Here is a 65,298-nt window from a genome sequence, read left to right on the forward strand (position 1 = left end):
GGCTACTGGCCGGGCGCCGTCGCCTGACTGGCCGCCGTTGCCTTCCGCACGGCCGGCCCCCGGACCGTCATTGCCTGAGCGGCCGCCGTTGCCTTCCACACGGCCCCCGGACCGCCATTGCCTGAGCGGCCGCCGTTGCCTTCCGCACAGCCGGCCCCCGGACCCTCTTCGCCTGAGTGGTCGCCGTTGCCTTCTGCACGGCCGGCCCCCAGACCCTCTTTGCCTGAGTGGCCGCCGTTGCCTTCCGCACGGCCGGCCTCCTGAACCTTTTGTGCGCCTCCACGGCCTTCTTCGTGGCCGGCCTCCTGAACTGCCTATCCTGGCCTCCTGTGTTATCGGGCCCCGGGCCGGCCACCTGAACTGTGTTTCGGACTCTGCTCCCCTGTGAGTGTTGTGTGCCTTTTTTTTTTTTTTTTTTTTTTTTGGGACTCTGGGGCCTCCATCTTTGGTCATGGCCCGGTCCCTCCGTCCTGCGCCCCCTGCCGCCCGCCCGGATCTGGTGGTGTGTTTCTGTGGCTGTCGGGGGCCAGCCCTTGGGGGGGGGGGGGGGGGGGGGGGGGTACTGTCATGGTCCTGCGACCATGACTCGGTGACTTTGTGTTTGTGTTCTTTATTGTTATTATTCTCTTTATTATTCATGGGCTGTTTTGGGATGGTTTGTGTTTTGGGATTTTAGGTACTGGGTTCTGAGTTTGTGCTCCCTCTATTGGTCCCTGGTGTCAGTGTTCCCCTGTCTCGTCAGGTTAACCAGGTCCAGCTGTGTCTCCCACCTGTGTGTGATTTCCCAGTGTCTGTGTACTTATAGTGTGTGTTTTCCTCTGCTCCTCGTCGCGTCGTCTGTATTCATACCTTGTGAAATCCCCTGCGTGCTCTCCCTGCTGTTCTCCCTTCATGTTCAGGTTTGCCACTCCTTTGTGTAGTTTATCCCAGTTTAGTTCGTCCTTAGTTCTGTTTGCCATCTCCACTTTATGTCTGGTATTGTTAATAAATCACCCTTCACGTCTGAATAAGTGCTGCATTTGAGTCCTCCTTCCACTCTTCACACGGCCGCTGCCCCGAACCGTGACAATAACTATAACTGTGGTGGAAAATAACAGGCAAAGACTATGACTAAGACTAATGTAGAACTGACAGACGAAAACCATAACTATGACTGAGGGTGAGGAAAACTAACAAAGACTAAGACTAAGGTCAAAATAAACAGACGACCCGACAATGGCATGCAGAAAACAAAGGGCTTAAATACATACATGAGGTGATCAGGGGAAGTGGAGACACATGGGGGAACAGCTGACTGACATAAACCTAATGACAGGACCAGGAGAGGAAAGCTAAATACAATGAACAAAGAACACATGACACTGTCAGAATAAAACAGGAAATACTAAAACTAAACATGACAACACAACTTAACAGACCTAATACGTGATGAATAAATGCAAAACCCCAAAACATAGAAAACCAGAGGAACAATAAACAATAACTGCCCAAACTAAAGACAGATAGGAAATGACACAAAACTAATCACATGACAAAATGAGACAAATACAAACATGAACTCAGAGCGCTGGGTCAGAGACCCAGCCTGTGACAATAGTAATGAAGAATGTCCCGTTACATGAGTGTTTTACACAAAATAATATTAATGTGGTCTTTCCCTCACAGGGGTGCCACACGCTCACCTACAACAAAAGTGGCTCCTGACACTTGAAACAAATTTGCACTTACAGTCTCTGTATTCTTATCAAATCTCACACAGTGAATAATCAAAACCCTTAAATTAAAACTTCAAGCACTTAGGAATGTTTGGTTTTCTGGGATTAGGTAACCACCATAGCTTATGGCTTCTTCCTAATAGCTACATATGGGGTAGAAAAGAGATAGATATGGTATCTGGACAACCAGTGGGCCTTGGAATGAAGATAAGCTAGGTTGTGGGGGCCACAAGGCAGCCAAAGGCACGAGGTAAGTATCTACCATGTTTACAGTGGGCCATGACTGGTATGTTGGATGGCCTAGAGATGAATAGGTTAGCATTTGGCCTGGACGCCTCTGTCGGGTGGATTGCCTCAGTGGGGCAGGTGAGTTCAACGGAGAGTCTGCTGCCTGCTCACTCATGTCGAGGTGACTCGGGTTCTACTTCCGACTGAGGCAAGTTAAGGGCTGCCGAACTGTCACTCCTCTCGTGGTCATACTGGTAAGTCTCAACTTCATCCCCAGTCTCAGGTGCCATGGGACCCTCTTTTCATAGTCGACTTTCCCCGTGGGCCCCAGCCATCTCTGACAGGTTCTCAGCAATGTCCTCGGCATCTGTTACAGGCGTCCTTCGTCTTGGCTCTTCAAGATCCCTCGGGCTCAGAACAGATTCTCCTTCAAACCGAGCCTGTGTCTGCGTCCCTGGTTCCATTCTGTCCTGGCTGACAGCCTGTTTCTCGGAAGGGACAGTTGTTCTGAACTCAGCCTGGGTCGGTGGTACCCTCAACTAATAGCCACTGCCCGGATCATCATCTGAATCAAAGGTCTCAGCATTTTCTATCCGTCCTTCCCTGTCTTTACACCTCACTCGATCATTGGTCTGTTTGTGTGTCGATCTTAAGGTTAGTTTAGTTGGTTGTGGTGGGAACTCTACTGGCAAATCATTGACCAACAGGAGCAAGTTTCGGTGCAGGGTCTGAGTTCTTCCCTGGTCATTACCCTCTGGATGGACGACATACACTGGGTTATCCGAAACCTGTTCCTTGACCACATATATCCTGTTCTCCCAGTAGGAGCATAATTTGCCGGGTCCACCACGCTCGCCTAAGTTCCTCACCAACACTCTGTCCCCTGATTTCGGTACCACTCCCCTCACCTTCTGATCATAGTACGACTCCCCCTTAGCACTAGCCAAGAGGCTATTTTTGGTGGCAACCTGATAGGCCTCTGTCATTCTCTTACGCCACTTTTCGGCATACCCCCTGTGCGACACTGGTTCAGTTTCCTCAACCAGGCCAAACAAAAGATCCACCGGAAGGCGGGGGTGACAGCCAAAAAGCAAGAAATGTGGGGAATAACCAGTGGACTCATGACGAGTACAGTTATACGTGTGTACAACCTGTGGGAGATGATCGTTCCATGTTTCCTTTTCTTTGTCTGTCAGGGTACGCAACATCTGCAGCAAGGTGCGGTTGAATCGTTCTGCGGGATTACTCTGGGGGTGGTATGGGGATGTCCGAGAATGACCAACCCCTGAGAGCTGCCCAAGAGTTCGGAAGAGCTCATTTTCGAACTCTCGCCTCTGATCGTGATGGAGTTTGTTGGGGAACCCAAAGCGAGGTATAAAATCATTGTAGATCTGCTCGGCTGCAGTCCGCCCGGATTTGTTCTTGGTTGGGTAGGCCTGAGAAAACCGTGTAAAGTGGTCGACCATCACCAAAATGTATTCATACACGCCTTTGCTTTTCTCAAGATGTAGGTAGTCTGTACAGACAAGTTCAAGCGGTGAGTTGGACTTCAGGTTGCCCATGGGTGCACGCACATGAACTGTGGGTTTCTTTTGTTTAATGCAACAGTATTTCATAGTGACGTAGTCCTCTATGCACCTCTTCATATGAGGCCAATAGAACCTCTCTCGTGCGAGATGAAGGACCCTCTCAGTACCGACATGACCCATCTGGTCATGAAGATGTTTCAGTACCATAGGCTGGTACAGGAGAGGTAGGACTAGTTGTTTTTGTTTGGGTGTTCGTCTGCACAAGATTCCATTTTTGAGGTGTAATCGGTCCCACTAGCGGAGGAGTTTACAAGCAGATCCTTCTAACGACCTCCTCTTACTCTCACTGAGTCTGACATTAGACTCTTTAAGTCTGATGACCTCCTTCATCGTGGGGTCATCCCTTTGTGCCTGCATCAGGTCATCAGGTTTGACTTCCTGGAGAGCCGCGCCTGGCTGCAGCATGACGTCCTGAGAGGAAGCCAAAAGGACAGCCGCCCACGCAACTTCTTTCTGCTGGGCTACTCTTGCTCCCTCCCAAGCCCCTCTTACCACCTCCTGTGACAACTCTTCGGTACACACTGACGCAAGGTTGTTCACACCCAGAGGAATGCGGGACAGCGTGTCGGCATCTATGTTTGTTTTTCCTGGCCTGCATTTGATGCTAAATTGGAAATCTGACTCGGATGCATCAGTGTGCAAAACAAAGGGTTGGTCAAAGTCTGGATATGCTAGCACTGGAGGATGGACTAGCATGTCGACCAGTTGTTCCAGTACCCTCTGATGCTCAGGAGTCCAGTCTATGGGCGCCCTCGATGGCATCTGGGGCCCTTTGGTTTTACTCTGACGGCCATGAGTGGGCCGTTCTGAAGATTTGCTCTGGGGTAGCTCGTACAGTGGCTGAGCTATCCTCGAAAAGTTCTGTATGAAAGAGAGAGAGTAGCTAAAGAAGCCCAGGACCCGCCTAAGATCACCTACTGTCTGTGGTGACTTGGTCTTCAGAGCCAAGACAGCCTCCAGATCCTTTGGGTCAATCCTGATGCCCTCAGCGCTAACTAAGCGCCCCACATAACAAACTTCTTCTTTAAAAAGCTCACACTTCTCAGGCCACAGCTTCACACCATGGACCTGTAGGACCTGAAGCACTTTGCGGACCACCTCGACATGGGTTTCAAAAGACTGGGAGTAACAGCGGATGTCGTCAAGCTATGGTACGCAACAGTCATCCCTCAGCGAACCTAAGATCTCTTCCATACTTCTCTGGGAGGCGGCAGGTGCATTAGTGAGCCCGAACGGGGTTCTCACCCATTCGTATAGGGCCCAGGGTGTGGTGAAGGCGGTGAGATGGCGGGAGCCTTCATTCACAAACCCCTGGTGGTAAGCCTTGTCTTGATCAAGGATGCTGAACCAGGAGTACCCCCCTAAGGTGTCAAGCAGGTCGCGTATCCGAGGTAGTGGGTGTCGGTCCGGAACCATTTTCTGGTTCAATAGACGGTAGTCTATGCAAAGACGGAGTGAACCGTCTTTCTTCCGTACACACACGATGGGAGCAGCATAAGAGGACTTGGATCTTACTATCCATCCCTTCACCAGGAGGTCTTGCACGTACTCTTTAACCTTCCGTAGCAGCGGCTTACGTATGGAAGTATATGCTCTCTGCACTGGTATGTCATCCTTTAGGCTTATCACCATTTTCAGATCAGGATTACAATATCATTCCCATGCCCTGCACTCATCGAACAACATTCTCTCAACAATCTCTATTTGTTCCTCCTCCAAATGTTCAAGGTTCACTGGCGGATGCCATGACGTTGGTAGAGGTTCAGCTGGCTCCACCGTTACCTCGCGAACTGTTACGGTAAGTGGGGACTAGTTTGGGGCCTCGGCCTCCACAATACGTTCAACCAGCTGTAAGGTGCCCAGGGCTGTCTTCCTCGTCAAGGTGATAACATGTTTGGTGTCGTTACTCAGAGCAATGGTGACGTACGGCTTAGCTGGATTCTGTATTTCAGCTAACCCTGTCCAGACATCCAACTGCTCTAGGGCCTGATTACCCTCATCAGCCTCAAACAGCACCAAACAATCGGATGGATTGATGGTTGATGGAACCCGGCACTTTACCCAGGTGGCCTGTCCAGCAGGGATAATCACATCCCTTTCACCTGTTCTCAAGCGCCCTTGTGTCAAGTTTGGCTCTACTGTCTGGATGAAGCTTACGACCACCTCAGCTTTCTCAGGGGGAAGACAGATGGCATTACACAGCAAGATAACAAGAGTAGGTATCAACCACTCTGGTTGCCCCTCAATGATCTGTTCCAAGACATTGAAACCAATCAATGGTTTGTCCATTGGCAAGGTACTGACGAGGACCGGAGTACTGACGGAGAGGCTTGGGTCTTAACCCCCCGGTAAGTTGATCATGATGGGTACCCAGCCATCAAATTGTATGGTTCCCCCATTGACTGCACACACTTTCAACTCATCAATTTCCTCGATGATCTCTGACAGAGGTCGCATGACTAAGTCAGGCAAGTATCTGTCTTTCCAATCTCGACACCAGTGTCAAGTAGTGCTTTCACTGCTAAGCCATTCAAATTACACTGTATGAGAGCTTTCTTACCGATTAGCTTAGCAACTGCCCCACGTTTAGTGTGTGGTGCCATAACACCAGACGTAGCAAGTGCCTCACCCTGCTGCCAGTTAACTACTTCTGATGTGACTGGTGAGGGGAGACTGGGTTTGCTACTGTTAAGGCTAGGTTGGGTCCTCACCTCCCTTAAGCGCTCACTGTAGGGCTCTCTTTTGGACTCAGTCACTGGGCGCCCCACTGCAGAGACCGGTTCACGTTTCCCTGGTTCTTAGATTTTTTTAAGCAGCCAACCACCCTGTGACCCTCTTCCCCACAGATGAAGCAATGGCAACAATCTGGACGGTTCTGTTCAACACAGTTTGGACACCCAAAGGTTTTGTCTTTTCTGTTTCTTGACCTGTTTTGTGAGTATGGGTTTGCTAGGTCTGAGGCTCGTGCTAGAGTCTGTTGTCTCATCGCCTCCACCAGCCCAGCGAGCTCATTAACTTTAGCTGTGAGTTCTTTAATCGGGTCAGTCTTGGTCGTGTCAATTGGTCGGTCTTACTTACTACATTCCTGGATGGTGTTGAGCTCAGACTGAGCACTATGTGCGCTAGTTGTGTTCTGTCGACGGGACGAGCCTATTCTCTTTTGCCTCTCACTTTCCTCGCTAGTGATTCTCATTATGTGGCGCAAGATTGTTTCATCACTCACCTCTCTGCTTGACAACAGAGGTTTTAACCTCTAATGTTACTAATGTTACTGTGCTTATACCCAAGCCCCTGGTAGACCGAGTGCAAGAAAACATCCTGAACAGTAGCTGGACTGTACTTTATGCCTGCATCAGACATTTTGGATGTGAAAAGGACCCGCTGCTTCAACCCTATCACCTGGTAGAGAAACTGCTGTGGTGTCTCACTCTCGCCTTGTGTCAAGTTTGTATGGGCTCAAAATGTGGTCATAAATATTTTGTACTTGTAAAAAAGATTTGTATGTGTAAAAAAGATTTGTGTGTGCGTAAAAAAGATTTGTATGTGTAAAAAGAATTTGTGTGTGTAAAAAGAATTTGTGTGTGCGTAAAAAAGATTTGTATGTGTTGTGGTGGACCACTAGAGGGCTCCACTCACACCCAGTGTAGAGGAAGTGTGTTCCTGTGTTTTGTGGCGCGATATGCGCAGTTGATGTTGGAGACGAATAAAGAAGGAGTGAGAACTGAGAGCTGTGTCGTTGATGCTTACCTCCACATTGGTGACCCCTGACTCGAGCATGCAACGGGCCGTAGATAACGCACACTCCGCTATGGATGCATCAGCGGCCGCCGGACCTCCGCCTCCTGTTGCAGCTACGTTCGCTGTGGCGCTGAAACTGCCGGACTTTTGGCTCCATGACCCCCCGTCATGGTTCGTACACGTGGAAGCTCAGTTCGCCCTTCGCGGCATCTCGGCTGACGACACGAAGTATCACCATGTGGTGGCCTCGCTCGACCCGCTGGCCACCCGTCGCGCGATGGCGCTCCTCCGGGACCCACCCGCCCAAGGGAAATACGCCGCCCTCAAAGAGCTGCTTCTTCGGCGCTATGCCCTCTCTGACGCCGAACGAGCCGAAAAGCTCCTCAACCTGTCAGGCTTGGGTGGCGGTACCGCGCTCGAGCTCATGGAGAACATGCTATCGTTGCTCGGGCCGGATGACGGTGGTTTCCTCTTCGTGCACCTCTTCCTTCGCCACCTACCGGCCGCCGTGAGAGCTGTCCTCGCGAACTCTCCGCTTCTGCCTGTGAAGGATTATCGCTCCCTGGCTGAAGAAGCGGATCGTATTCTCCTGGCTAGCCGCACTTTCGACGTTCACGCCCTGGCTACGGACACGCCGGCGGCACCTTCCACGCCTCCACCTGCCTCCCCCGGAGCATCCGCCCCCTTGCTGACGGCAGGGATTGCTACACGCCGGCACCGCGGAAAGAGCATCTGTTTCTACCATCAGCGTTTTGGCGACAGAGCGCGTCGCTGCCTTCCGCCTTGCGCTTTCACGGCCCAGGGAAACGGACCCGCCAGCGCGCCGTAGCAGCCGCGACCGCTGGCAATACAGAAAGGCTGCTCTTCATAGAGGACTCGCGCTCCGGGAGACGTTTTCTCGTGGACTCCGGCTCCCAGAAGAGCCTCCTTCCCCCTACCGCTGCCGACGGACTAGCAGCGAACTGTGGGCCGCAGCTCATTGCAGCTAACAGCTCTCCCATCAAAACGTTTGGGGAAAGGTTGGTGACTGTTTGTTTTCATGGCCGGGATTTCCAGTGGAACTTTGTTGTTGCTGCTAGCTCTGTACCTATTTTGGGTGCTGATTTCCTGTGTGCTCATGGACTACTTGTCGATGTCGCTAACAGACGTTTAATCGATGCTCTCTCGTTTTCTTCGCTACCCTGTTTTACTCGGGCCTCCGAGCCCCTGATTCGGGCTAATGTAGTGACCTCCGGGGATGCTTTTCAGCGTTTGCTTTTAGAGTTTCCATCGTTGTCTGTCCCTAATTTCTCTAGCACGGTAACGAAGCATGGGGTTGAGCATTATATTCCCACGGTCGGGCCCCCGGTGTTCGCGCGCGCGCGCCGCCTCGACCCCGCGAAACTGTCCATCGCTCGGGAAGAGTTTGCAGCCATGGAGTGCCTTGGCATTGTACAGCGTTCGAACAGTGCATGGGCCTCTCCGCTTCACATGGTGCCCAAATCGGACGGTCGGTGGCGGCCATGCGGAGATTTCCGCCGTTTAAATAATGCCACGGAGAATGACCGTTACCCCATCCCCCACATTCAGGATTTTTCTGCCAATCTCGCCGGAACGTCGATTTTTTCTAAAATTGACTTGGTGCGGGGGTATCACCAGGTTCCCGTGCACCCCGAAGACGTTCCTAAAACCGCTGTCATTACCCCCTTCGGCTTGTTCGAGTTTTTGCGCATGCCGTTTGGCCTGAAAGGTGCCGCCCAGACCTTTCAGCGGCTGATGGACTCCGTTTTGCGTGGGCTGCCGTTCGTTTTTGTTTATCTGGACGATATATTGGTGGCCAGCTGCTCAGCGAGCCAGCACGAGTCCCATCTGCGCCAGGTTTTCCAGCGTTTGGAAGCGCACGGCCTGATCATCAACCCTTCCAAGTGCCAGTTTGGGTTGCCTGTTCTGGATTTCCTCGGGCACCGCATTTCCGCTGAAGGTGTGGTTTCGTTGCCCGACAGAGTCCAGGCCGTTTCGGCTTTCCCGCGTCCCACGTCGGTTAAAGCGTTGCAGGAGTTCTTGGGGATGATAAATTTTTACAACCGCTTTCTCCCCAGAGCTGCCCACCTGCTACAGCCACTCTATGCTGCCTTAAAAGGTAAAACAGCCAAAGATCCGGTTGACTGGCTGCCTGAACGCGTCCGTGCGTTTTCCGCAGCCAAGTCTGCGCTGGCTGACGCCGCCCTGCTGGCCCACCCGCTTCCGTCGGCGGAGATCGCGTTGACCACCGACGCCTCGGACGTGGCAGTGGGCGGAGTGTTGGAACAGCGGGTTTCAGGTCTCTGGCAACCGCTCGCCTTTTTCAGTCGTACGCTCCGGGATGCTGAACACAAGTACAGTGTTTTTGACAGGGAGTTGCTGGCCCTGCACCTCGCGACACGGCATTTTCGTTTTTTCCTCGAGGGTCGCAACTTTGCTGCGTATGTTGACCACAAACCTTTGACGTTTGCGATGTCCAAGGTCTCTGACCCATGGAGCGCACGCCAGCAGCGCCAGTTGGCGGCCATTTCTGAGTTTACCACAGACATTCAGCATGTGGCTGGTAAGTCCAATCACGTCGCTGACTTCCTTCATCACCACGAAGGAAAACAGTCTGTGGTCGTCCGAGTTTGGTGATTTTTGTGTCACAGGTCTACGTGTTTAATACAGGGACTTCCACAGCCTTTTCAACAGCGCTGCGGACCGCGGGGTGGGGGCGGGCAGTGTTTTGGAAATGACAGTCTTCATTACAAAGCTTTCTTCGTTATGAATTAGCATACATGTTTTTATTGAACATTTGAAGAACTAGCAAAAAAAACAAACTCTTGTAGAGGACATAAAGTCAGAGATAGAAAAGACAAGGAGCAGGTGCATCTAGTACAGGTAGAGCTGCTGCAAAAACCCACAGAGCCCAGCAGCCAGCGTAACAAATTCTGGATCCTTTGCTTTTAGTTAGCAGTTAGCATTAGCAGCGTATCCTGCATCCGATGTGAAAGGACTTTTATGCTGCGCACTGTGACTCACAGCAATGGTCCTGGGTCAGCCCTGACTTTGTGTTAAACTAATCCTAAAGTAATAATGTTATTTCTAACCACTGATATACAGTGGGGCAAAAAAGTATTTAGTCAGCCACCGATTGTGCAAGTTCCCCCACTTAAAATGATGACAGAGGTCAGTAATTTGCACCAGAGGTACACTTCAACTGTGAGAGACAGAATGTGAAAAAAAAATCCATGAATTCACATGGTAGGATTTGTAAAGAATTTATTCGTAAATCAGGGTGGAAAATAAGTATTTGGTCACCTCAAACAAGGAAAATCTCTGGCTCTCACAGACCTGTAACGTCTTCTGTAAGAAGCTTTTCTGTCCCCCACTCGTTACCTGTATGAATGGCACCTGTTTGAACTCATCATCTGTATAAAAGACACCTGTCCACAGCCTCAAACAGTCAGACTCCAAACGCCGCCATGGCCAAGACCAAAGAGCTTTCGAAGGACACCAGGAAAAGTATTGTAGACCTGCACTAGACTGGGAAGAGTGAATCTACAATAGGCAAGCAGCTTGGTGTGAAAAAATCAACTGTGGGAGCAATCATCAGAAAATGGAAGACATACAAGACCACTGATAATCTCCCTCGATCTGGGGCTCCACGCAAGATCTCATCCCGTGGGGTCAAAATGATCATGAGAACGGTGAGCAAAGATCCCAGAACCACACGGGGGGACCTGGTGAATGACCTTCAGAGAGCTGGGACCAAAGTAACAAAGGTCACCATCAGTAACACACTACAACGGCAGGGAATCAAATCCTGCAGTGCCAGATGTGTTCCGCTGCTGAAGCCAGTGCAAGTCCAGGCCCGTCTGAAGTTTGCCAGAGAGCACATGGATGATACAGCAGAGGATTGGGAGAATGTCATGTGGTCAGATGAAACCAAAGTAGAACTTTTTGGTATAAACTCAACTCGTCGTGTTTGGAGGAAGACGAATACTGAGTTGCATCCCAAGAACACCATACCTACTGTGAAGCATGGGGGTGGAAACATCATGCTATGGGGCTGTTTTTCTGCCAAGGGGACAGGACGACTGATCCGTGTTAAGGACAGAATGAATGGGGCCATGTATCGTGAGATTTTGAGCCAAAACCTCCTTCCATCAGTGAGAACTTTGAAGATGAAACGAGGCTGGGTCTTCCAACATGACAATGATCCAAAACACACCACCCGGGCAACAAAGGAGTGGCTCCGTAAGAAGCATTTGAAAGTCCTGGAGTGGCCTAGCCAGTCTCCAGACCTCAACCCCATAGAAAATCTGTGGCGGGAGTTGAAAGTCCGTGTTGCTCGGCGACATCCCCTAAACATCACTGCTCTCGAGAAGATCTGCATGGAGGAACGGGCCAAAATACCAGCTACTGTGTGTGCAAACCTGGTAAAGACCTATAGTAAACGTTTGACCTCTGTTATTGCCAACAAAGGTTATGTTACAAAGTATTGAGTTGTATTTTTGTTATTGACCAAATACTTATTTTCCACCCTGATTCACGAATAAATTCTTTACAAATCCTACCATGTGGATTCATGGATTTTTTTTTCACATTCTGTCTCTCACAGTTGAAGTGTACCTCTGGTGCAAATTACTGACCTCTGTCATCATTTTAAGTGGGGGAACTTGCACAATCGGTGGCTGACTAAATACTTTTTTGCCCCACTGTACCACAACTTTATCCTTTCAACAGCTGCTGAAAGTTAGGGGACCTAGCTGCTATCGGATATTTATATAGCGATCCTCCAGCTTCAAACGGTATCACCCTTCAAGGACCTGCAGTTCAAAACAGCGCCCCTCCGACAGCCAAACCCATCTGTTCTCTGATTGGATTGTTACATTTGTGATTGACATGACATTGACCAATCAGATGAAGGGAAGAAAAATAGGGTCAAAAATCCGTACTTGTAACTTGCAGGGGTTTTTTTTCTAAGTCCACACACAAATCTTTTTTACGCACACACAAATTCTTTTTACACATACAAATCTTTTTTACGCACACACAAATCTTTTTTACACATACAAATCTTTTTTACGCACACACAAATTCTTTTTACACATACAAATCTTTTTTACGCACACACAAATCTTTTTTACACATACAAATCTTTTTTACGCACACACAAATTCTTTTTACACATACAAATCTTTTTTACGCACACAAATCTTTTTTACACATACAAATCTTTTTTACAAGTACAAAATATTTATGACCACATTTTGAGCCCATAAGTTTGGCTCTACTATCTGGATGAAGCTTACAACCACCTCAGCTTTCTCAGGGGGAAGACAGATGGCATTACACAGCCCAAAGATGGGCTGTATACTGGCTGACCTCACCCTGGGGACCGGCATGGGTGCCGGGGCAGACCAGACATGGACGTCCTTGGTTTAACAGGTTTAAGAGTGAACTGACGTGGGGATGACTGAACCAAACTTGACAAAAGCTGAACTGACAGAACCTGAACTGAGTGTCTTAGACCTGGTAACATTGCTCACAGTTTTTCCTTTAACAGCACTTACAGGCAAGTGACTATTGTCTTTGATTTTTCCCTGTTCAAAGGGAGCTATGTCATCATAGTGTGTGAATGTGTGTGTGAATGGGTGGATGACAGGTTGTGTAAAGCGCTTTGGGGTCCTTAGGGACTAGAAAAGCGCTATACAAATACAGGCCATTTTACCATCATCCAAAAGAGAGATTCCAACAGTGTCTGGGGTGAGTTTATTATTCTTTTCAGTCATGGGTTCAGGTGGAATGTGTGAAAGGCAGTCCTTATAAGTCACCACTGGGAGTTGCTCAGCAGGTGAAAAGTGACGGCGGCGTGAGCGTTGCTTCCTCCAAGGCAAGGAAGCCCTGGGCGTACAGCTGAGCCTCTGACATGCAGGACGGCAACGCAGAAGCTGGAGCGTCGGAAGAAAAACGGAGCACTCCCACCTGAAGCGGCTGAAGCTTGGGTGCGACTGGTGGGGGTTTTCGGCAGCTCCAGGGACCTTTGTGAGCTAGCCAAGTTCCACAGAATATGCGCTCACAATCAGGAGTGCGCCACGGCTTCCAGCGGAGCTCTTCATCCAGCTGGGCGAAGGCAGCCTCACGCATACAGCTGTAAGTCCGCTGGGTCCATGTTCTCTCACAGTCTGCCGGGACAAACTGTGTGAAGTGCGAAGAGTGGACCCAGGTGCGGACATACTAAAACTCAACTTTAACTGAAGATGAGCTGTTTATTAAGGCAGACAAAATGGTACAAAAATAAAATGGCCAACAAAATGCAAAACTAAACAATAACCTAAACTGGGTAAACTAGAAAGGTGAAATGAACCATGAAAAACCCTGGTGAATAGAAAAACAAACAAGAAAGACTCTAAACATGGCAATGTCATATGGAAACCGGAAAGCATGACATGGCGTGGAAAAACCACAGACGGTCCACCAAGGAATGGCTGAAAACACACAGACTAAATACACAGGAGGTGATCAGGGGAAGTGACAACACATGGGGAAATAGCTGACACACATGAACATAACGACGTCACGGGGGAGGAGTAAAACTAAACACACTGAACGTAGAACACAGGACCTCTTCAAAATAAAACAGGAAACATAATGAGACACAGACGTGACAACATGAACTTGACAACATAAGACACACAGACATGAAACACATGAGAGGCAAGGGAGACTTAAACATAGAGGAGAAGACACAAAGGAAATCTAAGAAACAATGAACTACAGCAACAACCTGGGCATGACAGGAAAGAACTTAGGTAACTTAAAGAACTTAAATATAAGACAAAAAACATCAAAATATATATACACTCAAAACGCTGAGCCAAATGGCCCAGGATCGTGACATATACTCTGGAATCAAAAGTATTATAAGGCTACAATTTAGTATTTAAGTGACTAAAAGAGTGAGGAAAAGAGGTAACTTCATAATTTGATAACTTTATAAATTTGAGAGATTTGTCATACGCATATGATTTGAAAAAAGACAGCTTCTTTTTCACATAGTTCTCAAAAAAAGACCTGATCTCATAGCAGAAATGGCCTGGAATATTGATATAATCAAATCAATTGTCCCTTAGCCTAAGGCCAGTCTGTCCACCAAACTTCAAGAAATCCATTTCTGCTGGCAGACAGACTAGCATGGAAGAAAGCATAACCTCTTTCACAAGGGAGATAAACCCTCAACTGTGAATCAAACAAAGGCATTTATATCAGTATCTGACACCGCAGTATATGAAACGTCATATATATTACATAAAACACATCAGCCTCTATTAAACTACATGAATCAACATGATAGCCCTCTTCCTTGTGTGTGTGTGTGTGTGTGTGTGTGTGTGTGTGTGTGTGTGTGTGTGTCTTTGTCTTCATTACATTTTGAGAACACTTACAGCACACTCCAACTCTGTAAATTAAAGAAAGAAAGAGAACCCTGTCAAATTGTCAGGGTTCTCCCCACAATACCAACCAAAGTTTTGTGCTTTAGTGTGCTTAGGAACGTTAATACAGTATTTACACTTGGTGGTGTAAAATGGTTAAGTGATGACGTGACGAATCCTACTTCCGGGCCTAAAGTAGTCTGCGTTTAATATGGCTTTTGTGTTGTTAACATGTTTAATGTTTTATATTTTCTTCTATCTCAAAAAGCTCCTAAAACAGTCAGTGATCACTGTTGACCTCCCTCGGCTTTTATTACCGCTAATCATTTATTTAAGCTCAGTTTTTAAAACCTTAGGATGTAACTACAGCCCAGCCCATGCAGCAGTATATGAATGACTAACCTCGTATTGTGGATGGATTATCTCAGTTGTTCTCCTGGCTGAAGTTTGGTCCTTTTACAGCATCCTGCCATGCGATTACATTTGTTCCTGACCACCGAGAACACTCACGCTAACTTTTATCGAGTGGAAAAAAAGTTAGCTTGTTTATATTATGCTAACAAAGCTGTGTCGCTAGCGGTCACGTAGCACATCATTATATACCAGCTAGCCCAACTTCAGTAACCCTACAAACGTCACTGCTGTTTAGTTTTCTGTCTTCATTTATGCTGGAAGTGATAACAGAGCTGTACGTTTTAATTTGTTTCCAAAACCCCGCAGTCAGGACATGCTATATTGTATTTAGATAGAAGCTAGCGAGCTAACTCCCTGCTAACTTCTAACTCCGTTAAATGTCATAAATTCCGTTTTCATGGATGCCTGGATGTTAAACTCAATTGTTACACCTGGTAGAGCAGAACGCTGATCATTTTATTAAAGATGAAAGACTTTAGACTGTTTTTCAACTCTCAGTAATGCCATAGTGATCGTTTGATATATGGACCTGCAGCGGAGTTTAGGCCCAGACACGGCTAGTGACGTCAGACTGAACAACCGCATAGCATTGTATAAGTTGCAAACACACACTAAGCTAAAACGCACACATTGAAGCAGCAAACATCACTGGAGGCTAGCTCTTAGATTAGTTGCTGATAGTAAGTTTCTTAAACAAATAAGAAGATAGGTGTCACATTGAAAAATGCCTGAGGATCTTAAATTCAATACTATTAACAGATAAAATATGTTTTAGTCCTAAACTTATGCTAGTAATGCATCAATAACCGGCTTTTTCTGTCTGCCTGTGTATGCTGGAGATCCAAATGCTAAGCTAATTACTTAGCCATGCTTTTCACATCTGTATTTATTAGCTGCTAAGCTAAAGTAATATAAAACAATGTTCCAAATAGTCAATATATATAAGAAGACGTACTGGACTTGAGTAACTCAGATTTAAGTTTTCACATTCACGCTTGAACGATTACATTTATTTGTAATTTTGATTTTCTTCTGCTTAACTGAAATCTGTTGATGGTTGCAGGGTAGGCAGCTTATTCCAGATGTACTTTTCCCCAGCAACATTTTGCAGTTTTTTCCAGAAGATTTGATTTGTTCCCAGTGATGGGAATAACGGCGTTACAGGTAATGGCTTTAGTAATGGCGGTACTTTTTTCAGTAACGAGTAATGTAACTAATTATTATTGCAATCGTTACAACGCCATTACCATTACGAACAAAAAATGCGGTCGCGTAACTATTTTTCAACAAACAGACGGTTGAAGCTGTGTTCAGCTTACCGCATCTTATATCAGTTGCTGTAGCAAGTAGCTGTAAGTAATCTGGGAGCTGCAGCTTTAAGCAGCTGTGCGCTCCCGCAGGCAGCAATCGCTGTCTGACAGACGATCACTTTTTGGCACAACACCTGCAGCTAGGGGCCAAAATGAGTGCTGCTGTTTAACTGAGGAAGAATAAAGTAGTCGTGGTAACCCAATCACATGACCACTTTAAGATGACAGGGCAACAAGGTGATATATGCCAGTTTTTACAGTACATTGTGTTGATAGGCCACGTAAAACCAGAGTTATGATGAACAATATATACGCGTGTTTTTTCCTGAATAGTTTCGTCACGTTTACTGTCTAAGGACAGCAGCGAGCACTCTCTGCTTATGAGCAAAAAAAATAAAACAAAACAAAAAACGTGTGTGGGAAAATGCACCATGTCGACCAATCAAAAAATAATATGGCGACATGACATTTGGCTGTTTAGGAAGAGGGGGAAGATTTAGGAGTGACGGCGAGAGAGAGAGAGCTCGAGTTTTGAGATGTGAGAGATTTGTGACGTTTAGCGTGTTTGGAGTGTGTAGTTAATGTGTTGTCTTGTGTAGTTAGTGTGTAGAGTTGTGGATAGTTTTGTGTTGTGTCAGAACAATGAGGCGACTGCTGTCTCCAGGTAGAAACAGGAGTGATACACCTGCTGCTGTCAGACCTGCAGGTATCAGGCTGTGATGTTCTCCTTTATAGTGGACAGAAATTATGTTTTTGGAGTGGCACAAATATTTGTGTGGCATCTTATTGAATGCAGAACAGCTGATGGTTATGTAAATAGATGTGGTTATTAAAAAAAGGGTAAAAGGTAATTGGCTGCAAATAACTTTGTTGTTTGCAAAACTTGTGCATATGATTTTAAACTTTAAAACATTTAAAGTTATGAAATATGATTCATTAAACATGTTTGTGGTTGTTACAGTAAAAAAATTACTTTTTCTACTCTGATTTTATGTTTTTTGTCTGATTTTAGATCAGTTGTGTTAATACAGTATGTCAACATGAAAACATAACTGTAAATTCAGACACGTGAGGTTGTGCTGGAAAGGCAGCTTAGTTGGCAGCTTAGTGTCTCACCTTTCTACTTCTGTTTCTTCCCGTCTAACGGTTCCTTGTCCAGTGCTTTCTGGACTTCCAACAGTTCCTTCACTGTATTTTCAAGTCAGGATAACTGCTGGATTCTCTCAAAGAAAAGATCTTTGCACACATAAGGAGACGTGCTCAGAAGATGTTGGCTGTCTTTGGATCTACCTTTACACGTGAACAAACATTCTTACTTATAAAATTTCACAAGTCCAGGTACAGATCCTCTCTCTTGGCGATGATCACCTGTCCAGTGTCCATTGTATTTCGACCTCTTGTTGCACTTATTCAAGCCTAAAACAGGCAAGTATTTCTTCACTTAACAAGAAAAAAATAACTGAAAAATACCAGATAAACTAAAAAACTAAATGCAAAGTTGCAACAGCACTTCAAATCTTTAACATTTTGCCAGAACATGCACATTTTGTTTACAGGTCTCTGGACGTAGCGTTTTCAGTGGCAGAAACGTCCAGATGAACAGAATCAACTTTTGGAGATTTACTTACCTTGATTATTGAGAATGCATCAAGACATTTTGTTTACAGTTGTTTTTCTGGATTTGATTAAATAGTGATAAAATGTTTGCATTTTTACAATGCCTGTCTCATATTTTCATTCCCTACAGCATCCACTCTTACCATTGGCAGCTTTATATAATAATAATTTATGTATTATGGAGATAAAAGTAATATTATACGAAACTGAGTTCAGCTTATTGGTGCAGCACTCTACAAGAGTCCCAGGAGCACCTCGGGAAAATTAATTGCCTGCCTTTGGTTTGAATGGTACATAGAGATGTAGCCTAAAGTCCAGTTATATCGAGCATGACGCTGAATCATGCTGGTTCAGCACCTATGATGCAGTTATATAACAGAAACCCAAGTCTCAAAATTATGACTTCTTACTGCTAGTTCAGCTCTTAACCTGCTGAGTTATTCAGCCACTGAGAAAATATGATGATATTATGGACTAGAGCTACAGTTTGTAGTTCATAGACTCACCAAAAAAAAGCAAATAAGCTCATCATGTGACACACAGTGACACCAATTTAATTTACAAGTGGATGAACATAAATAAGATTAACATGTTTCTTACATTTAATAATAATAAGTCTTTGTACACCAAACAGATGTACCGCGTTGTGATCATACAAATAGTCAATATAATTGTTGACTGTGGGAGAAAAAACAAACATAATTATAAATCAATAAGACTAACAGAGATGACAGAGGAGACATGACACTCAAATATCCCTAATAGAACTACTGGGGATTGTTTCACATCAGCAAAGATGGTGGTACAGTGGAAATAAAAGTTTCAGGGAAAAACATGTTTTAACTTTTTGACATTCAGCTGGTCATTAATAACTCATCTAAAGTTAGGATTCAGGTCTGGTTAACCTTCTCAGGTCTGAGCTATTATAGGTGGTAACACTAACCCTGTATTTAGGGCTGCCACGATTGGTCGACTAGTCACGATTACATCGACTATCAAACTCGTCGACGACTGATTTAATAGTCGACGCATCGTTTGAAGCTTTGTAAGATCACAAAGGACGCAGGAATGAGTAGTAGGATTTAAGAGTGTAATAACGGACTGAAACAGAAGATGGCAGCACTGCATGTACAAGGATGCCAGCTGCCGTTAAACCCCGAAGAAGAAGAAGAAGCTGTGTCCCAGAATTCATAGTGCGGCCCAGCTCAGTTTCCAACAATGGCGGCAGCTAGTTAGTTTTAATATTACTCGTATTATTCTTTCTGGGTCACAAAATAAACGTTTAACATATTTTCAGGCGAGAATGTAGCTGTGTAAACCTCAAATATCTGCTCAGTTTATCAAGACACCACATATTTTCAAAAGCGCTCCGACGTTTTCGGAGACGTCTGTTACCCACCAGCTCGATAGCGAGCCGGGGGCGAGGCTCACTAGAGCCGTGAGAACACCGGACTCCCGGCAAATCGTTTTCAAACCCACCGCCGTCTTTCGCTACTCAGGTTAAACATGATACATAAGTCACTTAGATAACTTAAAAATGTTATTGTTTGGCTTTTTTCAGTGTTTTATTTGTTCCTGAGTAAATCGGTTTGTCTGAGATTAAAGTTATAGTTTTTACACAGCTGAATAAACGTCAAGCAGACAGCTGATTATCAGAAGTGTGAGATGCTCCAGAATTTACTCCGGTGTCCTGTTATATTTTAGATAGCAAGGAGTTTATTAAACTTCACCGAAACAATCTGCAAACTTCATTAAAATTCAATAAACTCTCATCTTGTCTTTATTTTTAGTTAGCACAAACACTTAAAGCTGTAAGCTAATGATAGTTATATAAGAGCAGATGCTGCTGGTGCAATAAGCTGTACGTTTTACGTCCAATGGATGATGATCTGATTAGTCGACTATCAAAATAATCGTTTGTGGCAGCCCTAACTGTATTGTAAAGATAGGAAAATGGAATTTTTAGGAAAACCAATCCAAAAGATTTTTGACAAGGTTCCTGGAAGTATTCCATGATGGCTCCTGAGTGAAAGTATTGCTGTGTCCAAATTCAAGACCTGCATCCTTCGAAGGACCCGGCCTTCACGGTCAACATAGGCCGGGTCCTTCGAAGACCCAGAAGGCTGGAAGTGCGAGGCTGTGAAATGGGACGGTCTAGCCTTCAGATTTGTGTCACCGCTGTCTCAGTGGAGTTTAATAAAATCAGCCGTCTGCTCCTTGCTCCCTAAAATATAACAGGACACTGGAGTAAATTCTCCAGCATCTCACACTTCTGATAATCAGCTGTCTGCTTGACATTTATTCAGCTGTGTAAAAACTATAACTTTAATCTCAGCCAAACAGATTTACTCAGGAACAAATAAAACACTGAAAAAAGCCAAATAATAACATTTTTAAGTTGTCTAAGTGACTTATGTATCATGTTTAACCTGAGTAGTGTAAAACCACGGGGTCTGAAAACGATGTGCCGGGAGTTTCCGCCTGCTCTAGTGAGCCTTGAACCCCGGCTAGCTATCGAGCTGGTGGGTAACAGACGTCTCCGAAAACGTCGGAGCGCTTTTGCAAATATGCAATGTCTTGATAAATCGAGCAGATATTTGAGGTTTACACAGCTACATTCTCCCTGAAAATATATTAAAAGTTTATTTTGTGACCCAGAAAGAGGAATATTAAAACTAAGTAGCTGCCTCCGTTGATGGAAACTGGAATTGGCTGCACTATGAATTCTGGGACAGGTTGGGCATCGAAGGATACAACTGACCCATCCTTCAAATCTGGGGAAATGAAGGACGCATTTGTCGGACGCATTTGTCAGAGTCTTTGAATTTGGGCAGCTTTCGTCGCCTGGCTGTGATGTCATCGGTCTACAAATGCGGCCTCTGAATTTGGACACAGCTTATTTGGACTTTGGCTGAAGTCTATGCGAGCGGACTCTGGATATAAAAATCTAGCCCAAAAGTCTAACTGAATTAGCATCACTCATTTTTAGACAAAATAAAAGACTTAGTGTATTTTCATTGTGCATAGATTTTTTTGGGTGAAACAAACCGGCTATGTAATAATGCACAGGCTAAAACTGCACTATGTGTTTTAGCCTGTGCATTATTGCATGAACTATTCCATGTACTGATGAAATGCCATTCACAATATTTTTGCCCAGTATATGAAGTTCATGTGGAGGTTTTCTTATACATAAATTACATAAAGAATTAAAACTACTTGTGCTAGAATTGGTCTAAGCATAAGCATTAATATGCCTTTTTTAATTTATGCCTAAAATATTTTTTATTAATAAATGTCAACATTCTCAATTTGTGGTACAGTACCACATTGTAATGAAAAGAAATTGAGGTTTGTTTGATTGTTTCCTCTTTTTTGCTTGCAGTGGGTGCATCCATTTGTTTTTTGCCATCACAAAGTGGTTGTGGAGTGGTGCACGGTGAGCGTGTGCATGCGACGAGCTTGTGCGTGAGACTGTGTGCGTATGAGGCTGCGTACAGCGTGTCTGTATCTGGCAGACATCAGGTTGTACAATAAAGGATTGACGGCGGCACTGAGGTAGAAGAGCACGGAGGACACAAGATTAAAATACTGAGACAGATAATATAAAAAGTACAAGTGTGTATCAGGGGGTGCGTATGTGTCGCTGAAGACTGTGTCATTGTAGGTGTGGTCATAGTGCAGCTCTGTAGATGCTGCAGAATAGGCAGTTGTGGGGATGGGAGGCGCTGTTTCAGGTTTGTCATGTTGGGACTTTACGGTAATTGATAGCTTACTTTGCAGGCTGTGTGTGATTGTGTTTGTGCTTCTTTGCAGTTGGTTATGTGTGTTTCTGTTGTCTGGTTGTGTATTAATAACATGAGCCGAAACATTTTTATTTTGAGTGTGTCCATTATGTATGTCGGTCTTTTCATGTCGCCCTTTTGTGTGTGACATGATATGAGAGTGCAAGGACAGTGTTTCAGTGTTTATGTCCAGGTCTAAGTGGCTAGGTGGGTTAGTAACAGTGGGTATGGTGACATCTTTTCTGTCCATGCTGACATGCGTGATAGTGTCTGACTGGGAGTTAGTGTCCAGGTAAGTTTCCTGTCTCTCAGTCCCAGTGCCCAGAGAAAGAGAAAATATGGTTCGACCAACATGGAACGGCAGCCAACACAAGACGAACGCCAAGACGATCACTCCTGAAGAAAAAAAGATGAGAACATTAAGTCAGAACCGCCAACGTTCCAGATCGAGTCCTGACCAATCACGGCACGTACTACATGGACTACAGTATGCAAACGTCTTTGCCCACCCCTCAGTTTTTTTATATGTTGTTTTAAAAAATGGAAAATAGGCACAGCCATTAATGTAACCATGTACAAACATACATGGAAATACAGGTCGAATGAGCGTCTGAGTCAGTATTAGGTATGACTGCCTTTATGAACTCTCTCAGGCAGCTTTCGTCTAATTTCTTGAAGCAGTCTTCAGGAGTAGTTCTCCAGGCTTTTTGAAAGCTCATCTTTGGATGTTTGTGACCCTTTGGTTCCATTCTGTATCAAGCTGTTTCTATACGGCTCCATGACGGACAGGCTTCCAAGAACGAACTAACCCATCAACAACTCTACCAACGTAAATAAAACAAAAAACAAAACTGCTTGAATATCCCCCCCAAAACAAAAAACATGTCTTTCACCTGGCCGCCATACTGGTGAGAATTTAAAAGAATTTGAAATTGTGTGTGTGTGTGTGTGTGCTTACATATCTTTGTGGGGACCAAAAATTGGAAGTTTACTATGCTTGTGGGAACCAACAGCCTTTATGGGGATAAAATCCACGTCCCCACAAGTTTGAAGGTATTTTTGAGGCTCAAAATATGGTTTTAGTGTCAGGGTTACTATTAGGTTATGGTTAGGTTTAGGCATAGTGTGTGTGTGTGTGCTTCCTCACCCAGCATTTTGACAGTGTTCCTGTGACTCTGGTCTCTACGGCTGCTTTTTGGGCGGAGCCACAGTGTGCGCCCAATCAGACTATATACCACTCCCAGAATGCAGAGAGGTACCAAGAAATACAAATTGGAGAGAATCATCATGGCTGACAACAGGCCAGAGGAGATGGCAAAATGTGTACAGCGGCACTCTCTCTTGTCAGTCTCTCCCCCACGGCCTTCATTGGAGCTTCCGTCCAGTCCTCCTCCCTCGTCTTCCTTTTTGTTTTGCTGCTCTCCCTCTAATCCCATCTTTCCGTCTCCCTCCCTTCCATGTTCAACTGTATGTTTTTCAAGTTTCATTTCACCTTTGTCTTCCGGTGGCCTGTTATCTACTTCTGCTGTTTCTGTCTCTACTTTTTCTCCGATCCATTTCAGTTCACCAGCTCGTTCCTCCCAACTCTTTGTCTCTTTTTCACCCCACTTTATTCCCTCTGGGCCTCCATCCATGTGTCTGCTTTCTTTTTCTCCTCCACCCATCGTAAACCCTCCCTGATCTCCTTCCCTGCCTGTCCACCCCCCGTCTTCTTTCCATTGGATGAGCCCGAGGTCTTCTCGTCCAACGTCCTCCACTCCAACCATGACCAGCACTGGTGCGGCACTCACAGCCGCACTCAGCCAGAGGCAGCCTATGATGGCCCGGGTTCTGCGCCGTGTCACTACTGTCTTGGCTGTGATCGGCCAGCAGACTGCCAGGTATCTCTCCAGGGAGAGGAAGGTGATGTGGAGGATGGTGCAGAAGGTGCAGCACTCTGAGAGGAACATAGTCAGCTTACAGGCAAGGTCTCCCAGGGGCCAGGGCCGGGGCCTCCAGAGCTTGGAGAGACAGAACAATTATTTTCCTCTGATTGCATTTTATACCTTTTTTAACCTGTAAAGAATATGTGAGCAGTGCATAGCATGTCAACAGACTCAGATAAGAACAAGTATTTAATATTAACTCAGCTGCTTAGTTTAAATGAACATTCTGAAAACTACTTTATTATAAGAAAATCATAATTTTCTACTTATCAAGACAAAAGGTATCGTTTTTTAGTCAGTGCCCACCTAACCAGAGCGAACCCCCACAGGCACACGAGAGCATGCAAACTCCACACACAACTGCCCCACTGTGACCAGATCATCCTCACTGAACTGAGCTTTTAGCTCCTTTAATGCCACATCCTGTCGGCCCATCTGTTGATTGACTGTATGCTTCAGATGACTATTTTAAAGATGTCTTCTCTTTATGAAATTATACAGAGTGCTGCCTTCCTCCCCTCACCCCAACCAGTCACAGTAGATGGCCTCTCCTCCCTGAGCCAGCTCCTGCAGGAGGTTTCTTTCCTGTTATAAGGGAGTTTTTCCTTCCTACTAGCACCAAAATTGTGTGCTCATAGAGGGTTGTCTGATTTTTAGGGTTGTCTCCATTTTCTCCACTGTAGGATCTTTACATTACAATATAAAGCACCTTGAGGCACCTGTTGCTGTGATTTGGGGCTATATAAGTACAAAGAAACTGTTGGAAATTCAGTGCTCAGCTCAGTCTGAAGCCTGTCTTTGAGTTTGTACGTACACAGACCTCGTTATGTAAACCATGTTTTACTGAGCGTCTGCCATTCTGACAATATATATGAAAGAAAAATTAAAAACTTATTAGGGCTTTTTATTATTGTGGCAACATATGGGTTAGTTGTAACGTTTGTTCTTCAAGCTCTTGGCGTCTTACAGAATCAAAGGCCAGATCTGTCTTTGCTTGTGTTAATTAAGTTACGCTGCACAAGGAATATGATAAAAACCCATGCAACTAACAAAAATATGACTTGTTATTTATCCACATACTTAAAGTGATTGTGCCAAGCCTGCGATAGAAGAGTGATTTAAGATTTCTCTAAGTGTGACACAAGCTTTCAATGTAACAAGATTTAATTTAGAGGCAGGGGTCCCCCTGAGGGGAAGGCAACAATAACATCTTTAAACAATTACTAGAAAACACAAACAGGAAGCGAATCTATTGTGCCTGCTTTGTTCACCCAATGGAGTGATTTTCTGTGACTCGACTAAACCTAACTAACATCATGATCTGATTGCTTAGTGCCACAACGTGGCTGTAGGTCTGGTGTTCAGGCCAAAGTAAAGCAAGCATGCATTACAAAATATGCACTGTGTCAGTAGATACCTTATATAAATCCAGAGGCAGCAGCAGGAGTATCAGCAGATCACTAACAGCCATGCTGCTCAGGTAGAGGTAGGTGGAGGTTCTCATGTGTGGACGCAGCCAAACCACCAGAATTGTTAGTATATTTCCCAGGAGGCCAAATAACATCAGGGGGATGTAAATCACAGTCACGCACACTGCAAGAAGAAATAATTATCTGTTTTTATCAGATCTCAATTTGATCTGTTTCCATCTATCTTCCTCATATACATAACACACACACACACACATATATGTACATATATACAGGGCTGCACATACGTGGTCCGCAGGTGTGCATGCGCTGTCAAAATAAAAAACGCGCACCAGATAAGAAGTTGTCCGCTAGAGTGGGATTTTCATGGCACCACCTCTCTGTGCGTTCATCATTTGTTTGAAGCCAGCTCACCTCCTGCAACCACTTTTCCGAGAATACGCGCTTCTTTTGTGGTTCGGACTCCTGACATTTGTTTGGAGGTGGAGGAAAACCAAAGTAATTGCTTAAAGGAGCTTCTTCGACATCTTTAAGAGTTCTAAACAAACTCTGTCCTCCTCCAGAAAATCTTATGTACGCAAACGCGCGTCGCAATTTCTTATGTGGTGCGCGTCTTTTATTTTGACAGCGCATGCGCACCTGCGGACCACTTATGTGCAGCCCTGTATATATGTATATATATGCGTGTGTGTGTGTGTGTGTGTGTGTGTATTTTTTTTACATATTGTATAGATTTCTTTACAAATAATTCAATGAAACTATAGCCAGCAGCTGGTTAGCTTAGCTTAGCACCAACCATAGACTGTACATAAAGGTGGACATGCCTTTTCAGCACAGATAATAAAAAGGATCAACATTTCCAGATACTAGACAAAGAGTGTAGCTAGAATCATGTCCTCATATTACCACCGCTGCCTGCTTGATATAATGAGAAAACGACAAGGAGAATGCAGGGTGGATCTGCCTGGAAACACAGGCTTCACAGGCTAGCAACATGTGAAATACCTGGAAAGGCTTCTGACTCTAATAAGGACGTCATTAGAGTCAGACCTTTTATTTCTTAGAAGAGTTGCCCCCCTTTCCTTATCACTGACTGCATACAAGGAGAAAATAAAACCAGTCAATGATAAGGCCAGTGTTGCCAACTTAGCGACTTTTCACAACAAGCAGCGGTGCTGCCGTGGGCACCTCGCCCGTGCCAAAGTGCTCACGGGCGGAGGATAGTCCTCCCCCAGCAGGAGATGTTCACCCCTATGCGTCCAAACTGCAAATGAATCGCACATGAGCGAAGCCGCTGCTCCCGCACTGACTGTAACGCAGTCAGTTCTTCTTTTACTCTTATGCTGTTTTGTGGATCACAAGGTTTAAAACTACTAATAAACACACAAACACACACAGAGTACCTCCACCAGAGCGCCTATTTCGGATCACAGCCGGTCCAAGCCCGGGTAAAGGAGCAGGGTTGGAATTGTGACATTAAAAAACAATAATTGCTAAAAGAAATTTAATTTGTAGTTCTAAATAAACTCTAACTGCATTTTTTACTCACTTTATGTCTCTTCCACGATGTTATTTCTCTCTCCTACAACATAGGTTACAATGACGTTAGCATGACCAATTGTGCAAATTAGGCGATGACATCGTTTAGCTTTAAGCCAATAGCGATTTTCCTTAATGAGGAGTTGGCAACACTGGCTAAGGTTGCAGTGTCCCTCAGACTGACATTCAGGTCAGGCCCCCTGCTTGTAAAGTCTGGATTTAAAACATCAGCTTGAGCTTTCAAAACACAACTTCAATAACCATGTGTGGTGTTTCTTGTTATATACACTTTTATATACGCCTTGGACACAAAAAGTGGAAATGGAGAGTGCTAGCTAATAAACAAAAAAAGAAGAAAAGAAAAGGAAACCCTATATGTCATAGGTGTCAAACTCTGGCCCGCGGGCCAAATTTGGCCTGCAGCCTAATTACATTTGGCCCATGAAGCCATACCAAATTACTATTAGAGCTGGCCTACTGGTATTACACAGCTAATATATATATTGTTTAGTATTAAGCTTTGCTTGTTGCATATTCAGTTTTTCAGCAAAACGTGTTTGAGTCCATAAGAAAAGATTCATTCTTAAATCTGGAGGAATAAATATATTTCAATAAATATTAACGTTAGCCCGCGACTTTGTTCCAGTTTTGACCTTTGGCCCACTGTGTGTTTGAGTTTGACATCCCTGCTATATGTTAAGATAAGCAAACGAGCCTCTGGCATTAGATTTCAGTGCCTTGTGCCATGTTTACATCAGATAAAGTTTACTACTGATATTGACAAATTTAACTAACAGGGACATGTAACCATGCAAGCTTGCACGAACATCTCACAACACAATCCACTGCTGATGAGTTGCTTAGATGTGAGTTGCACAACCCATGAAACCAATCCTTTTATTTAGCCTAAAACCACATGTACAGAGCAAATCAGGTTCCTGGAGTGAATCAAGCAGTACTCAGCATCACCCAGAAAACAGCATTATACACCCAAACTACTTTAACACCAATGGAACGTAAGAGAAAATATGACTTTGAAATATTCAGATACCACAATTTCCTTCAATCAACAATTTGTTCTTTTTCTTTCTAAAGAGAAAGATGCGCTGTAGCTGCAGGTTTTTATTTTTATTATTTTATTTCTAAGACTACTTTTACAACTGTGTTTACCCACCTAATTCAATCAGTCCAAACATAGGTTCCTCCCAGTGGCACTCTTGGTTGGAGCAGTCCTCCGGGAAGCCGGACGTAAGGCCGCAGTTTTTTTCTCCACAGCTACGGCCCCCGTCTACATCCATCAAATCCATGATGGGTGGGGTGCGAGGGGGGAAAGGGTGGGCATCGACAAGAAAAGTGACAGCAGGAAAAGCAGCGGAGTATGTCCCCCGGGTTACAGGGTGCAGAGGTGACGCACGCTGATGGATTTCCTATGGCGCTCGATAGCGGCCGACGCTGACAGCGATGTTCAGGGGAGAGAAACAGTCCAGTTGGAACGAAGAAAAAACACATTTAGACGGGTTTACAAGACAAAGTGTTGGCGATGTAAGTGAGTACAGTTAAATTAAAGGTTAACAACAACATTATAGAGTACACACCAGTGTTTACATCGGCCCTAGCTCCAAAGTCACAACTTTATAACATCAAGAAAACCAGTGTACAAATATGGGGACATGCATATTCAACACTGACTGTAATGGTCCGTTTCTCCAAGCAATACTTTTGTTACCATGTGGAACAAATAATATCAATGAAAACAACAACAACAAAAACATACATATTTTTTGTATTAGCATTTTCAGATTGAAAAATTAGCCACATGCAAAAACACAGTTATAACCTAAAATACTCACTGACTGAGCCTCGGCGTGTCATGTATCGCTGCTGCGCACACACGTCTGCCTTGGCCGTGACTTACACACCTACCATCTCTCTCTCTCTCTCTTTCTTATACCTCTCTCTCTCATGTCTTACTGTGTACAGCACCCTGCGCACCACATACCTCTTTTACACTACGCCACCTGATGTTTCCTAAGATGCCACCGGCTGTTTCATGTCGTAATGAAATCAAACTTGTTTCAGGACACCTTGTTCTTGTTCAGATGTATCTTTGTAAACCTTTTCTCTGATGGCCGTTTCAGTCAGAAGAGGCTTTCTCGTACAACTCGTCCATTATGAGAAGTTCGTGTTCTTTTTCTAATTGTGCTGTCATGAATATTCGCATTCAGCACGTTAATCGAGGCCTGTGAGATAATAATAATAATAATAATAACTTTATTTATAAAGTGCTTTCAAACAAAGTGCTGTACAACTAAAGAGATAAATAAAATAAAAGTGATACATAGCAACACAGGTAAGAGACACAAGACAAGTTAAAAACAATAAAAATGTAAAAACTAAAAGCCACAGAATTAAGACATGTAGGATGAACAAATGTGTCTTCAACTTAGCTGTAAAAACCTCCACAGAGCAGCCTGCTGAATATCTTGAGGGAGGTTGTTCCACAGAAACAGGCACGAAAAGAAAAAGCTCTCCAACTGTCTTTGTTCAGGCTCTATGAACTTTTAGAAGGCCAGAGTCCTGAGATCGGAGAGCACGAGAACCTGACAAGGTAGCCAATGCAGAGATCTCAGCACAGGGGTAATGTGCTCAAATTTCCCAGTTCTTGTTAAAATGCGAGCAGCTGCATTTTGCACCATCTGTAGACCTCTAAAACTTTTCTTTGGTAGGCCAATAATCAATGCAGGAAGACACAAATGCATGGACAAGAACCTCTGCAGTGTCGCTTGACAGAACTTGTCTGATTCTGGCGATGTATCTCCTGGGTGTTTTGGAGTTTGTCTGAGCTTGGGGTGAATTTGATGAGATGTCCACACCTGGGACGATTGTGGCATTGTGTTAATACCTGAATGTTTCAAACCAGCAAACTGCCAAACGTTCTGCTTTTATAGGTGCGCTCACAGTCGCTGATTATCAGTTAACCAGGTTCATTCTCTTGATTGTTACAGATACAGAACGGTTGTTCTTCGTTTGTGACAAACTTTATTTTTCTCGTGACTGTTTATAGTTCTGAAGTGGAAATTTAAAGCTCTAAAAGAAATAACTTTCTGAGTTTTAAAAAAACCTCTTGGATTGTTAGCTCAGCTTGGTCCCTAACAGGACAATACATTCATGTATTTTACTCAAAGATGTTGTCTAAGCATTTACTTCTGTCTCATAACTATGTACAAATCACTGTCCTTATTTGGAGCAGTTTTTAATTTGTACTTAAAGGTGGAGGCCATAAAACACGAAGACTCATGAACACAATGTATCACAATGGTCATAAGGTGATGTTTTCAAACTTGGCACAAATATTCTCATGGAAAATATCACTGTCATCTCATACAACAAGGTTTTCTCAAGAAGCATAATTAATTCATGAGCAATTATAACATTTTTCACATTTTGTTGATTTTGTTTGTGGGGATAGGTTAATTGAAAAATCTAAATTGCCCATAGGTGTGGATGTGAGTGTGGATGGTTGTCTGTCCCTGTGTGTTGGCCCTGCGACAGACTGGTGTACCCCACCTCTCGCCCTATGACAGCTGGGATAGGCTCCAGCACCCCCGCGACCCTGAAAAGGATAAGCGGATAGATGGATGGACATTTTGTTGATAATCCAAGTGATCCCAAATAATCAAAGAGTTGGCAGTTCGTCTTGTAACCGGAAGGTTGCCGGTTCGAGCCCCGGCTCGCACAGTCTCGGTCGTTGTGTCCTTGGGCAAGACTAGAGATGGGTATCGTTTAGGTTTTATCCGAAACCGGTACTTTTGAAACTGTGCCGGTGCTTAAACGGTGCTCGAACCGGTCCTTAAAGAATGGAGAACACAAACTTTGTCCAAAAACCTCTCATGTTCAGCTGTTTTTTTGTAAAAAGATAACAATGTTAGCCTTTTCTGCAGCTATGGAGCATATATGGTATCACTCTTGGCTGGAAGCAATGCTTAAACAATGGAAAAAACACAAACTTTGTCCAAAAACCTCTCATGTTTAACTGTTTTCCACTTCTTCTTTGGTCATTTTAGCCTTTTTGGCCAGGGTGAAGGGAGTATCTGCCATCAAACAAGAAGACAGCCGCATGTAGCTATGATGATGTTTGCTAGTTCACCTCACATGCATTAATGTAATAACGTGGTTAGCCTACTCAACGTAAATTACACACGAACAACATTAAGCTACTCACGCAGAGAAGAACGGCTGCTGCTGCATCATCATCCTCATCATTTCTGCTACACTGGCAGGCAGGCCCGGCCCTAACCAATCTGGCGCCCTAGGCAAGATTTTAGGTGGCGCCCCCCTACATCGGCAGTGTAGTGTATGTACTCATAAGAAACCGAATAGCTTTGTCTTTGACCTTTTTTTTTTACTTAAAGAAAGCAAATTCACAATCAGAATAATTAACAAGATAAAAAAAATATATGAATAAATAAATGAATACAAAAAATAAAAAATGAATATATGAAATACAATAAATTTTACATACATAAACACAATAAAACGTGTCAACAAGTTGGATAAAAGAAATTAAAAATACAATATAAATAAGGCAACAGGAACACCGCTTGATGCTGCTGCAAAACTGGTGGGTTGTGCTGCTGAAGTGGAGGCAGCAGCGGTAGATGTGGTAGATGGCCCAGGGGTGGGATTTAGAAACTTCAACAGTGCATCTGAAGAGAGGAGTATGTGACACCACTGAGTATTAAAGTCTAATAATAAAAACATATGATTCCAGGAATAAAATGAAATGATATAATATAAATGAAAAACCAAAGAGATATATGTATGATGTTAACTGATATGCAAATTAGATTAGATTCAATTTATTGTCATCATTACAGTGAAATGCTGAATAGCAGAATGCAAAGTAACAGTATAATATCATATGAGAATGTTATGTTATGATTATCTTTGACCGAATCACAGCAGTGCTCATATTAAAAAAACAGCATTCCCTCTCATGTGATATTGCTTAATTAACATTAATGATGTGCGCTTTAACAACTAGGCTTACAACTATAATATATACAGGGGTGGAAAAGTGACTATTACCTGCAGGGTAAACGTTAGCTAACCAGAAGGCAATAACAATGTAAACAAAAAACACCTGCTTAAAAGATGAATACAAATGAGGAATGGTGGGAATACTGTAATTACCTAACGTTACATTATTATTTTCCATAACAATTTAGCCCCCTCCACAATATTAACTGACGTTAAAACAGTTAACTAGCTATTTATTGATTAGCAATTAGCGAATCATGTAACATTAGCTTAATGCTAAAAATTTAGGTTACTATCACATTCAGACAAATAATTCCATGTAGGCTAACGTTACCTACCTCTGTCTTTTTCTCGTTTCTCCTCCTCTTCTTTTCTCTTTTTTCTTCCCTGGGCACCTGACAGTTTTGGCCGTTTTGACATCTTGTGTTGATTTTTTGATGTGGTGACGTCCAAAAGGAACCATGATACGGGAAGGGAGGGGGCGCACCGTGCGGGGAGGGGGGGGGCGTAATGTTGTAACAAATAATATTTCTATTAAATAAGCTTTACTTTGCATTTTAATTAACGTGGGATTATTTTTTGTATTTAGAAATAATAGTACCAACTTTTCTTTTTTTTTCAACATTTGTGGCACTGGCGTGGCGCCCCCTGATGGACGGCGCCCTTAGCGTTTGCCTATACGGCCTATGCCACGGGCCGGCCCTGCTGGCAGGGCTAGGGGCCAGGACTCTCCTCTTCGGGTTTTTGGATCTGGATGTTTACGCCATTGCTCTGTCTGCAGTCTAAACCTAATCCTAACAGTAAACAGTAAGCGTTCTTATGTAGCGCTTTATATAACCTGCCTCATTCACTCATTTACAGAAGCACTTAAAAATCTCTGAACATGGAATGATAGATGTTCTCCAATTCATCAAAGAGCAACTTGTGTTTGAGTATCTTCCCCAAGGATACATTGGCATGCAGACTGGAGCAGCCAGGGTTTGAACCACCAGCCTTCCAGTTAGTAGATGACCTGCTCTACCTATTGGGTAGGAAGTCTTTGATATTTGCTAGAGTTATTTTTTTTTTTCGTCATCTGTTTGCAAAGACTTGTAAGAACAATTCAATGAGTATATAAAAAAATTAGGTCAGGGTTAGTCAGTGATGATGATTTATACCTCAGAGGGTTAACAGTTATCTGTGGGTGAAATGTGCATGTGTAAGGAGCTTGGTGACTTTGTTGGTGGTTTTGCCTAGAGCAAAAAACGCTTCTGGAAGGGATGAGCCATCTTATGAGCTTTTGAAGCTCATAGAGATAATTTGGTTTTAAAGGAAGTCGTATCATTGCTCAGGTCAGTTGCCGGCAGAATGGAAATGGGTTGTTTTTCTAGCTGTCAGACTTGGCGATGAAAACAATTGTTTCAGCCACACAGTACTTCTACAATAAAATGATGTCTATGATGTGTTCTTTTCTCGATAGACAAAAACTTGAAGCAGTTTACATAAATACAATTTTATATCAACTGACCATAAAATAGATAGCACAGTGGCACAACAAGAAGGTCCTGGCTTTGGCCTTTCCGTGCAGGGGTTTGCATGTTTGTGTGGTACTCTGGCTTCCGCTCACAGTCCAGACATGCAGTTATTGGGATTAGGTTAATTTGAAAATGGTGGTAGGTGTGAATGTGAGCATGAATAATCTCTCTGTGTTAGCCGTGTGACAAAGTGGTGACCTGTCCAGGGTCTTATGGCAGCTGGGATAGGCTCCTTGCCCCCCATGACCCTGACTTGGATAAGCAGAAGAGGATGGAATTAAAGTACATCTACATGATGCTCATAATGTCCTTAAAGGGACTTTCTTAATCCATCTATTCTCTTATGCTTATCCAAATCCCCCAAAGGAAGCATTGTTTTACCAGCAGGCATGTTTTCAGATGTCTGCTGCTGTATTTTTTAAAGCCCTGCCCCCATTTCTTCTGGGGACGGGATTTCCTTTTCCCAGGTCACCATAGTAAATAAAAATGCTTCTCAGTGACTTGCCTGGTTAAATAATGAATTACATTAATGTGATGTACTATGTTTTTGTACAAATTGGTCTTGCACAGAAGTACAGCCCCGCTCTAGTTCAACTTCAGTTGATGTCTCTTCAACACAAAACAGATTTTTTGAACATTTTTGGATTATTTGATAGCTTTACTTCATTTTGAAGGTTTTTAGCTAGTTTGGAGATCAGAAATATACAAAAAGTAGCTTTTAAGTACCTTGTATTTTTCATTGATTATATGGTGATTTATGATACAGGGTTTCTTTGAGCATCAGGGATGTTGGCTAGTTGGTAATCCTGGATTCTCTATCCCTCGTTTCACTATACCCGGCTCGCAAACATTATCAGTGGGGTGTGTGATTATTGATCACACGATGAGTTTCTGTTGTTTATTTTGGTATAGATGTCGGTCTGTTAATTAGACTGAGCTCAATGTTTTGATTGTTTTTCCTGTCTTGCTTCTGTGGATCACCTGTGTTTCCTGGAGTCAGTCGGCCATCGGTCTAAATGAAGAGAGTATGACTGACTGGAGCACAAGAGCAGTGAGGCAAATTATAGGAGTGATTTTCTGTAGTCTGTGATACTTTATGAATATATGGATGAACAGTACCAATACTATAGTTACCCACAATCAAAAGGCATGGCAGCAGGAAGAAGGATTACCTTTGAGAAAAACAATCCAGACGAGTAAAAACTCATCATATGTATATCTCGAGATGATGTGCACCATGTCCTCAAAAAGTCTGAAGAAACTGGACAAGTGGAGGACAAAAGAAGAAGTGACGGGACTGAAAACCCATGTACAGCAGATGAACAGCATCTGGAAGTCATGTCCTCAAGAAACAGGAATAAACCAGCAAATAGTAAAGCACAGTTCTGTGCATTTGAACCTGTGGTGTTGTGCATTCATGTCAAAACTGATGGGATTATGAATTCAGAAAAGTACTATCAGAGTTTAATCCACCATGCAATACCATCTGAAAAGTGTCTGATTGGTTAAGCCTTAATTTTTTTCATCAGGGCAATGATCCCAAACACACTGCCAATGCAGAAAAAAAGACCTGGATAGAGGAACTATTCCTGAAGAAACAACAAGAAAGCTGCCTAAGAGAGTTCAGGCTGTGTTGGAGGATAAAGGGCCTCACACCAAATATTAACTAACTAAATTGCGCAAACTCGGTTTTTGCCTCATATACTGTATTTGCATGTTTGCTTAAATGGCTGCACTTATTTTATATTTTTCTTACAAAACATGAAGAGATGACTGGTGGCTCAAGAAGCAAAAAAAAAACTAAATAAATTACTGAGGAGGAGATTCTTTGGCAGGATTGAAAATCATGAAGCCAGCCAACCAGAAGGTGGCGCTATTCCGTCACAACACAGTCAAACTAAAAGCCTGTTTCTAAAAGACCCGGTGAAGAAGACCAGACGCTAAAGACGAGAACGGGAGGACGTGACTGTCTGAGCGAATGAAAATGGCTTTGAGGGCATGTTTGAGGACCAAGCCGGGTTTAACAGGTAGGTTTGGGAGTTTCGGGGGGAGAAAGTCCGAGTTTGTGCGTCTCTATTTCCTCAAAACACACCGAGCCCCTGCTGCCGACGGTGCGCTGCAGAAACTGGAGCAAAGGTCGCAGCGCTTGTCTCTTTATGTCGGTGTGTGCAGCTCCACTCACCCACAACACGGGAGCTGAGAGCGAATACGAGGCTGAACGTGTAAAGAAGCGTGTGTTTGTTATGTGCTGCATGCCAGCTGTTAGCTTTAGCTGTCTGTCACAGAGGCTCCGGAAACAAAAGCTCATGAGAAACTGTTTTTCTGTTCATTAGCGAAAGAAAAAAATGTTTTCGTGCATCATTTCAACTTGGATCTCTTCAAACTATTAACACGACTGCACATTGATACGTATTATATCAAGTTCTATAATAAGTATGCTACATGGCTGTTTCCTGTCTTTTGAATGTGTGTGTTGCTGCTTTGTGACCGATGACTTTGAACTGAGCCAGTGTGCTGTGTTCCTGTGCAGCTCTTCTGTCCCAGCTCTCCTGCAGCGGTCATGCTGCTGCTCGCAGGGCTCCTGCGCTTGTTGCTCAGCGGAGCAGCAGCTCCACCTCACAGAAGATCAAAGTGGATTTTGACCAGAGCTCAGGTGAGCATTTTGCTAATACGACTGTGCAGGTGAAAGGATGCTTTGTAAATGAGACATGAAGTACAACTGTGAGTGAGTTGTTCTAAATATGTAGGGGAAGGTCATGTAAATACAGATGTGTGGAAAATTCAGCTGGCTCTGCCTGTAAGTCTCTTGTCCCACAGACATTAACTCCCCCTGTTTAACTCCAGCTGGCACATGAGGCAGTTCTCCAGCTGTAGCATGTTCAGCTCGGAGCTGAGCGAGCACCACGATCACCACGATCACCAGGGGGAGTTGGAGTCCGTCTGCTGGACTAGAAGAAGCCAAATTACATCAAGGGCAGCCACAACAGAAATACCTGTGAATCACCAAAGCTGCATTGTAATGAAATTAAATAAAAGTTATTGTCCAGCATAAAAGGAGCATTTTTAAAAGCTGAGGCGCGTAGCAAGCTTAGAGCAGCGTGATGGATAATGCAAACCCAGCAAAAAAGCAACTGTGTGAATATTTAAAACAACAGTTGATGCTCAAGGCTATTAACCAACCCAGGGAGGTGTAATACACTTCGATAAAATCTTCTTCTCCATCAGAAAAACAATGTTAGTATATTTATTATGCTATAATAAATATCATATTACTCGCCTCCCAGTCTGACTGCGAGGAGACAGAGGGGGGAGGGGCAAAAAAACCTGGCAAATCAAATATGTGGATCTGGTGCTGCGATGACTGACTGAGCCCATAAAGTCATCAGGAAAGTGTTTACTGAGGCTAGGAGCTTCTCCCACACTTTTATAGGGCTGTGTCATTGATATTGATGTCCGCAGTGCCGTGTAGAGTGAAATCCAATAACGTGGGCGATTAAAGTAGAAAAGAATTTATCAGCGTGGTGGCCCCCAAAGCCCCTCCTCTCACCACATCCAGAGCAGAGCCAAGCCTCTGGGAGACCGCTGAGGTGAGTTTCTCACATCACTGTCAGTCCAATTAAAGTGTTAAAGCACCTTAGCGGGTGGATACACCCGTATGAATCAATATCCTCTCACCCCATTGACTTAATTAGTCGGATGCAAAGTGCAGCAGGCCGGCGATCGCTCAGGTTGTTTGTCTTTCCTCTCAGGGATCACTAATTTGAGTTTAATCCAGTGTGACCTCAGCTGCCATCATCAGCAGACACAAAGCATGCAAAATCTCCATCGCAGGTTTCCTGGCGCAGCAATCACTGCAGCATTCAAGTGAATGATCATGGCCTCTGTCTCTGCAGGTGTGGCAGTGATGCACATGCAGAGTCCTCCTGTCAACAGTCTTAGTTTAGAGTTTCTCACTGATGTCTGCATTGCTCTTGAGAAGCTGGAGATGGACAAGAGCTGCAGAGGCCTCGTCGTCACCTCGGTACAGTTAAAGCAGCTTTGTGCAGATGGACTAACATCTGTGTTACAGTGAAGTCTTTCATGTTTACAGTTCCACAGCTGAAGTTTGAACATGCTAAGTATAATGACAGTTTATCCAGCGGGTTTAGCTTCTGGATGTGTTTTACCCTGAAATCCAGAGCCAGCCCAAGGTGTTCTCAGCCGGGCTGGACATCTTGGACATGTATGGGAAGAGTCCAGAGCACTGTGCGGAGTTCTGGAAAGCTGTGCAAGAGATGTGGCTCAAGTTCTATGGCTCCAACATGATCACTATAGCAGCAGTCAATGTACGTATAGAACAACGCAGCACCTACCTCCACACTGTCTGCACCTCACACAAGGACAGAGTGGTGCATTCTGGGGGGCAAACACGCTGAAATAAGCTTGCGGGCTTCTCGTTACTCGTCACCCAGGGCTCCAGTCCTGCAGGAGGCTGCCTGCTGTCGATGACATGTGACTACAGAATAATGGCGGATAACCCTCGTTACAGCATCGGTCTCAATGAGACCAAGCTCGGCATTGTAGCACCTTTTTGGTAAGAAATTACACCAACACTAATTACAATAATAATTGATAGTACCAGCAGCAAGGTAGAAACACAGTTTACATGCATTAGTCTCATTTAAGCTCAGTGAATGCGAGAGGTTTGCAGTTAGCTTCTTCTTGCATGGTTCTCCTGCGCTGTAACGCCGCTGCTCATGTTGTGGAGATAAAAACAAAGAACTCATTTCAGTCTCACTGCGGTTCATCTTTTTGAATCGGGGTTTGTATAATTTTGTGCCAAAGCACCTAAAACCAATACAACTTCTCAGTTTAAAAACTGTTTTATTAACATTTCACACCCATCTTTGTTTTGTCTTGTCACTGTAAAACTGCTCCTGCAGGTTTAAGGACACAATGGTAAACACAGTCGGACATCGGGCCACAGAGATGGCCCTACAGTTGGGGCTGCTCTACAGCCCTGCAGAGGCCTTGAAGATAGGATTGGTGGACCAGCTGGTGCATGAAGACCAGGTCCTCACTACAGCCACAGAGACCATGACCAAGTGGTTGGCTATTCCAGGTATACTAAACATCAGTTATACTTGTCATTTTTTCCACCTGTGGTGCTGCAACTTGGTCTGCACAATATGTTCATGTGTATGTCAGGTTATTGCTGCCAAAAAGATTCACCTGAGTCAAGATTTCTAATCTTGTTTCTATTCAAGATAAAGTAAAAAGTCTGACAGCTCTTTGGTCATTTGACCACATTTTGAAGTCAAGGTAAAAATGTCTCCGTCTGTCCTCTTCGCTGCTGTGCTGCTCATATGTGTCATAATCAACACAGGAGAACCTAGAACAAAGTTTAATCTGTCGTCCTATTATCTCAATGCTGCTGTGGGTTTTTTTCAGTCAAACAGATGTTAGATGGAAATGTGTGATCCCCTCTGTAAAATCAGACGTTTTGGCACGTTGAGGTTTTGGAGTATTCAGGTGGTTAATTCCACGGTCTTCACAAGGTCGAACTACAACACTCTACAACAAACAAAACGAGCTACATGTCTGAGACTACAGGCTCAGTTAGCATGTTAGCACTTGTCAACATTTCAAGACCAGACAAGCATGACTCATTTGACACCAAAGCGGAAACGTTTGAACATAATGTTGCATGGTGCAGTCAGTGAGTCGATCATAAGCACGTCATGCATCTATCCAATATCGAAAGCTTTGCCCAAATTGTGCCACGATCCCTTCACAGCAGCCAACCTACAACAGACGTGCTGGAAATGAAAAGAATCGAGGTTTTGCAGTGGCCCCGTCAAAGTCCAGACGTCAGCTGGATTGAAATGCTGCGACCTTATGAAAGAATTCTCCCCAAACCTCAATGAGCTGGAGTCGCACTATAAAGACAAACTGGCCAAAACTCCTCCGACGATGTGAGACTGAAAGTCGTGCAGTCAATAACGACTTTATTGCTGTTCAAGGTAGTTCTGCAGTCTACTGCATCATGGGGAGTAAAACCAGGGTTCCTGCACACTATCAAAGACAAGGAAATGATGTTTTATTTAAAGTAGATTTATTTGTGTAGCTCAGGTGGTGGAGCAGGTCATCCACTGATCGGAAGGTTGGTGGCTCGACTCCTGGCTTCCCCTGGTCTATGTGCCAAATATCCTTGGGCAGGGATAGCTCAGTAGGTAAAGTGGTCGCCCCATGATCGGAAGGTCGGCGGTTCGAATCCACTTAACGGCTACCCTGAGGTACCCCTGAGCAAGGTACCATCCCTACACACTGCTCCCCGGGCGCCTGCTTAGTGGGCTGCCCACTGCTTCACTGAGTGAATGGGTCAAATGCAGAGAAAAACAAGTAATTTCCCCATGGGGATCAATAAAGTATCCATTATTATTATTATTATTATTATACTAACCCCAAATTGCTCTGAATGTGTGTGAACATTAGCTATGAAGCACTTAGAAAGATGTGCTTGTGCGAATGGGTGATTGCACAAGTTGTGTAAAGTGCTTTGAGCGCTCAGATGAGTAGAAACGCGCTACATAAGAACCAGTCCATTTACCATTTGGGTAATAAAATTGCAGGTAACATTTCCAAGGCAGGTAGGAAAAAAATGAGCTGCTATCAGTGTATGTTTGTTTTAAGGTGAGGTGGCACGAACCCGCATGTAGGGAGATGTAACCTCGTACCTCAGAAGTGTCGATATGGGTGTATTTCCATCTGTACAGCAGTATTTAGTACATCCTGGTACTTGGCAGGATGTGCAGGAGGCAGAGAAAGAGCATAAGCTTTCAGCACCTGTTAGAAATGTCACTTTCCCACATAAGAAATAAAAGGTGCTCCACAATAGTGCTGCAATTGAATATATTTTGCAATGAATTGAAGCCCATGTCAGTATTCATAGAAGAAATTGTATATGAATGCACAGCTTCCTTACATGTGCATTTGTTTCATTTGCAGATCACGCCAGACAGCTCACAAAGTCCATGATGAGGAAGCCAACCATAGACAAGCTGGCGGCTAACAGAGAGGCTGATGTCAATAACTTTGTCAAGTTCATCACCAAGGACTCTATTCAGAAGTCCCTGGGGATGTATCTGGAGATGCTTAAGAGAAGAAAGGCTTAGAGAGGGGAAACATGTTTGCACACTTTGTAGCACCAGCTACAGATGTGATCTGACATCAGGCAGTGAGCAGTCTACATGTTTGGGGGATAAAACCCAGCATTTACCCCTCAAGGTGTTAATAAAAACACTCGAGGTTAGGGTGTGACTTTTTGTTTTGGTTTGAAGAGCCGTACACTCGGGCAACCTGCCGAGCCTTCTCCATCACTCAGCATTACCTGCAGTATGCTTACGCGAGCAAACTGCTAATTGTTGCAAAAGAGTCTCACATATGAAGGACTAACAGCAAATCTGACCTTTAGTGCATCTAAATGTGGCAAAGCCTTTGTCATCTCTAACAAATGTTTGGTTTTTACTGTGAAATATCCAAATAAATGTCTGGATTCATACATTAAATGGATTAAAGCGTGTGGTTCTCATTCATTATCTCTGTAACTCAGACGTCTCTACATTCAAATGACAGTGGAGAATGTTAAAAATTCAGCGGACAACCAAATCAAAATGAATCTTGCATTCTTATAACAAGGAGCATTTTTCATTCTTTGTATGTTTGTGTTTTGGACAATTGAATCAATATACGACACTTCAAAAGGACCTGAGTGTCAGCGCAACACAATCGGCTAAACTTCAGGTGTGCAGTGTCTCCACACTTTTCACTGTCACGTCCTGTGTGTGACAGACATGAATGACCTCTGCTGTGGTGCTCCCTGTTTTCTTTGAGCACTACATTTACACATTTAAGAGTATTACCCTCAAATGTGTTTGGATTTGTCAATGTGTGAGTCGTCTACTAAGCCTAAAGCTACAAGTCACTAATGTGACTCCTGGAAAAGTAAATGTTCTTTCATGTAAAGAGATGAAATCAGCACGTGTATTCACTTTAATATTACATTCTCGGGGGGGAGGCTAAGTATTTTGCAGCAGCTTGGTATTGAACTGCAAACCTTCCAATTAGTAGAACTGAACTACAGCAACCCCAACTCAACTGTTCAGCCAGGACAAGCAGTGCTTGTCTAGTCAGTTATACCAAAGCATAAGTGATGTGCTTCTACATCACTGCCATCTTGAGGCTGCAGTCAGCTATCGTCTCTCCAAGCACACTTCTCTTGGACGCTATTAGAAACTCTAGTGTCTCTATTTCCCAGGCGTCTTTAGCTTTTTGTATGCAGACAACCTGATTTTCCATTTCAGTGTTTAAAAATCACAGGTTAACATATGTGGTGAACACATTTCAGCTTTACAGGAGTAACTGAGATGACTGAAAATAATCTTTAATGAATACATTGTTTCTTCTTTTGTGTAGGGGAGACCGGGGATAGTTGTAACGTGGGTCAGTTGTAACACTTCCAGTTTCTCCAATCAGGGCTAAGTTTCAAATGATGTGACTCATCCTGTGCATGCCCAACTCAGTTCTGCTATCACATGTGAAAAATCAGCACATTTTGTCAAACACAGACAATTTAACATGAAAAAAAGTAATTTGTATGCCAAAAAGTAAGTTTTTCTACTTTATTTCAATTTCTAATAGCATTATCTGCTTTGCAGTTAAACTCATCAAACTTAAATTGTGTTATTTGTATGTCTATGGGGATATATTCTGTGTAGGTCTTTAGTGCTAATGTTTTAGCCGTTGGCTGTAATGTTAGCTAGTTCATGGCTATAGGAGTCTGGGTCAGTTGTAACAGCAACAGTCTGGGTCAGTTGTAACAATAATGCAGATGTTACAACTTACCACACTATTACTTTAACTTATATTAAACAAGTTGGGGCAACGACATCAGCAGAGAGAGGTTCACTGGTCGCATTTGTATATGTGGTTAATGCCATTGGCAACACAATTCCTCCACTGTTTGTGTTCCCACACATACATTATGCTGACCACTGTGTCAGAGATGGACCAGCAGGAAGTACTGGTAGTGGAAATAAATCAGGATGGGTGCAAGAAACAGATTTCCTCATTGTAATGGTGGGCGGTACTAACCAGTCCTCATGAAGAACAGTGCTCTTTAATGAATTCAGCACAGACTAACATCCAAGGGATAGCAGTGACACACATCGGCTATCAGCTAGCCACCTAACTGTATTCTATCTCTTTCTATTCTCTAAACCTTTTCCGGCTCCGCTTTACCTCTTATTTTGCGACACCACCCTCTAGTGGTGCAATATGATATAAACATTACGGAACACAACACTCATCTTTCTGAAGCACTTTGCAAACCACACCAAGGTAAGCCATGATAAAAAGTAATGGAATTGCGATGCTGGTGCACAGCTACATTTTTTCAGCTTCATTGTTATGTTCAAAGTTGGTGCAAGAGTTGTAGGTTATAATGCCCACTGAGCCAATGAGGCCAAACTCAAGGAAGACCAACCAAAATTAATGAAATATTCAGTTGCAGAAAATTCCATAATTTGTCTTTTTTGGGGGGTTGGAATATGTTCAAAAGTTAGATTTCTGCATTCTGTCACACACACACACACACACACACACACACACACACACATACACACACACAGCTACATAAATGGCTCTAAGTGCATTCATGTGTTGAATAAAAAAAGATTACATGTTAATGTTTTGTCAGTACGCTTATTTCATTGTGTTACATTTCACCCCAGGATATGTTACAACTAACCCAGACTATGGGGTTAATTGTAACATTTCACTCTTCGTGTTTGAGACCATACCATGTAATGGGTAATTGTGCTGCAGAGAAAATAGCTGCACTATTTAATAGCAGAGACATGTAAATACTTTGCATTACATTTTGAATCCACTACCTTAAAAGAGCTCCAATTTACAGACAGAAATGTCAAAGATGTGACAACTATCCCCGGTCTCCCCTACAGATGTATTACTCTACCGCTCTTTTATGTTTTTTCAACATTTTTGGCTCAGTTTTGCAGGTTAGTGTTTTGCTGTGTGTCTGAGCTGTTTTGGGAAATTAATTAAAAAACTTTAGTAACTCAAAACTCTGAAGACATTTAAGCAGACAAAAGAAGTGAAATAAAATACAAACGCGTTATTAAAGGTTTCCAAATCAACAAAGGGTCTCAGTAAATGTTCCAGACAAATGTGCTCCACTGCAACAAGAAGCCGAATTCTTTACAACACACAAGTTTTCAGTGAAATTCTTTTAGTGGCTTTATTGTGCATTTGCATTTCATGAAGCTGTGGCTGACAGTAGTCCCCAACTGAATGATCATTGTGCTGGCTGCAGATTGAGCACGATGTGTGGAAAGCTTGTGGAAGTCACGGTTCAAGCAACGTGAGCCTAACCGCTCAGCTTCACCTCCACGGGGAAGTGGTCGCTGACAGCCAACGCCTGAGAGACAGAGAAACCGTTCTTTTAGTGGCTCACAGTTTGTGCTGCAGACGGCTTCAGTTTCCACAGGTTTCTTTCCAGTGCTGAAAAACTCAACGTGCCTGCATGGTAATGCCATCACTACAGTATACACTGCATTATGATTTTGTTTGCATCTCTGCGGTCGTTACTACAGCCACTGCTTTACAAAGTTGCTCGATTTTCTGTAGCTCAAAGCTGATATTAAAAAAGCAAAAGTGCTTTAAAACTGCATGATTTCTGATGGGGCGACTGCTTTGCCCTTTGTGTAGAATGCCTCTCTTCTGATTGGAGCTCAGTAAACATTTTGCTGACGAGTCTATGGTCTCAGTTGCAGTGAATACAGCATTATGTTAACTTTTTATATTGACGTTTCCATTAGTGTCAGCGGGGAATGAGGCAGGTTGTGCTTTTTAGTTCAAATGAATTCTTACAGAGATAAGGATTGAAATTCATCTGTTACCAGATCTTGTTTGAGATTCAGGTCCGTCATGTAGTTATACACCTTCGCACTATCTTTCACCACTCCTCTCATCATGTCCGCAGTGACCACAATCCTGCAAACACAGAAAGATGATTAGAGTTTAGAGTTTGCGTGCACACATCAGAACGACCTGCCACAATCTGTCTACCTGTCGTAAGGGCAGACAGTTTGCGACACGGTAGTGTCGGCCGCATCAGTGATCAGCCAATGGAAAGTCTTGTCAGTGAAGATGCGGATCTGCTGCCAGTCAGACCCGGACACATAACTACAGCCTGCGTTGAAGTCACCCAGCAGCACGATGTCCTGCAGGGAGAGTAGTGTGAGTCGCATTTACCGAATGTGTGTTTTTCCACCAAATAAATGATTTTTACTTGTAGGCTGTAAATACATCATTGTTCCAGCGAGCGCGGACATCTGCCACCACGTCATAGAGAGCATTTAGCTCCCGAACAGCTGATTCTGGGGAGGTGTGCTGAGGGATCAGAGTAAAGTCTCTCACAGCTACAGAAGAGAAGGGAACGAAGGAGTGTTGACAGTGACGGAGGCGCTTACACCGCATGAGAATGATAAAGGACTAGTGACTAACATGTCTCAGGAACTACCACGCACAAATGTTTGAATGAGGATCCACATCATTATCAGTGTGATGCAGAAACAGCTGTATAACTCGAGCCACAGCACCTACCAGTGTGTTTGGAGGAGAACATTACGACAAACGGCTCCCTGCTAAAGGCGTCTTGTCCAGTTTCCTCCGGGCCGTCGTCATAGGTGTAGCTTTTTGCCACCGATACCAGCGCCTCCCTGTGGAGAAAATCACCACCTTTTCATTTGCTGCCAGTGTGTACTTCATTTTTAAACATGTCCAGTTGCTTCTCGGGACAAATTTATTGTAGTTCTGCTTTTCCCCTTTTTTTAAATCACTTCTTCTGAATTCTGAGTGTGTATAAGATGTATGTTTATGCCAGAACAAAGACGGAGGATTTGCCGTTAAATTACTTCAAACATGCCTCAAACACTACAAACATGCTGGAAATATAAATTTTTAATCAAGTTGTTTTGAATGGTTATTTGAGAAACTTATGGGAGGTTCTTTAACCCTCTGAGGTCTAAGTGATGATGATCCAACACCAATCCTGACTTTAACCCCGGGCAACGTGAACAAGTCATTTTTATTTTTGTTAAATTGTTTGGCTTTAAGAAACAAAGAAAACAATCAAACTATTCACATTCTGCCATGAAAAAGACTTTTTCCCTTTCTACAAAATACATATTTAGAGCAAGAACTAAAAATGCTTTTTACACGGCATCACTGCAACGAACCATGTTTTGTTGCAAACAGCCGCCCCTCCCTGAGCCTGACTCTGCCGGAGGTTTCTTCCTGTCAAAAGGGAGTTTTTCCTTCCCACTGTTGCCAAAGTGCTGCTCATAGGGGTCATTTGATTGTTGGGTTTTTCTCTGTATGTGTTATTGTAGGGTCTACCTGACAGTATAAAGCGCCTTGAGGCGACTCTTGTTGTGATTTGGCGCTGTGTAAATAAAATTGAACTGAATAAATATCATTTCACTGTGTGTAGAGTAGAGACTTATTTTTTTCATCGTGGTGCACCTGTAAAGGAAGAGATATCGCTCTTTATAGGTGCTCGCACCGAGAGGCTCGCTGACGATGTATTTGTACTGAGGAGAATCTCTGGGGGGAAACAAACACACACTTTTATGTTTCCATACGTTTGCATTTCATGCTCAGTGTTACTCTGAATGTTCCATGTTCGGTGTGTGGACTCACTTGTTGACGTACTCCATGAGTTTTTGGGTTGCTGAGAGATCACTGTCTCTGACCTCTTGGATCAGAATGACGTCATAGCGTTGGACAATCTGCAAAACACAAATAAAAAATGAAAATGAATCAGCTGATTGTCCATCTTGCAACATCACGTTTGTTTATATTTTACCTTGCACGAAAAAATTCATGTGTTAAGCTTTAGATTGTAAAGGCAACGCTACAGCTGTTGCACATCCAGTTATTTCATTGATCATTCCTTAAGCATAGAGGTGGGAATATTCTGGGAATATTCAGGTTTACTTCTGCAACAGGCCAAATCATCCAAAGCATTTCTCAAAATTCAGTTCAAACTATTTCAAAACGCACACACAAGATAACACTTCTGGATTGGTTTTGAAAGCACTCTGACCCAAATTGCATTACAAATGGGTGGATGTAAACATTTTGTACAAACTGTCATATCTACCAAAGAGGGAAAAGTCCCAGACCTTGGTAATGATGTTCATCAGAGTGGTGTTGGAGGCTTTGGTGTCTCCGAAGGATTTGATGTTAAAGGCTCCCAGCAGCAGCGAGTTAGAGAGATGCAGCAAGGTCAGAAAAAGCCCCAAAGTGCCCACCAAATGCATCCTACACCAAACAGGTCACATGTTAAAAATGACTTAGAAATCACATGAAACACTGACGCTTACAAATGATTTCATATTTATTTTACACGTATGTAAGCTAATGACTTCCCAGGTTATCAGGTTAATAATTTTCAGGTCCTGTGCATTAAAAACCGATTTGCAGGCTGAAGTAAGGCCTTTCCTTTCACTCCATATTTCTCTGTCATAAAGTCCAGTTTAACATGGAGTTTAGTCCAAAACAAAGCGGCTCATGTTCCACCATCTGCTGAGAGCTCATGACATGAGAGTGAGAGACCAAACACCTGCTCCTCTGGATGTATTTTTGGCAGTTTATCTAACATGCTATTTAGCGCGTCGCTATTTGCAGCATGTTGCAAGGCTTGGTAAAATATTATCCTTTTAGGACAATATATTACTCTGTTGCCCTGGTTACACCGTCCTGGAGCTGTTGTGGAAGACCAAAGGTTGCCAAATATGGAAACAGAGAGCTGCATTTATACTGTGATGGTTTGCATGTGCTGCTGAAATGTGTTTGTAAACGCACAATTACTGCAGGAAAAATGCACAAAAGTTACTGTAATGCTGCTGTAGCCTGAAACATCCACTCTAAACAAGAAACTGGCTCACAGTATTGCACCGAATACAGCTCAGATGTTTTTGTAGCGAGTGAGAGGTCCATACCTGCTCCTGTATGTCTGCACGGTGGAGACGCCTGAACTCGTGAATCTTCTGAAAGCTCCTGAAAAGCTTCTGAGCAGAATGGCGACCAGTGTCTCTTTTGAGGTTTTTATCTACCTGCAGGCGCATGTGACTGCAGGGTGCTGGGGAGGAGTACAGAGAAAAGGTGTGTTGTGGATGGGGTACAGATTTCAGGCTTTCAGGTTCTCACATCCCAAGATTGCAGTGCAACAAGGATAACGTTGCAACCTCAAATTCTTTTCTGCTCGTCATACAATAAAAACACTTCAGCATTGTTTTAACTTGCTGTTGTCCTGTTTGGCATTTGTGTGAAGTTCTGTCACACTTCACAAATGAACTCAGAATGAGTGTCGCAGTGTTGGGATGACCTTAAACTTTGGCAAAATCCTTACGGAAACTGAAGAAATTCCTTCAAGCAGTTTGAAAGATGCCTTGTTCATGAGAGCAGGGACAGACAAAACATAATATCTACTCTAGGTCTGCTCCAGCAGAGACACGTAACAGTCATTAGCAATAACAACAGTAATATTGCTACAGCCTTGTTAAACTATCATCTGTCCCAGTGTTATATCTTGAAATCAGACCTTCAAAAACCTTCCGATAGGCTGATACAACACAAGTATGCCACCATCTCCACCTTATTGGTCAGAAAGTTTTTCTTCCCAGTTGTAGCTGAACAAACAGAACCCATTCACTTACAATGCATTCAAGCTTGACAACACAATAATACACTTTAGTGAAGTTTCATAAAAGTGCTCATACTTACAGCATGTTACAGTTGTCATGTTACTGATGAGGGTTAAGCTCTATGTTTTTAACATTGTAATCAGATCTGCCAGGTCGGTGCTTAGACATATACCGGTGTCCACTACACCCAGCCTCCTGACTCTTTCTTTACTGCCAGCTGTCGAGAATCTGATGCCTCAGCAAATACTGAATAAATTTCGGTGCCACCGCTGCTGTCCACATTCATGCTCCCGTCAGGGTAAACCATAGTTTCCCAAACTTTCCATGTATTTTAAACTTGAGAATCCAAGTGAAGCCAAGATGTTTGCTGACTATTAGTCTTGTTTATGAAGTAGACAAACGAATTTTGTGTAGAAAGGATGAGGGCTCAGTGTGCGCGTGAGGAAAGCTTGCACGAGAGGAAATCTCCACTGGGACATGGAAAACTACCACATACTGACCTAAAGAGCAACGAGTACAGAGGGAGAAACAGCAGGAAGTGCAGCTTAACCACAGATTTGTAGCCACTCTTGCAGTTTAAACCAAAGACCAACAGAGAGTTGCACTAGGGCCAAAGTAGCAGGATCATTTTCTGTATTTGACTTTTGGTTATATGCACATGTGACCTGATGGGGACTGCAGATGTGCAGTATCTGCACCTTGTATTTTTCTCTAACATCCATAAACATGCACACTCTGGTAAAACTAATTAAAGTTAAATACTTCTTTGTAAGATGTTTAATAAAGAATGATAAAATGGAAAAGTGCCATGTGTGTAGCTAAAAATAAGCCCCAGAGCGAACGGCAAGGCTGCAGTCTGGGAACCGGCGGGGCGGTCACCGCTGGGATGTGCTTATCAGAGTGTGGAAAGTTGTGGACTTTAAAGTGTTGAACTTTGATGGATAACCAGTCGTGTCTCAGATCAAACGTGCAGAATAAAATCTTTGCCATAACTGTTGGCATGAGAGTGATGCTCATTATCCCTTCTGGCAACATTTTGAATAGCACCATCTGGTCAAGCAAGGCCATGTGACACACTGAGCTCGTGATACTGGTTTTGGGCGGCAGTGATACGGACACTACTGGACTGAAACTGGTTTGAGAGTCTGCTAAAACGACAGCATGTAAGGACACAATGACTGTGTTTTAGTAAGTGTTTACCTGTTTTACTAAATGTACTTAAGAACTGCTGAGACCGTTTATAAACCTGTGTTTAAATTTCAAGAAAAGAATGATGCATTTGCATTTCTGTATTAATAGTTGGAACCGAGGAGGAAATATGAATATGAATGCAGCTGCATCGTTTTTTGCATTCATGATGTCGTTTTATTCAAATCAGTTTGTGTTAAATGCCCCAGACAACAAATCTGTTGTCGGTTTAATTTCAGAAAGGATGGCGCCACATCATGTGATCATTACAGCATATGTACAGATCTAAATGCATTTCATGTCCTATTATAGTTTTATTCACTTCAGATTAGCATCAAAGTTGTAGCCGCGTCTTTGCCCATTATGAGCCATAAAGTTGGACACTGTTGGAGACTGTTCTGCTGGTGATAAATGAAACGAGACGATCGTTTAAAAGGATTTTATTTTGAAATCTAACACCCATGTAGAGCTAACATTGATCGTAATAACATCGTAATAACATCGTAATAACATCGTAATAACATCGTAATAACATCGTAATAACATCGTAAAAAAATTTTATAGTTTGTGTAAACCCAACAGAAACCATGTTGTCCCAAAACGCTGCGTTTGTGTCCCATATGTAACACCGTGTATTATCCAACTTATTTCACATGGTTTAACTTGAACTTTAAAAACTACAATAAAGTTTTGCTGTATTACCAGTAACAAATCTTTTATATACACATTAGCTTGTTTAAAAAAACTGACTGAATTACCTCTAAACTGGTTCTAGGCTTTGTCACACTGGTCGCACTGGTGCGTGTCCATGGTCAGTAAGCGTAGAGTTGACTTAAGCTCGAGTTTGTGTAAACTGAACTGCTGCACCGATCACGTATCAGCGTCTGTTGGCGTGTTTCTGGGGTCGCTGGCTGGAGGCTTTCCCAGAAAGGTCACATGCGGCGCCAGCTTGTGTGTCGCCAAGCTCGACTTCAAAGCAAAAGCCCTCCCACACTGGTCACACTTGTGTGCTTTAACTCCACTGTGGACCAGTTTGTGTCTCTTTAAGTTGCTCTGATGATTAAAAGCCTTTCCGCACTCCTCACATGTGTGGGGTTTTTCTCCGCTGTGGACCATCTCATGGATTTTTAAGTAGCTCATCTGAGCAAAAGCCTTCCCACACTGGCTACATGCGTATGGTTTGACTCCTCTGTGCAGGTGCTGATGAGTTCTCAAGTTGCCCATCAAACTAAATGTCTTTCCGCACTCCTCACATGTGTGGGGTTTTTCTCCGCTGTGGACCATCTCATGGATTTTTAAGTATCTCATCTGAGTAAAAGCCTTCTCACACTGGCTACATGCGTATGGTTTGACTCCTCTGTGTAGGCGCTGATGAGTTCTCAAGTTGCCCATCAAACTAAATGTCTTTCCACACTGGTGGCACATGTGTGGTTTGACGCCGCTGTGGCTGAGGTGATGTGTTTTTAAGTTGCCTTTCCGATTAAAAGTCTTTCCACACTGGTCACAACTGAAGGGCTTTTCCCCACTGTGGATGCGCTGGTGTCTTCTGAGGTGACACGGGGCATGAAACTTCTTGTTACACTGATCACACCTGTAGTGCTCAAGTAAGTTTGCACTTGAGTGAGCATCTTCAGCCAACTGAGAGCACTGAGGTGTTGGGCTCTCTTTGGCGTCTTGTTCCTACAGCAACAAAGACACAGGCAGGGAGTCAGAAGCTTAATAAGTGTTTGAGTTAAATCTTGTTTTGTCGTGCCGGCCTCTCTGCTTCGATAAGAAACATGTTTGTTGGATGATGCCCATAATAGTAACCTGTTGTGTTGTAAATTGTTTGGGTGCGTTTTGGAAAAGAAAGACTGTATTATTGCATAAAATACATTTAAACAAGTGCATCGCTGATTGCATCTTGTGGACATCGGTTCTACCAGCTGATTGCCCTGCTCAGTCTTTACGCCCGACCCAACGAGGGACAATCAAATGCAGAGGGGACAGTGCGACTTCACCCGTGCACTTGCACCTCTTGCACACAGTCCTCATTTACAAAGTGCTCTGCAAATCACCCCGTCCCTGTTACAGTGCAGCGAGCCAAAAATGAACCATTTAGTCCTTGGTGTAAGACCAGGGGTGTCGAACTCCAGGCCTCGAGGGCCGGTGTCCTGCAGGTTTTAGATCTCACCCTGGGTCAGCACACCTGAATCAATTGATTAGTTCGTTACCAGGAGAACTGGAAGTCATTTAACCATTTAAATCAGCTGTGTTGGAAATAAGGAAAGGTCTAAGAGGTTGAAGCCTTCGTCTTTCCATTTACTATTTTCTTTTCTTAACATGCATTTTGTTTCTCATGTTCTGGAAAACTGTAAATAATTACTAAAGGGTGGTAGTTAACAATAATCATAATGATATAATGACAATAAATGTTGATCATTCATGAAAGTTGTACTGATAGACTTTTCACGTTTCCTAAAAGCAGCTCGGCCTTGGTTTGCACGGCACTTCCAGATGTGTTTATAAACTACGAACAATTTCACGTATAAAAGTCTGTAAAATGTTCGGACTCATGATTTATAAAAACGATGTTTTTCTCACCGTGTGTGAAGAAAACATTTTCTTCTTTCCAAGATGGCCGACTACGTTCCTCCGTCAGACTGCTCGACCCACCAACACCTGCCAGGAAAGAGCTTTATTAGGCTCCGGAGCCGAAATGCACATTAAAGTCACTTTACATCCAGATGACTTAGACCGTCCTAAGATAATAAACTTTTAGCCTGGTCTAGATTAAACTGAGCTGATGGCAAGACGGAGGATCAGAGGACTTGAAGCTTTAAATAATCCCTCAAGGAGACAGGTCTAACCTTTCCTTTGAAATATCTCTGAGGTAGCATGGACAACATACACGTGCAGATGAGAAATGACACCCTGATTCAATCATTCCCTCTCTGTAAACACTTTAACTGGGAAGCCAAGCTAAAGGTTAAATGATCAGCGGCTGTAGGTTTAGCTGTGCTCGTATGCCCGGACAATACAAATATATAAATAAAGAACTGCACACAAACACAATTACACTACTTGATCTGTTACAATCGAGCGACATTACTTGTCAGCATCTGGAATCATGGAACTCTTTGGTCACGGTGAAGGAACAGTGTGCAGGCCTGTTTTTAAAATGAGGTTTTTCACCAAGCATCCTGATGGGCTCTTCCCAAGAGTTAGTGGACAGATAGTTGGAGGTCATGTTCCCAACAAGCAGCAACTGGTGCCGAGGATGAAAGGAACCATGAATGTGCTCAAAGCTAGATTGCGAAACCGCGATATCAGAAACACATCCTGCATGTGCTGAACTTGCTTTCTAGCAAAGCACCCTGGTTTGCAGTGTCCCAGGTGCAGGCCAGCACTGAGGATTGTTCTCCAGTCACTGTACACACAGTTTAAGGGAGGACAGCAGTTCCTACTTTGAAGGTAAACCTTAAATGATCAGCAGCCATGAGTTTAGTTGTGCTCGTACAAGTTATTGTCTCCAGTGTCTCTGCGGGTCCCTAACACTCCCTCACAAACACACCTGAGCTGGGAACATACCTGAGGGAGAGCAGCAGATGACAGCATGCAGGAGACAACAAACTAATCTAAACATATAAAACAACTCCAACCAACATCAGCTTGGTGGTTACCTTTGGAGGAGCCCAGCCCATGAGCTGTGCTGTGATGACTTATGGTGAACAGGTGTGCCAACAACTAAGAGCCGAGACAGAGCCTCTTAAAGCTGTAGGACAAAAAACAGCACGTCCAGAGCACCTGAAGGCCAGAAGGTGGCAGCAGCAAACGGGTGTCAGGTACAATCTTCAGCTTCCATAGTATCTACAGATCATACACTCCTCCCTTTGCTCAGTGTTTTCACCTTCAGCACATAAAGGTGAACTTCAACCACACCAACAGACTGGAATATGTTCACCCACACAGACCTGGACCAGTACGCCTCATCTGTACTGGATTACATCTCCAAAACCACAGACAGTGTCACCACCTGACAGTGGGCAGGGATAGCTCAGTAGGTAGAGTGGTGGCACCATGATCGGAAGGTCGGTGGTTCGACTCCACTGAACGGCTACCCTGAGGTACCCCTGAGCAAGGTACCGTCCCTACACACTGCTCCCCGGGCGCTGCATTGGTGGCTGCCCACTGCTTCACTGGGTGAATGGGTTAAATGCAGAGGAACTATATCCCTACGGGGACTAACATGCACACTTTACTTTACACCCAGAAACGGATCACCATGTACCCCAACCAGAAGCCTTGGATGAACCGGGATCTTTGTCTCTTCCTGAAGGCCCGCAACACCGCCTTTAGGTCAGGAGATGCACACGCCTACAGCACAGCCAGGGCTAATCTAAAGAAGGGCATCAAAAAAGCCAAACACCATTACAAAAAGAAGGTAGAAGAACACTTCTCCAACTCCAACCCCCGACGCATGTGGCAAGGACTCCAGACCATTACAGACTACAGGACCACCAAACCCTCCCCCGCATCCTCTGATGTCTCCTTCCTCAATGAGCTCAACAACTTTTATGCTCGTTTTGAGCGAGGGAACCCCACAATCACAACCAAAGCAGACCACCAACCTATGACTCTCTCCCCCACCAATGTAGGAGCGGTGCTGAGCAGGATCAGTGTCCACAAGGCTGCAGGTCCTGATGGCATCCCCGGGCGTGTTCTCAGAGCGTGTTCTGGGGAGCTTGCAGGAGTGCTCACAGACATATTCAATCTGTCCTTGGCCCACGCTGTGGTACCGGCCTGCTTCAAATCCACCTCCATCGTCCCGACACCCAAAAACTCCAACCCATCTTGCCTCAATGATTACCGCCCAGTAGCACTCACCCCCATCATCACTAAGTGCTTAGAGCAGCTGGTCCTAGCACACTTCAAATCCTGTCTCCCCCCCACCCTGGACCCCCACCAATTCGCATACCGCCAGAACAGGAGCACAGAGGATGCAGTCTCCATCGCACTGCACTCTGTCCTCTCACACCTGGACAATGTTACGAGTTCAAATATTGGGGATGGAGACAAGAGGAAAAACCACAATAACAACACTGGTCCGGCCGGGTTGAGTCAAACGATGATTTTAATGATCACACGCGTGGGAGATGGACACCGTACGCAGACAGCATCAGATCTCAAAATGGTGGAGCATTGCTCAAACTCTTATAGCCTCTGGTGCCTCCACCTTATCATAAAAAGCCTAAACATTCACATGCTTTCTCTCACACGGCGCCTAAGCTACGACCTTGGCTCCCTGTTTATCTGCTCCTGCTGAGATGGGGCAGAAAACTCCAGCATGTTCTGTTCTCTTCTAATCAGACAAATAAGGCGATGACTTTCTGCGAACAGTATTTCTTATAACTCAGCAGTATAATGCATCATAAAACAATATCATTCATCCACAATAAATCAGCAGTCTAATGTAATGCAAACTAATGCAAGAGTTATCACCTTCTTCTAATTCAGGAGAATAATGCAAACTAAAACTACATAATAATTCACAATCTTTAATTAGGGGTCTAACATGGCATAAAATAATATTATAATCTCACAACAACAACAACACCTACGCCAGAATGCTGTTTATAGACTTCAGTTCAGCGTTCAATACAATCCACCCCTCACAACTCATCAGGAAACTGACAGACCTGGGCATCAGCTCCCTCATCTGCAAATGGTTACTGGACTTCCTGACCAACCGCCCCCAACATGTCCGGCTGGATAACCGCTGCTCATCTACCATCACAATGAACACCGGTGTACCACAAGGCTGTGTGATGAGCCCTTTCCTCTACTCCCTCTTCACCCACGACTGCAGACCTGCTGATGGTTCCAACACCATCATTAAGTTTGCAGATGACATCACGGTGATTGGCCTCATCAGTGCTTTGAGCGCTCAGATGAGTAGAAACGCGCTACATAAGAACCAGTCCATTTACCATTTGGGTAATAAAATTGCAGGTAACATTTCCAAGGCAGGTAGGAAAAAAATGAGCTGCTATCAGTGTATGTTTGTTTTAAGGTGAGGTGCCACGAACCCGCATGTAGGGAGATGTAACCTCGTACCTCAGAAGTGTCGATATGGGTGTATTTCCATCTGTACAGCAGTATTTAGTACATCCTGGTACTTGGCAGGATGTGCAGGAGGCAGAGAAAGAGCATAAGCTTTCAGCACCTGTTAGAAATGTCACTTTCCCACATAAGAAATAAAAGGTGCTCCACAATAGTGCTGCAATTGAATATATTTTGCAATGAATTGAAGCCCATGTCAGTATTCATAGAAGAAATTGTATATGAATGCACAGCTTCCTTACATGTGCATTTGTTTCATTTGCAGATCACGCCAGACAGCTCACAAAGTCCATGATGAGGAAGCCAACCATAGACAAGCTGGTGGCTAACAGAGAGGCTGATGTCAATAACTTTGTCAAGTTCATCACCAAGGACTCTATTCAGAAGTCCCTGGGGATGTATCTGGAGATGCTTAAGAGAAGAAAGGCTTAGAGAGGGGAAACATGTTTGCACACTTTGTAGCACCAGCTACAGATGTGATCTGACATCAGGCAGTGAGCAGTCTACATGTTTGGGGGATAAAACCCAGCATTTACCCCTCAAGGTGTTAATAAAAACACTCGAGGTTAGGGTGTGACTTTTTGTTTTGGTTTGAAGAGCCGTACACTCGGGCAACCTGCCGAGCCTTCTCCATCACTCAGCATTACCTGCAGTATGCTTACGCGAGCAAACTGCTAATTGTTGCAAAAGAGTCTCACATATGAAGGACTAACAGCAAATCTGACCTTTAGTGCATCTAAATGTGGCAAAGCCTTTGTCATCTCTAACAAATGTTTGGTTTTTACTGTGAAATATCCAAATAAATGTCTGGATTCATACATTAAATGGATTAAAGCGTGTGGTTCTCATTCATTATCTCTGTAACTCAGACGTCTCTACATTCAAATGACAGTGGAGAATGTTAAGAGGCCCTGGGACCATTTTTGTACATTTTAGTTTTTCAGTTACAAGCCATTTGCACTGTGTTGAATGGAATATAGCCAAATTCTCTAAAAAAAAGTTTGGCATAATTTCATTTCAAAATTCAAGTCTGACTTCCTTAAATTAGCTTCAGTGGCTAAGCTAACAATACACATCCTCTTAGAGCCCTAGGGACCATTTTTGACCCATTGACTTCCATTATAAACGCTATTTTTCACTGCAGAATTATTACCGTTAATGTCTTGGTGATTACTTATGTTTCCGTTTCGTTTTGGTCTATGAGCCTTAGAGTTGTAATTTTTTTATTTGTCCACCGGGTGGCGCCCTTGCTCCACATTTGATCCCTGCTGGAAAACAGCGGGCTGCTTGGACAGACCTGCGGGAAATGAAGCCTCATTTCCGGCGTGCAGCAGCGGCTTCGCCCGCTGATCGGGCGGGACCATTTTCGGTCCCTAGGACCGTTAGAGGGTGCTTTTTTTTTTTTAGTCAACAGGAAATGACGTATTTGTTGTCACGTGGTATCGGACGTGTGGGCTGGAAAAAGGAGTCCCCGGTGATCGTGCCCCGGTCATCGTCGCGACTTACCCTGGGAAGATGCACTTATTTCGGCCTAGAGGAGAAGCATTTGCCACCTGGAGACCATTTTCTGGTCCTGAAAAAAATAATAAAAGGCGATCGAAATGAATGTTGGTGCCAATCTTTAGTCCATCTAAAGGCCTAATTATAATAACAATTGAATATTACCTCAAATGTTTTTTTTGGAAAATATTCAAGTTTTATGTTTTTTGGGGCAAAACAAGCAGTGCGCTCATGTGACGAAACCGGGATATAAAGGGTTAAAATCCGCGAAATGTAATTAAAACTTGACATGAATATTTCAAGGAGAAGTAGGTCTAAAAGATTGGCTAATTTAAAGTGGAATAAAATATTAATATATAAATTTTTTATAGCACTTTTTTGGGCGTGGTCGATTAGGACCGATAGTGTGTGCATTTTATGAAATGCGCTCCTGCAAAAAAAATAAAAGGCGATCAAAATGAATGTTGGTGCCAATCTTTGGTCCATCTAAAGGCCTAATTATAATAACAAACAAATATTACTTCAAATGTTTTATTTGGAAAATATTTAGTTTTTTGGGGCTAAAAAAACAGGACGCTCATGTAATAAAACTGGGATTTAAAGGGTTAAAACAACGAAAATCGAATTAAAACTTTATATGAATATTTCAGGGAGAAGTAGTTTTAAAAGACTGACCAATTTAAAGTGGAAAAAAATATGAATATATAATCTTTTTATTGCACTTTTGGGGCGGGACCATTTTTGGTCCCCAGGGCTCTAAAGGGATGCATTTTTAAGGGTCAGCCAGGAGTTAAAAATTCAGCGGACAACCAAATCAAAATGAATCTTGCATTCTTATAACAAGGAGCATTTTTCATTCTTTGTATGTTTGTGTTTTGGACAATTGAATCAATATACGACACTTCAAAAGGACCTGAGTGTCAGCGCAACACAATCGGCTAAACTTCAGGTGTGCAGTGTCTCCACACTTTTCACTGTCACGTCCTGTGTGTGACAGACATGAATGACCTCTGCTGTGGTGCTCCCTGTTTTCTTTGAGCACTACATTTACACATTTAAGAGTATTACCCTCAAATGTGTTTGGATTTGTCAATGTGTGAGTCGTCTACTAAGCCTAAAGCTACAAGTCACTAATGTGACTCCTGGAAAAGTAAATGTTCTTTCATGTAAAGAGATGAAATCAGCACGTGTATTCACTTTAATATTACATCCTCGGGGGGGAGGCTAAGTATTTTGCAGCAGCTTGGTATTGAACTGCAAACCTTCCAATTAGTAGAACTGAACTACAGCAACCCCAACTCAACTGTTCAGCCAGGACAAGCAGTGCTTGTCTAGTCAGTTATACCAAAGCATAAGTGATGTGCTTCTACATCACTGCCATCTTGAGGCTGCAGTCAGCTATCGTCTCTCCAAGCACACTTCTCTTGGACGCTATTAGAAACTCTAGTGTCTCTATTTCCCAGGCGTCTTTAGCTTTTTGTATGCAGACAACCTGATTTTCCATTTCAGTGTTTAAAAATCACAGGTTAACATATGTGGTGAACACATTTCAGCTTTACAGGAGTAACTGAAGATGACTGAAAATAATCTTTAATGAATACATTGTTTCTTCTTTTGTGTAGGGGAGACCGGGGATAGTTGTAACGTGGGTCAGTTGTAACACTTCCAGTTTCTCCAATCAGGGCTAAGTTTCAAATGATGTGACTCATCCTGTGCATGCCCAACTCAGTTCTGCTATCACATGTGAAAAATCAGCACATTTTGTCAAACACAGACAATTTAACATGAAAAAAAGTAATTTGTATGCCAAAAAGTACGTTTTTCTACTTTATTTCAATTTCTAATAGCATTATCTGCTTTGCAGTTAAACTCATCAAACTTAAATTGTGTTATTTGTATGTCTATGGGGATATATTCTGTGTAGGTCTTTAGTGCTAGTGTTTTAGCCGTTGGCTGTAATGTTAGCTAGTTCATGGCTATAGGAGTCTGGGTCAGTTGTAACAGCTACAGTCGGGGTCAGTTGTAACAATAATGCAGATGTTACAACTTACCACACTATTACTTTAACTTATATTAAACAAGTTGGGGCAACGACATCAGCAGAGAGAGGTTCACTGGTCGCATTTTTATATGCGGTTAATGCCATTGGCAACACAATTCCTCCACTGTTTGTGTTCCCACACATACATTATGCAGACCACTGTGTCAGAGATGGACCAGTAGGAAGCACTGGTAGTGGAAATAAATCAGGATGGGTGCAAGAAACAGATTTCCTCATCTTTCTGAAGCACTTTGCAAACCACACCAAGGTAAGCCATGATAAAAAGTAATGGAATTGCGATGCTGGTGCACAGCTACATTTTTTCAGCTTCATTGTTATGTTCAAAGTTGGTGCAAGAGTTGTAGGTTATAATGCCCACTGAGCCAATGAGGCCAAACTCAAGGAAGACCAACCAAAATTAATGAAATATTCAGTTGCAGAAAATTCCATAATTTGTCTTTTTTGGGGGGTTGGAATATGTTCAAAAGCTAGATTTCTGCATTCTGTCACACACACACACACACACACACACACACACACACACACACACATACACACACACACACACACACACACACACACACACACACACACACACACACACACATACACACACACAGCTACATAAATGGCTCTAAGTGCATTCATGTGTTGAATAAACAAAGATTACATGTTAATGTTTTGTTAGTACTCTTATTTCATTTTGTTACATTTCACCCCAGGATATGTTACAACTAACCCAGACTATGGGGTTAATTGTAACATTTCACTCTTCGTGTTTGAGGCCATACCATGCAATGGGTAATTGTGCTGCAGAGAAAATAGCTGCACTATTTAATAGCAGAGACATGTAAATACTTTGCATTACATTTTGAATCCACTACCTTAAAAGAGCTCCAATTTACAGACAGAAATGTCAAAGATGTGACAACTATCCCCGGTCTCCCCTACAGATGTATTACTCTACCGCTCTTTTGTTTTTTCAACATTTTTGGCTCAGTTTTGCAGGTTAGTGTTTTGCTGTGTGTTTGAGCTGTTTTGGGAAATTAATTAAAAAACTTTAGTAACTCAAAACTCTGAAGACATTTAAGCAGACAAAAGAAGTGAAATAAAATACAAACGCGTTATTAAAGGTTTCCAAATCAACAAAGGGTCTCAGTAAATGTTCCAGACAAATGTGCTCCACTGCAACAAGAAGCCGAATTCTTTACAACACACAAGTTTTCAGTGAAATTCTTTTAGTGGCTTTATTGTGCATTTGCATTTCATGAAGCTGTGGCTGACAGTAGTCCCCAACTGAATGATCATTGTGCTGGCTGCAGATTGAGCACGATGTGTGGAAAGCTTGTGGAAGTCACGGTTCAAGCAACGTGAGCCTAACCGCTCAGCTTCACCTCCACGGGGAAGTGGTCGCTGACAGCCAACGCCTGAGAGACAGAGAAACCGTTCTTTTAGTGGCTCACAGTTTGTGCTGCAGACGGCTTCAGTTTCCACAGGTTTCTTTCCAGTGCTGAAAAACTCAACGTGCCTGCATGGTAATGCCATCACTACAGTATACACTGCATTATGATTTTGTTTGCATCTCTGTGGTCGTTACTACAGCCACTGCTTTACAAAGTTGCTCGATTTTCTGTAGCTCAAAGCTGATATTAAAAAAGCAAAAGTGCTTTAAAACTGCATGATTTCTGATGGGGCGACTGCTTTGCCCTTTGTGTAGAATGCCTCTCTTCTGATTGGAGCTCAGTAAACATTTTGCTGACGAGTCTATGGTCTCAGTTGCAGTGAATACAGCATTATGTTAACTTTTTATATTGACGTTTCCATTAGTGTCAGCGGGGAATGAGGCAGGTTGTGCTTTTTAGTTCAAATGAATTCTTACAGAGATAAGGATTGAAATTCATCTGTTACCAGATCTTGTTTGAGATTCAGGTCCGTCATGTAGTTATACACCTTCGCACTCTCTTTCACCACTCCTCTCATCATGTCCGCAGTGACCACAATCCTGCAAACACAGAAAGATGATTAGAGTTTAGAGTTTGCGTGCACACATCAGAACGACCTGCCACAATCTGTCTACCTGTCGTAAGGGCAGACAGTTTGCGACACGGTAGTGTCGGCCGCATCAGTGATCAGCCAATGGAAAGTCTTGTCAGTGAAGATGCGGATCTGCTGCCAGTCAGACCCGGACACATAACTACAGCCTGCGTTGAAGTCACCCAGCAGCACGATGTCCTGCAGGGAGAGTAGTGTGAGTCGCATTTACCGAATGTGTGTTTTTCCACCAAATAAATGATTTTTACTTGTAGGCTGTAAATACATCATTGTTCCAGCGAGCGCGGACATCTGCCACCACGTCATAGAGAGCATTTAGCTCCCGAACAGCTGATTCTGGGGAGGTGTGCTGAGGGATCAGAGTAAAGTCTCTCACAGCTACAGAAGAGAAGGGAACGAAGGAGTGTTGACAGTGACGGAGGCGCTTACACCGCATGAGAATGATAAAGGACTAGTGACTAACATGTCCCAGGAACTACCACGCACAAATGTTTGAATGAGGATCCACATCATTATCAGTGTGATGCAGAAACAGCTGTATAACTCGAGCCACAGCACCTACCAGTGTGTTTGGAGGAGAACATTACGACAAACGGCTCCCTGCTAAAGGCGTCTTGTCCAGTTTCCTCCGGGCCGTCGTCATAGGTGTAGCTTTTTGCCACCGATACCAGCGCCTCCCTGTGGAGAAAATCACCACCTTTTCATTTGCTGCCAGTGTGTACTTCATTTCTAAACATGTCCAGTTGCTTCTCGGGACAAATTTATTGTAGTTCTGCTTTTCCCCTTTTTTTAAATCACTTCTTCTGAATTCTGAGTGTGTATAAGATGTATGTTTATGCCAGAACAAAGACGGAGGATTTGCCGTTAAATTACTTCAAACATGCCTCAAACACTACAAACATGCTGGAAATATAAATTTTTAATCAAGTTGTTTTGAATGGTTATTTGAGAAACTTATGGGAGGTTCTTTAACCCTCTGAGGTCTAAGTAATGATGATGATCCAACACCAATCCTGACTTTAACCCCGGGCAACGTGAACAAGTCATTTTTATTTTTGTTAAATTGTTTGGCTTTAAGAAACAAAGAAAACAATCAAACTATTCACATTCTGCCATGAAAAAGACTTTTTCCCTTTCTACAAAATACATATTTAGAGCAAGAACTAAAAATGCTTTTTACACGGCATCACTGCAACGAACCATGTGTTGTTGCAAACAGCCGCCCCTCCCTGAGCCTGACTCTGCCGGAGGTTTCTTCCTGTCAAAAGGGAGTTTTTCCTTCCCACTGTTGCCAAAGTGCTGCTCATAGGGGTCATTTGATTGTTGGGTTTTTCTCTGTATGTGTTATTGTAGGGTCTACCTGACAGTATAAAGCGCCTTGAGGCGACTCTTGTTGTGATTTGGCGCTGTGTAAATAAAATTGAACTGAATAAATATCATTTCACTGTGTGTAGAGTAGAGACTTATTTTTTTCATCGTGGTGCACCTGTAAAGGAAGAGATATCGCTCTTTATAGGTGCTCGCACCGAGAGGCTCGCTGACGATGTATTTGTACTGAGGAGAATCTCTGGGGGGAAACAAACACACACTTTTATGTTTCCATACGTTTGCATTTCATGCTCAGTGTTACTCTGAATGTTCCATGTTCGGTGTGTGGACTCACTTGTTGACGTACTCCATGAGTTTTTGGGTTGCTGAGAGATCACTGTCTCTGACCTCTTGGATCAGAATGACGTCATAGCGTTGGACAATCTGCAAAACACAAATAAAAAATGAAAATGAATCAGCTGATTGTCCATCTTGCAACATCACGTTTGTTTATATTTTACCTTGCACGAAAAAATTCATGTGTTAAGCTTTAGATTGTAAAGGCAACGCTACAGCTGTTGCACATCCAGTTATTTCATTGATCATTCCTTAAGCATAGAGGTGGGAATATTCTGGGAATATTCAGGTTTACTTCTGCAACAGGCCAAATCATCCAAAGCATTTCTCAAAATTCAGTTCAAACTATTTCAAAACGCACACACAAGATAACACTTCTGGATTGGTTTTGAAAGCACTCTGACCCAAATTGCATTACAAATGGGTGGATGTAAACATTTTGTACAAACTGTCATATCTACCAAAGAGGGAAAAGTCCCAGACCTTGGTAATGATGTTCATCAGAGTGGTGTTGGAGGCTTTGGTGTCTCCGAAGGATTTGATGTTAAAGGCTCCCAGCAGCAGCGAGTTAGAGAGATGCAGCAAGGTCAGAAAAAGCCCCAAAGTGCCCACCAAATGCATCCTACACCAAACAGGTCACATGTTAAAAATGACTTAGAAATCACATGAAACACTGACGCTTACAAATGATTTCATATTTATTTTACACGTATGTATGCAAATGACTTCCCAGGTTATCAGGTTAATAATTTCCAGTTCCTGTGCATTAAAAACCGATTTGCAGGCTGAAGTAAGGCCTTTCCTTTCACTCCATATTTCTCTGTCATAAAGTCCAGTTTAACATGGAGGTTAGTCCAAAACAAAGCGGCTCATGTTCCACCATCTGCTGAGAGCTCATGACATGAGAGTGAGAGACCTAACACCTGCTCCTCTGGATGTATTTTTGGCAGTTTATCTAACATGCTATTTAGCGCGTCGCTATTTGCAGCATGTTGCAAGGCTTGGTAAAATATTATCCTTTTAGGACAATATATTACTCTGTTGCCCTGGTTACACCGTCCTGGAGCTGTTGTGGAAGACCAAAGGTTGCCAAATATGGAAACAGAGAGCTGCATTTATACTGTGATGGTTTGCATGTGCTGCTGAAATGTGTTTGTAAACGCACAATTACTGCAGGAAAAATGCACAAAAGTTACTGTAATGCTGCTGTAGCCTGAAACATCCACTCTAAACAAGAAACTGGCTCACAGTATTGCACCGAATACAGCTCAGATGTTTTTGTAGCGAGTGAGAGGTCCATACCTGCTCCTGTATGTCTGCACGGTGGAGACGCCTGAACTCGTGAATCTTCTGAAAGCTCCTGAAAAGCTTCTGAGCAGAATGGCGACCAGTGTCTCTTTTGAGGTTTTTATCTACCTGCAGGCGCATGTGACTGCAGGGTGCTGGGGAGGAGTACAGAGAAAAGGTGTGTTGTGGATGGGGTACAGATTTCAGGCTTTCAGGTTCTCACATCCCAAGATTGCAGTGCAACAAGGATAACGTTGCAACCTCAAATTCTTTTCTGCTCGTCATACAATAAAAACACTTCAGCATTGTTTTAACTTGCTGTTGTCCTGTTTGGCATTTGTGTGAAGTTCTGTCACACTTCACAAATGAACTCAGAATGAGTGTCGCAGTGTTGGGATGACCTTAAACTTTGGCAAAATCCTTACGGAAACTGAAGAAATTCCTTCAAGCAGTTTGAAAGATGCCTTGTTCATGAGAGCAGGGACAGACAAAACATAATATCTACTCTAGGTCTGCTCCAGCAGAGACACGTAACAGTCATTAGCAATAACAACAGTAATATTGCTACAGCCTTGTTAAACTATCATCTGTCCCAGTGTTATATCTTTTTTTTTTTTTTTTTTTTTTTTTTTTTCTAAATGACATCAGAAACAGCAGTATGCGACATTACGTGATGGCAGAGCTTCAGTTCATCCTTTGTCATTTTTTTTTTTTTTTTTTTTTTTTTTTAATAAATAGGACAGGGGGAATGAATGAGAGAAAGAGGGGGAGAGAAAGAAAGAAAACCAAAGGGGAGAAGAGACGGTGAGAAGGGGGGGGAAGAGAGAGAGAAAAAAAAAAAAAAGAACTCCTGGGTCACCTGTATGGAGAAAAAAACAAAACAAAAAAAACAAACAAACAGAGGAGACAGCAAACAACAAAGAGCAACATAATAATAGAGAAAACAAAGCACCATCACAATAAACTAGCTAGTCATAGATATCAATATTTACTAAATAATAAACGATATTGTGCAGCACGCAAGATAGACAGCGCACAGTGTGCTTTGAGGCAGCAGCCAAGAAAGCTTTAGTCCGCGTCTGTGAATACCCATGTGTGCATACCTGTGTGGATCAGCATGCTTGCATTCCAAAGGTTTCTCCATGTAATGATCTGCTAGGGAGTGTGGGGGGGCCACAGCCCCGTCCTCCAGGGTGTGAAGCAGGTATGGAGGAGATCAAAACTCCAGACATCCAGAGGCCCCCAGAACACAAGAGACCATGGAAGACCAACAGAGGGGCAGCCGCGCCACTGTCCCAGTAAGAGCTGAGGAGAGTTCCAGATGAGGGCTCACTCAGCAGCCGCGGAGCAGAAGTCAGGGGGAGTTGCAGTGACGCGCCCGTGAGCTCCGCCGGCCCCCAGCTGTGCCTGAGTGACCGAGCCCCAGG

The 65,298-nt window shown here is 43.5% G+C and overlaps 4 protein-coding genes, 1 long non-coding RNA gene and 1 other non-coding gene across 10 annotated transcripts; 2 read left to right on the plus strand and 4 right to left on the minus strand.

Annotated features, from left to right (window-relative positions):
- Window positions 1-21,443: 21,443 nt before the first annotated feature.
- Window positions 21,444-28,018, minus strand: LOC112432655 (growth hormone secretagogue receptor type 1-like). The gene is made up of 6 exons (XM_076883554.1): window positions 27,886-28,018; window positions 25,160-25,335; window positions 23,310-23,817; window positions 22,965-23,261; window positions 21,967-22,213; window positions 21,444-21,585 (listed from the first exon to the last, which is right to left on the minus strand). The coding sequence occupies exons 1-6, from the start codon at window positions 28,016-28,018 to the stop codon at window positions 21,444-21,446; spliced, it is 1,503 nt and encodes a 500-aa protein (XP_076739669.1).
- A 7,117-nt stretch (window positions 28,019-35,135) lies between these two features.
- eci1 (enoyl-CoA delta isomerase 1) lies at window positions 35,136-40,812 on the plus strand. Its single transcript, XM_004576111.6, has 7 exons — window positions 35,136-35,292; window positions 35,796-35,918; window positions 37,159-37,286; window positions 37,444-37,590; window positions 37,717-37,838; window positions 38,188-38,366; window positions 40,253-40,812. Exons 1-7 carry the CDS (start codon window positions 35,244-35,246, stop codon window positions 40,417-40,419), a joined length of 915 nt encoding a protein of 304 aa, XP_004576168.3. The 5' UTR covers window positions 35,136-35,243; the 3' UTR covers window positions 40,420-40,812.
- A 2,724-nt stretch (window positions 40,813-43,536) lies between these two features.
- On the minus strand, window positions 43,537-47,841 carry dnase1 (deoxyribonuclease I). Of its 3 annotated transcripts, XM_014407203.3 has the most exons (10): window positions 47,742-47,841; window positions 47,332-47,471; window positions 46,513-46,651; window positions 46,028-46,116; window positions 45,851-45,952; window positions 44,930-45,045; window positions 44,633-44,745; window positions 44,393-44,547; window positions 44,224-44,317; window positions 43,537-43,742 (listed from the first exon to the last, which is right to left on the minus strand). In XM_014407203.3, exons 3-10 carry the CDS (start codon window positions 46,648-46,650, stop codon window positions 43,692-43,694), a joined length of 858 nt encoding a protein of 285 aa, XP_014262689.2. In that variant the 5' UTR covers window position 46,651; window positions 47,332-47,471; window positions 47,742-47,841; the 3' UTR covers window positions 43,537-43,691. The 3 variants fall into 3 exon arrangements, with proteins under 3 accessions (XP_014262689.2, XP_014262688.2, XP_014262690.2); XM_014407202.4 differs by lacking the exon at window positions 47,742-47,841 and having other exon boundaries at window positions 47,332-47,562; XM_014407204.4 differs by lacking the exon at window positions 47,742-47,841 and having other exon boundaries at window positions 45,851-45,931; window positions 47,332-47,549.
- Window positions 47,842-49,162: 1,321 nt separating this feature from the next.
- LOC143418302 (uncharacterized) lies at window positions 49,163-56,151 on the plus strand. The gene is made up of 2 exons (XR_013098236.1): window positions 49,163-49,224; window positions 55,592-56,151. It is a non-coding gene; the product is annotated as an uncharacterized LOC143418302 (long non-coding RNA).
- LOC112431511 (uncharacterized) lies at window positions 49,649-52,934 on the minus strand. The gene is made up of 3 exons (XR_013098230.1): window positions 52,795-52,934; window positions 51,808-51,885; window positions 49,649-50,904 (listed from the first exon to the last, which is right to left on the minus strand). It is a non-coding gene; the product is annotated as an uncharacterized LOC112431511 (transcript).
- Window positions 56,152-60,100: 3,949 nt separating the features above from the next.
- On the minus strand, window positions 60,101-64,399 carry LOC143418300 (deoxyribonuclease-1-like). Of its 3 annotated transcripts, XM_076882870.1 has the most exons (10): window positions 64,297-64,399; window positions 63,887-64,026; window positions 63,068-63,206; window positions 62,583-62,671; window positions 62,406-62,507; window positions 61,482-61,597; window positions 61,185-61,297; window positions 60,945-61,099; window positions 60,776-60,869; window positions 60,101-60,294 (listed from the first exon to the last, which is right to left on the minus strand). In XM_076882870.1, exons 3-10 carry the CDS (start codon window positions 63,203-63,205, stop codon window positions 60,244-60,246), a joined length of 858 nt encoding a protein of 285 aa, XP_076738985.1. In that variant the 5' UTR covers window position 63,206; window positions 63,887-64,026; window positions 64,297-64,399; the 3' UTR covers window positions 60,101-60,243. The 3 variants fall into 3 exon arrangements, with proteins under 3 accessions (XP_076738985.1, XP_076738984.1, XP_076738986.1); XM_076882869.1 differs by lacking the exon at window positions 64,297-64,399 and having other exon boundaries at window positions 63,887-64,130; XM_076882871.1 differs by lacking the exon at window positions 64,297-64,399 and having other exon boundaries at window positions 62,406-62,486; window positions 63,887-64,121.
- Between the last annotated feature and the right edge of the window lie 899 nt (window positions 64,400-65,298).

The sequence above is a fragment of the Maylandia zebra genome, linkage group LG4 (assembly GCF_041146795.1).
Source record: "Maylandia zebra isolate NMK-2024a linkage group LG4, Mzebra_GT3a, whole genome shotgun sequence".
NCBI lineage: Eukaryota > Metazoa > Chordata > Actinopteri > Cichliformes > Cichlidae > Maylandia > Maylandia zebra.

What these genes read in the sequence shown, in the direction of transcription:
- eci1 (XM_004576111.6), top strand. Translation starts at nt 35,244, where the DNA reads ATGAAAATGGCTTTGAGGGCATGTTTGAGGACCAAGCCGGGTTTAACA. An exon ending in GACCAAGCCGGGTTTAACAG is followed by an intron (nt 35,293 to 35,795) that starts GTAGGTTTGGGA and finishes GTTCCTGTGCAG; the next exon opens with CTCTTCTGTCCCAGCTCTCC. An exon ending in GGATTTTGACCAGAGCTCAG is followed by an intron (nt 35,919 to 37,158) that starts GTGAGCATTTTG and finishes CTGTCTCTGCAG; the next exon opens with GTGTGGCAGTGATGCACATG.
- LOC143418300 (XM_076882870.1), bottom strand. Translation starts at nt 63,205, where the DNA reads ATGCATTTGGTGGGCACTTTGGGGCTTTTTCTGACCTTGCTGCATCTC. An exon ending in CTCATGGAGTACGTCAACAA is followed by an intron (nt 62,508 to 62,582) that starts GTGAGTCCACAC and finishes GAAACATAAAAG; the next exon opens with TGTGTGTTTGTTTCCCCCCA. An exon ending in ACTGTCTGCCCTTACGACAG is followed by an intron (nt 60,870 to 60,944) that starts GTAGACAGATTG and finishes CTGTGTTTGCAG; the next exon opens with GATTGTGGTCACTGCGGACA.
- LOC112432655 (XM_076883554.1), bottom strand. Translation starts at nt 28,018, where the DNA reads ATGGATTTGATGGATGTAGACGGGGGCCGTAGCTGTGGAGAAAAAAAC. An exon ending in TGCCTCTGGATTTATATAAG is followed by an intron (nt 23,818 to 25,159) that starts GTATCTACTGAC and finishes TGTCTCTCCAAG; the next exon opens with CTCTGGAGGCCCCGGCCCTG. An exon ending in TCCTTGCACTCTCATATCAT is followed by an intron (nt 21,586 to 21,966) that starts GTCACACACAAA and finishes CTTCTACCTCAG; the next exon opens with TGCCGCCGTCAATCCTTTAT.
- dnase1 (XM_014407203.3), bottom strand. Translation starts at nt 46,650, where the DNA reads ATGCATTTGGTGGGCACTTTGGGGCTTTTTCTGACCTTGCTGCATCTC. An exon ending in GTTCTCCTCCAAACACACTG is followed by an intron (nt 44,746 to 44,929) that starts GTAGGTGCTGTG and finishes TCTCTTCTGTAG; the next exon opens with CTGTGAGAGACTTTACTCTG. An exon ending in TGAATCTCAAACAAGATCTG is followed by an intron (nt 43,743 to 44,223) that starts GTAACAGATGAA and finishes TCTGTCTCTCAG; the next exon opens with GCGTTGGCTGTCAGCGACCA.